The sequence below is a fragment of the Corylus avellana genome, chromosome 1 (genome assembly GCF_965113065.1).
Source record: "Corylus avellana chromosome 1, dhCorAvel1.hap1.2, whole genome shotgun sequence".
Lineage (NCBI taxonomy): Eukaryota > Viridiplantae > Streptophyta > Magnoliopsida > Fagales > Betulaceae > Corylus > Corylus avellana.
In genome coordinates, this window is record NC_142490.1 from 47,115,828 (window position 1) to 47,179,758 (window position 63,931).

The 63,931-nt window shown below is 36.1% G+C and overlaps 10 protein-coding genes and 1 pseudogene across 12 annotated transcripts; 6 read left to right on the top strand and 5 right to left on the bottom strand.

The window, feature by feature from the left end:
- Positions 1 to 2,101: 2,101 nt before the first annotated feature.
- LOC132168506 (umecyanin) lies at positions 2,102 to 3,192 on the top strand. The gene is made up of 2 exons (XM_059579495.2): positions 2,102 to 2,458; positions 2,629 to 3,192. Exons 1-2 carry the CDS (start codon positions 2,275 to 2,277, stop codon positions 2,979 to 2,981), a joined length of 537 nt encoding a protein of 178 aa, XP_059435478.2. The 5' UTR covers positions 2,102 to 2,274; the 3' UTR covers positions 2,982 to 3,192.
- Positions 3,193 to 3,758: 566 nt separating this feature from the next.
- On the bottom strand, positions 3,759 to 11,067 carry LOC132172806 (transcription initiation factor IIF subunit alpha). Its single transcript, XM_059584377.2, has 9 exons — positions 10,740 to 11,067; positions 9,994 to 10,152; positions 8,968 to 9,113; positions 8,361 to 8,731; positions 6,789 to 6,904; positions 5,682 to 5,816; positions 5,223 to 5,441; positions 4,864 to 5,085; positions 3,759 to 4,026 (listed from the first exon to the last, which is right to left on the bottom strand). The coding sequence occupies exons 1-9, from the start codon at positions 10,908 to 10,910 to the stop codon at positions 3,937 to 3,939; spliced, it is 1,629 nt and encodes a 542-aa protein (XP_059440360.1). The 5' UTR covers positions 10,911 to 11,067; the 3' UTR covers positions 3,759 to 3,936.
- Positions 11,068 to 18,860: 7,793 nt separating this feature from the next.
- On the top strand, positions 18,861 to 23,704 carry LOC132170441 (fumarylacetoacetase). The gene is made up of 14 exons (XM_059581432.2): positions 18,861 to 19,178; positions 19,906 to 19,984; positions 20,201 to 20,259; positions 20,352 to 20,476; positions 20,552 to 20,626; positions 21,245 to 21,317; positions 21,554 to 21,653; positions 21,738 to 21,797; positions 21,975 to 22,045; positions 22,175 to 22,237; positions 22,464 to 22,528; positions 22,741 to 22,837; positions 22,998 to 23,123; positions 23,366 to 23,704. The coding sequence occupies exons 1-14, from the start codon at positions 18,975 to 18,977 to the stop codon at positions 23,426 to 23,428; spliced, it is 1,260 nt and encodes a 419-aa protein (XP_059437415.2). The 5' UTR covers positions 18,861 to 18,974; the 3' UTR covers positions 23,429 to 23,704.
- Positions 23,705 to 24,882: 1,178 nt separating this feature from the next.
- BAG5 (BCL-2-associated athanogene 5) lies at positions 24,883 to 25,989 on the top strand. Its single transcript, XM_059583210.2, has one exon. The coding sequence runs from the start codon at positions 25,132 to 25,134 to the stop codon at positions 25,810 to 25,812; it is 681 nt and encodes a 226-aa protein (XP_059439193.2). The 5' UTR covers positions 24,883 to 25,131; the 3' UTR covers positions 25,813 to 25,989.
- A 223-nt stretch (positions 25,990 to 26,212) lies between these two features.
- Positions 26,213 to 26,887, bottom strand: LOC132170163 (uncharacterized). Its single transcript, XM_059581056.2, has one exon. The coding sequence runs from the start codon at positions 26,687 to 26,689 to the stop codon at positions 26,363 to 26,365; it is 327 nt and encodes a 108-aa protein (XP_059437039.2). The 5' UTR covers positions 26,690 to 26,887; the 3' UTR covers positions 26,213 to 26,362.
- A 6,349-nt stretch (positions 26,888 to 33,236) lies between these two features.
- Positions 33,237 to 34,503, bottom strand: LOC132172059 (acyl-CoA--sterol O-acyltransferase 1-like). The gene has a single exon (XM_059583492.2). It carries the CDS (start codon positions 34,462 to 34,464, stop codon positions 33,373 to 33,375), a length of 1,092 nt encoding a protein of 363 aa, XP_059439475.2. The 5' UTR covers positions 34,465 to 34,503; the 3' UTR covers positions 33,237 to 33,372.
- Positions 34,504 to 35,323: 820 nt separating this feature from the next.
- On the bottom strand, positions 35,324 to 40,017 carry LOC132172797 (uncharacterized). 2 transcript variants are annotated; one of them, XM_059584368.2, is made up of 10 exons: positions 39,893 to 40,017; positions 39,382 to 39,799; positions 38,852 to 39,096; positions 38,383 to 38,467; positions 38,091 to 38,276; positions 37,844 to 38,008; positions 37,528 to 37,746; positions 36,152 to 36,323; positions 35,867 to 36,038; positions 35,324 to 35,778 (listed from the first exon to the last, which is right to left on the bottom strand). In XM_059584368.2, exons 2-10 carry the CDS (start codon positions 39,733 to 39,735, stop codon positions 35,685 to 35,687), a joined length of 1,692 nt encoding a protein of 563 aa, XP_059440351.2. In that variant the 5' UTR covers positions 39,736 to 39,799; positions 39,893 to 40,017; the 3' UTR covers positions 35,324 to 35,684. The 2 variants fall into 2 exon arrangements, with proteins under 2 accessions (XP_059440351.2, XP_088367452.1); XM_088511326.1 differs by lacking the exon at positions 39,893 to 40,017 and having other exon boundaries at positions 38,852 to 38,971; positions 39,382 to 39,683.
- A 2,262-nt stretch (positions 40,018 to 42,279) lies between these two features.
- LOC132172170 (Immunoglobulin E-set superfamily protein) lies at positions 42,280 to 44,105 on the bottom strand. 2 transcript variants are annotated; one of them, XM_059583619.2, is made up of 5 exons: positions 43,827 to 44,105; positions 43,634 to 43,700; positions 43,101 to 43,319; positions 42,883 to 43,007; positions 42,280 to 42,500 (listed from the first exon to the last, which is right to left on the bottom strand). In XM_059583619.2, exons 1-5 carry the CDS (start codon positions 44,103 to 44,105, stop codon positions 42,423 to 42,425), a joined length of 768 nt encoding a protein of 255 aa, XP_059439602.2. In that variant the 3' UTR covers positions 42,280 to 42,422. The 2 variants fall into 2 exon arrangements, with proteins under 2 accessions (XP_059439602.2, XP_059439603.1); XM_059583620.2 differs by having other exon boundaries at positions 42,418 to 42,500; positions 42,888 to 43,007.
- Positions 44,106 to 49,074: 4,969 nt separating this feature from the next.
- Positions 49,075 to 50,418, top strand: LOC132170168 (F-box protein SKIP23-like; annotated as a pseudogene).
- A 2,508-nt stretch (positions 50,419 to 52,926) lies between these two features.
- LOC132170171 (F-box protein At2g26160-like) lies at positions 52,927 to 54,192 on the top strand. The gene has a single exon (XM_059581064.2). It carries the CDS (start codon positions 52,927 to 52,929, stop codon positions 54,190 to 54,192), a length of 1,266 nt encoding a protein of 421 aa, XP_059437047.2.
- Positions 54,193 to 60,009: 5,817 nt separating this feature from the next.
- On the top strand, positions 60,010 to 61,255 carry LOC132170170 (F-box protein SKIP23-like). The gene has a single exon (XM_059581063.2). It carries the CDS (start codon positions 60,050 to 60,052, stop codon positions 61,253 to 61,255), a length of 1,206 nt encoding a protein of 401 aa, XP_059437046.1. The 5' UTR covers positions 60,010 to 60,049.
- Positions 61,256 to 63,931: the final 2,676 nt, after the last annotated feature.

The following is a 63,931-nucleotide window of genomic DNA, read 5'->3' on the forward strand; positions in this document are numbered from 1 at the left end:
AATTAGCTTGTATGATGAATATTGTGGATAGATATTGATATATCGATCATCTCCCTGATCAATATAGGTTCAAAATACAAGCATGAGTTTGCAGTAAGGGTGGGCAGATTAACCGCTTACCGATTACCGAATTTAACCAAAGCGATAGTAACTGTAACCAATAGTTATCGGTTAAAAATTTTGTACCGATAAGCTTATCGGTTGGTTAATAATTTGTTATCGAAAAACCAATATGATCAATATAACCAATAAGTTTTTTTAATTTTTAATTTTTTTTAATTTTATATTTATTATTGAAACCAAAACGACGTCGTTTTGGTTTTTATTTTATATTGTAGTAGATCAATATTAAAAATTAAAAAAATAAAAATAAAAATAAAAAAAATAAAAATAAAAAATAAATAAATAAAAAAACTTCAATAAGCTATTTTAGCCAAAAATATACCCCAAAATAACTAATTTTTAATAAGCTATTTTAGGCTTTAGCCCAACAAAACGTATTTAGGCCTAAAAAACAATTAATTTTTGGCTCAATTAGCAACCAGTTACAAGCTCAATAAAAAACCCACAAAAAACCGATTTAATCGACCGGTTAACCGATTACTAATATGACCAATAATTTTCAGTAACATTTCTTATCGGTCGGTAATCGGTTAGAATTTGGTTAACCGATAGCTTATCGGTTACCGACCGATAAGCCCATTAACCGAACTGACATGACCGATACCCAACCCTAGTTTGCAGAGAATAGCTCATCATTGCTTCTTCTACTTGTTCTATTATTCTCAACAAAAACTAAACAATATTGTCCTTATAGCCTATATGAGTGAATTTAAGGCGGAACCACCTCTTGGCTTGGGGGCCAGCCCCCCAAGCCATAGAGTGGTCCCCAATTTTTCTTTTTTTAAATATACTTTTAAAAATTAATTTTTGTCCTCCCAATAATTTAAAAAAAAAAAATTTTGTCCCTCCAAACATACGTTCTAGTTCAGCCCCTGCTCCTCCTGATGATAGTCGCAATCAGATAACATGCAAGAAATTCGACGCCACAATTGGCCAAGATCGTATACCTTCGGCGGGTGACACCGGCCAAGAGCACACCTCACTAGGAGACGGGAGACCCGAATTTGACGCCACATATGCCCAGAACCATGATCTATTATAAGAACGACATTTAGCCAAGACCGTACATCGTTCGCAAGCTCTTCACATAAAAAGGAAGCATATATATATATATACAACCTGTTCAGATACATAACATAGAGACACCCATACTATTATTCCCATTACACTTCTCCTAGCTCTCATTCATAGAAATTGATCAATCGTTTCTTAACTTAAAAGAAGAAAAAAAAAAAATCAAATACAAGCACACCCAAACTAGATAAACAACTTGCGACTCACTGCACCAAAAGAAAGTCTAAGTAGGTGGAAATCAGTGAGAATGCATCCAAAAAAAGATGCTACCCAATATATATATAATGGATACAATTAAGTTTACAACCACCGTCGGGAGTTAAGAGTTAAGCATTGAAGTTATCCCTGTTGAGATTTCCAACAAGCTTTCAATCTTATTCATTCTTTATTCAATGCTTGAGAGTTAGGTTGATTATGCATGCAATTAATTGTATCCTTTTTTTTTCTTTCTTTTTTTAATACATATATACAGCGCAGTCTGGCTGGTATGCAAAAAGATATCACTATCATATTGAATAAACAAAATAAAAAAGATCAAGCCACACAATGGAGCCAACTGCTCTTGTTCTCGATCGGCCAAACAATAGCTAGTGTACAAAAAAGTATGGCGGTGCACAACTACCATCCGTCAGTAGGGTCAAGAGCCAAGAGGGTGTCTCTCATTATGTGGTTGTTGACTGGTTGGGTTCTCTTTGCATTCTCATCGCATTTTAGTCCGTACCATACTCATGACTCATGACTCATGAGGGCATGCCAGTAATTGTCATGTTTCTATGAAATTATCAAAATATTATTTAAAGTAATAGATTTACTTTTACCGAATACCTGGAGCCGTACGATCATAAAGCCAGGAATGCAAAAAGAGTGAGTAGTAATATAGTATGTGTGGGCTCACACTCACCACCCATTTCACTTCATATAGGGGTTAGAAAAGGAAGCTGCCTGGAAAGCGTTCCCTTGCTGTGCCAAAAGAGGTTGCCCTTACGCTTCGCCTATACTTAACCCCCGCTCTTTTTTCTCTCTCGATCGAGCATTTTCAAATCTCGAGTGAGCGAGACCCGTTATTGAATTGCAGTCATGATGGCGGGATTGAAGATGGCCATCGTTGCTCTGGTTATCATCTCGGTGAGCCTCGGAGGTAAATGGGTTGGAGTTGGAGCCCAAGTGCACCATGTGGTTGGAGGCGACCGTGGCTGGGACCGTTCTTCCGACGTCTCTTCCTGGCCCTCCGACAGAACCTTCCGGATCGGAGACAAAATCTGTAAGCCCCTTCTCTCTCTCTAAGCTTTCGAACTACAAATATGGTTCCGGTAGGTTCTGTGAGGCGGTTTTCTTTTCAATTTATTTTATTGTATTTCCTTTCTTTTTGCTTTGGGCCTTTGGAGTTTGGTCCCTATTCTACTTTTATTTATTTATTATGTCGATTGGCAGGGTTCACGTACTCTGCAGCGCAGGAAAGCATCGCTGAGCTGAAAAACAAGGAGGAATACGAGTCGTGCGATGTAAGCAACCCTATCAAAATGTACACGGACGGCTTGGATAGCATTTCGCTGGACGAGGAAGGGATCCGGTACTTCGCTAGCAGCAACCTTGAAAGCTGCAAGAACGGCCTGAAGTTACACGTGGAGGTGCAGCCGGAGGGTGCACCTGAAATCCCAAAAGTTTCCAGGTCAGGGAGCACCGTTTCGGCCGTGGCCGCTGGGCCCACTTCTGGTTCGGCCCATCTCATTGGGAGCTTTATCTTGTTAGCCATTGGATTCCTTTGCTATATTGTAGGTGTCTAGATGCAGTCTCTGTTTGCCTTTTGTGTTACGTGTTTGATCGGTAATAGTAAATGACGAAGGGAAAATGACAAGAAGACTCGGGAGTTATGTGGATTCCTCATGTAGTAATTTCAAATTAGCAGTAATTTGAAAAGTTACTACTTTTTTATCAGTTTGGGTGGGATTTGCTTATTATCGATTACAAATGATGAAAATATTAGCCTTTGTAGCATGGATTTGTTTTCAATTTATGAATGATAAGGTGTATTAATTCTGCAAAACGTTAATAAGCCATAATTTCTAGTCGGGAGAGTTTTTGTACGTGTCACGCTTGACAAGATATTAAAATTAAGTTAAAATTGACTTTTAAAACTGCGCACTCCCTTGTTTTTACAGTTTGAAAACATAAAACTTTTTATGTGTCTTTTTTTTTTTTTTTTTCAAATACATTAACAAGATATTTTTTGCAATTTTATTTAAAAGCAAATGCTGGACCAAACACGCTCTTACTACCTTTCACTTGAATCACTTGACAGCCTTCAAGTCGTTTGGCTTTAGTAATTTCAAGGTTTGCAATTTGAAAAAATAACAAGTTAAAAATACGCAACTTTTAAAAATGTAATTAAATGTTTTGCAAAATTATAGTTTAACATTTAAAATTATACATTTTTTTAAAGGCGCACTCCCTTACCTGCAATTTGTAAGTGTAATTTTTTCACATTTTTTAAACGCACTTTTCACATCCTTTTATATATCATTTATAAGCTGCAAACAATAAAATGGTTGAGAGAATTCATGAACCAGTACAAAGTAACCCATCTTAATCATCCAGTGTCTGAGTCGAAAATATAGATGTTATACAAAACAAACTCTATAAGTCTATTTTTTTTTTGTACATTTTTTTTTTTTTTTTTGAATAAAAAATTTACGAGGTTGGACACCAGCTGCAATGAAAAGCAGATGTACTGGGATCCAATCATCTGTCCCTCAAAACAACATAGTTTGACCCATTCGTCCTCTGTATCTTAGAAATTTTCCTAAGGATGTCTGCAAAGGCTTTCTTGTCCTGCACAATACATAAATATTTTTATAAGTGAATTTCACTAGAACACAAAAAAAGTTACCTAAGTTTACAAGAAGTATACAAGAAAAACATTTTCTTGTTCTGCATAATACGCATAAGCAAGTAGACATTTGATCAAAAAATGGGAATACATTTCAATAAGAACGTTGACACACACATATTGATGTCTGGTCACATCAACAAGGAATCAAAAAGACGTAAAAGATAAAAGAGAAATGTTTTAAAAAACTGTACCATTTAGAGACCGGAAAAAGCGAGAGGTCAATGGGTTGTCGATCATGATCAAAGAGTAATGTCACGAATACCTTAATTATTAATTTGAAAACTAAACAAGATAACATAAATAGATGTGATGATATAAAAATAGATTGCAAAATAATTATATTAATAAATAGGCATGCCAAAATGTATATTTATGTCAAAATGTAGTGAACTCCATATATATTCCACCAACACCAAGTGTGTTGAATTCAGGACAAAAGAGGTAAAACACAGTAAACATAGCAAAAACAATACTTTCAGTAAAAAAAAAATGGCATAAAAAGTGCAGTGGCTTCGACTTCGACTACCTGAAACTTGTACCACTTCTTTTTATTTTTATTTTTCAAATAAAGATGTAACTAAGTTGGACTGGGGCACTGGGTTATTATAAAAAACATGTCCATGGACTCGTAAGTCAGTGATCGACATGGCCCAAGACAGGCTCTACGAGTTATGGTCTACGGGTGTTCCCCAGACCAGAAAAAGCGGAAGTTACCACTTTGATCAGTTCAACCACCCCATTTGGTACAAGTTTTAAGACACTGTGAAAGAGCATACCTCTGGGGATCTTAGTCTAGCCTTAAAATTAGCAACAAGATCCTGCGTCGTCACTGGTGTCTTTTGCATTAAAACAGCCCTGATTTCTTCTTCAGTGACAGGCCCAGCAGATGATGTTGATACAGTTTTTGCTGATGATGATGATGATGGTGGTATGCCTTTTGAAGGCACACTACTCTTAGAAGCAGGCACAGTTTCTTCTTTCAAAGAAGGTTTTAATTCCTGATTCCAAAAAACACATTAAAATTACAATGAAAGACAATTCCACTAAAATAGAGGAGCCCTAGAATACCATAGGGGATTAATGATTTGAATAAAAACTTGATGCAAAATAAAGCACGTTCATAAAAGAGTCTTACATTTTCTGTCTTCACCTTCTTTGAAGGTGCACCATTAGATGCTTTTGCATCTTCGCCATTTAATTTTCTCTTTGCCTTTGCAGACTTAGAGGTTGATGGGGTTCCCCGAGCGGATCCAGAAGGCACCGTTTTGACAGGACTGATTTCAGCAGGTTCCTCTTTGGGTGCATCCTTCTGCTTTGGAGCTAGCACAGGAGAAAGGCCAATCTCATCTTCCATCTGGATAAAGCAATACAAAAAGCTCCATTAGTGGAGAGGAAAACTCAAGTCTTATGAATGTCCAAGTACAAAACCACTTCACACTTGACTAAAAAGGAAAGAAAATGCCTCATCATTGTTCAAAAATGCACTAAATGGTTCATTGCTACAGTCCCACAACATCTATCACCAAATCGTTAATAATGTAGTTGAGTTGTTAACATAGAAAGGTACTGCAATTAAGCATCAAACTAAACTTACATCGTCGTCGTCGTCATCATCCTCAACATCTGAATCATTAAGGCCACCGGCTCGCCCAAGCAGCTTCTTCAACTCTTTTCCAGATTTGCTCAGTCCGCCCTCCTCTTCATTATCTTCATCCTCGTCATCTTCATCCTGCAAGAACATGTAAAAACATTGTTGTTCTGGAAATTTGTTTGTTGTCCAAAATGAAGAAGCCACAACTTTAGTAATCAACACGCACAGGGCAAAGAATGAGATTCAAGTACTACCTCTAGCACCAGAAACACAACATTGAAGCAGTGAAATGGCATTTATAAAGACCAAATATAAATTAGCCAAACCTGAACAAATGAATCATGGCTGAGAATGTATAGCAGTACTAGAGGCACAAATTACACGAGGAAAGCCATGCTAGACCCAAGACCATATTGACTATGCAGCATAATGATAGGCTGCTTAACATCAAATTACTAATTGGGTTGCTGTATGTAAATTTCACAAATCAATTTTCAAAAATACCACCAACCAATTTATTAGCTGATAGTTAGCAATAATCCTATAATTTTTTGAAGAAAATTCCGATGGGAGTTAGTTTCTACTTATTCTACAAATTGTAACTGGATATTATAGCAATAAAAAAATATATCAGAAAAGAAGTGTACATGTTGGTGGAAGAGTACATGTATTGCTTTCAGTGAAGAAGCCCAACATACCAGAAAAGATAAGTAAACCTTCAAAGATTATACCTTGCTTACTACACCCACAAATAAATAGGCAGCACTAAAATCAGAAAATATTTTAGAATGAGATCCATCCTTGGTTAAAAATCTAGGCTTAGTTTAGTTCAGTTGTAAATCCATCCTTAGTTGATAGCTTGTTTACTAGTCTCCATGCTACATGCCTTCTGGAAACTCTATCTATCAAGAAAATATGTTCTTCCCTTCCTATTATTATAAGAGTAAATGGCAACCAACATGCATATAGCTAAGGTCAGAAATTGAGAATATTAGGTATATCAGCTTCAGGCCCAGTAAATGTTTAGCAAAGCACATATTCAATATTATAATAATTTTCCAGCAGGGTTGTTCCAAATTGGCCTGTAAATAAAAAGACACACAAATAAACCTGCTTAATTTCTGGAGGAGCAGGAACTTCTGGGGCCAATTCTTCCCTTTCCTCAGGATTATTACCAACGGCTTCATCATCATCAGTGAAAATTTCTTCATGCTCCCAATCATCACCTGGTAATTGATGGGGAAAGATGTACCATAAACACAGATATGATTAATAATGGAAGTCATCAGGTTTCTTCAATTATTACTAGAACAGAAGCTCTCTCAACACAATAAAAATTATGTAATAGAATTTGTAACCTATATTCCTCACAAATTAAGACCCACATTTTCACGCTTTTACACCATTCCACATAAAGCTGAATATACAAGGGCTAGAAATAGGATAAAATTGGTGCAGAACAAAAAGCAACCAACTGATGACATGCACTATCTTCAAGGATAATCACACTATGGTATAGATAATATACAGTATAGGTGTGAAATAAATTCAACATATAATTTACTCCCAACTAGAAAGATAAGCCACAATAACTCTGTTTTTGTATTCTCTCTATCAGAGGCCTTCACAAATAGTTCAAATTACATTAAAAAGAAAATGACAATAGGCTTCAATAAAATTCGCTGCTCAACTCTCTATCTCAGGCATGTGTACACTACATCCATTTCTTTTTATAAGTAATCCAATATCATAAAGAAACACAAAGGTGCACAATCCATGTACATGGGATGTATACAAGAGAAACACCCAACAAAGAAAAAGAAGAACACTTCAAGAAATTCAAAAAAAGTAGAGATGCGAGAATAGCTGTAGGCATTCATCCAAAAAAGAATCACAAAAAAAAAAAATTGACCAAAGCAAACCTCAGGAAGATAGATTTAAGAGAGTTTCCATCAAGTTCTACGGCATTAGACATACAATTATTCCTCTTCTGCTAAATCATTTACATAAAACAAACAGGAACCGCCTTCCAAGTTACACCATTCTTGTGATGACCAAAATACCCTTTCCAACATGAAGACACCCACCTCAGTCCTTGGCATCACCCACTAAATCCCAAATAAAAATTACACGACCCCAACTCCTTCACAACTATACAATGGAGAAGGAGATGGCTTACTGTTTCACCAACATTCTTGCACATGCACTGGTAATTATCTTACTTCTCTTCCAAAGGTTGTAAACCGTCAAAATTTTCCTCAAAGCAGCTGTGCATTAAAAAAATGCTACTTATTCATGGTACCTTGACACCCTAAATCCTATCTAGGGTTTTGTCTTGAAATCATAGACACCAACAAATACCAAAAAAACAAGTAACTTTCTGAAAAGTATGGATAATAGATATACTATTCAAAAAAAGTTACGCATAGAAACGACTTCAGCACCTTTTTAATTCAGTTACTTTTTTATTTAAGGGAAAAAAATACCCTAACATCTCTACTCTTATATGTTATATTTTCCAGGAGAGTAGGACCAAACTAATCTGAGCAATATATTTGGTTTTTTTGACATGTAATACATCACTTAGGTGTCATGACACAAAATGGACAAGAAATGAACAAAATAATCCATGGTGACATCTTCTTTAGATGAAAACAAGGTACAGTAAAGAAAAGTGCTTACCCTTCTCAATATCATCATCATCCAAATCATGATCACCACCCCTCGGACCTTCCTCATCATCGTCACCACTTCTCTTGTTAAGTCCCAATCTATTCTTCCTAGCTGCCTCTTCTTCTTCAACCTCCTCCCCTCTATCTGAAACATTACCTTCCTCATCATCACCAGTTGTTTTTCTACGCCCTCTCCCACCACCCACAACATTATCCTTGTCATCAATCCTCTCCACTTCACCAAATGCAGCAGCTCCATTACTTGCAGCTTTCATCATCCACCTTTCATATCCATCTGCAGTCTTTTTCCTGTTCTTCATCTTTTCTTCTGCTTCCTCCAGCGTAAGTTGTTTATATTGTGCAACCTTGTTAAAGTTGTACCTAAAGATTGAGCAGGTCAAACAACCATCACAAGAAATAAGCAAGAGTTCACATTAAAATTGACATTCAAATACCAACTTTCCCATAGATATGGAACTAGTTACTCTATAATAAACAATTTAAATATAGATTCTCAACTTATGTTTCAAAAAAGCGGGGAACAAAGAAGATCTTTCAGCTAAAAAAAAATATATCCATATAAATAAGACTTATTGCAAATGTTAGGTTGTGCATACCAAGAACCAGCAGGAATAGCAACAAACTCCTTCCCTTGCATCATTAGTAGGTAGTATGTAGCAGATTGGGCACCTTCAAGATGACCTTGGTACTGAGATTGCCCTGTTTCATCCTCCAATAGCCATGGTTTATTCTTGTACTTCTCCTATGTAGAGCAATAATAAATTAATGAGACTAATTGACTGAGAAGCCAATGAGATGGGCAGAGTAGCATTTTGATCTGAATTCTAAAAAGGAGCAAATAAACTTTATATTGTATCTGTTTTGCCATCTAGGTAAAGTTCTTTTAATCCACAGGTGTTGCTCCATCTTAGATTTTACCATAAGCATGTGCCAGCATGGGAGAAATTGCATTTTATGAATAGCACTTTTTTCCTTTAACTCTTACATAATGCTAAGTTCTCAGACGTTTTAAAAGTAAACTAGCATTTCTCTTAGTGAAACAATATGCTATGTTTTACCTATTTCAGATATTGCTGTCCCCCCACCAAGGAGCTTTAGCTCAAACGGTACTTCCTCTATTTATAGCAAGGTGGAGGTTGAGGTTGTAAGTTCATGTCCCACCAGGTGCATGTGTAACTTACCGATAAAAAAAATGTTGTGTCCCCAGACTTTTCAGATGTAAATTTAGCTGTTTTCATACCTTCTGTTACATATTTTGCTCTCGTAACAATTTTTAATCCTATCTTAAACCTGTAAAACAATCTCCTGGTTACAGTATATTCCCATTTTAAACAGAGATATCTCCCAAGGGTGAAAAGATAAAAAAGGGTACATATGGTTCATCCCAAATCAGTTAAAACAAAATAATAAACCAAAACTAGCTTCATAACGGAGCCAGAAATTTATGTATATGTTTTCAACTTCTACACCACGAAAAGCTAAACTAGACCAGGCACTACTAGAATATCACCACTAGATTACTATACAATCATTATAATTGTGAGAAGTCCAATTCCCAATACTACAAATGAAAGAGTAGAAACAAGCAAACAATACACAATAAGTAAGGATGAACTTCATACCCGCAAGGCATCAGTAAGTTGGCGTCCTTGTAGCCCTTCTTTATGGAGAGACCATTTATTCTCAGCAGTCTTCTTCTTAGAAAAATTTGGCAACCCAGTCACAAATCTACCAATAAAGTAATTCTTGTCGCTGCCAGAACTTGCACGAACATTGTATTCCTATTATGAAAACACATAAAAGAGCATACAAACCTTCAGCTTACAACTAAAGCAGACTCTAATCTGTAAAGTACTTTAAATCAATAACAGAACAAATTAGAGACAATGCAGATACGCTTGTCTAAATATAGTCAGATTAACAGTAAAACCTACTCACGTTCACATATAATATGAATCTCTTCACCTACTGACCAGTCCTTATACCAAAGGAAAAAACCCTAACATATCCTCACTCTTTCTTTTTTTCTTTCTTTTCTTCTTAATAAACTTAGAGCAACAGCTTGGATAAACTCCCCCCGAGTAAAAGTTAATTACTTATAAACTCGAAACACTCCCATAGAAAAAGTTCCTCGCTAGCATCAGAATTCTGTTTCAGAGAACAAAACCTGATTACAATTGGATCAAGCAAATTATCAATGTACTTTTTGCCAATACCAACAAATTAAATTAAGCTTCGAAATGTGTTCATAATCAATAAGATAACCATACATGTACAGATACATACAAATACAGAGAAATACATATACACACACCTACATATAAATATAACTATATGAGAGCGAACAAGCGAGAGAGAGAAACTGAACTCGAATCAAGCGATTGACAGTGGCGCCACAGTCGTAGCACTTGCCACGGTTCTCGGCCATGGTTTTTCCACAGGTCAAGCACAGAGTCATGTGCTTGCAATTGCTTCCGTACAAGTCCGAGGTCGATCCACATCCACTACACGACGACTTCAACATCAGATCGAACGACATCTTCAGCTTGATTGAGAAGAGAAATCAACGAGGGTTGTAATTATGGATTTTGCAAGTTTTAATTGGTTTCGATTAGTGAGAGTCGTTTCAGGTATATGCTTCGATTCGGTTAAAGAGAGGTTCTGGTTTCGCTGGATTGAGAAGAAAACTTGCGGGAAAGAAGAGAAGAAGTAGCTAATAAATTACTGCACGGGTTTGAAGTTTTATTGATTATTTTTATTTTTATTTTTTATATTTTTTTAAGGGAAATTAATAACGAGCATAAAGCTCAAATAACATAGAGCAAAAGCTCTGAAGCAACCATAACAGAAACTACGAGATTACAAGCATTAAAGATGATGTATTACATTTCAGACTCAAACAAATTCCGCTAACCTATGGTTAATTTTTAAAGTAAACAGTAGATCTGCGTCAAACAGACTTAAATTAATGCATAAGTACCTCTTATTCCTCGATACTGAGGGCAAAGAACCCTAAGTCAATGCTCATCCTCCTCAACCCAAAAGCTAGAATAACGTTTACATCCACAATCCAACGGTCTGGACCAAAGCAACAAACCCAAAGAGCATCAGGTGGGCAAATCGAGAGAGAGAACCAAGCATTATTACAAGTAAAAACAAAAACGATTATAGGGAAACAAAACAAGACAAAAAGAACAAAAAAATGAAAGACAGACAAAATTACAAGGAAATAAACAACATAAAAAGCACATCAAGAGAATGACAGCAGTCAGAAAGAAGATCTGATCGCTCGCTCACTGAAAATCAAAAACGGAAGGGGCATTGGAAGCCGATCGTAGTGGGGGCGCGAGAAAAGGCCCAGCAGAGGACAGCGGGCGGTGGAGCACGCGGAGGAGATCAGCGGCGCACTCAAATGGAGGGGGAAGTTTGAGTGAAACCTCAAGAGCATCACCCACAAAGTGTACCTAAACAAGCAGAAAAAACAACAAAAGCAAATACTAAAAAAAAAAAAACAACTTGGGACCAAAGGAGGGGGGAAGAGACGGAGAGGAAAAGAAAGGAAAAAAATCGCTCAAAGAGCTAGGAGTATCAGGCAAATAGGCTAGTTTGCTAAGCAAAAGAGGCTGATGGGAGGGGAGCGAGGAGGCAGAAGAGGGAGAGGGGAGGAGGACCGGAGGGGGTTCTCCCCCTCTGACGGCTGTTAGAGATGAAACCCTAACAGAGAAGGGAGGGGGCTAGACTTTTCTTTTATTCAATGTGTATATTTTTTGATGTTTTGTTCCTTCCTAGTATGTTGGGTTGTAGTTTTTCTGATGGGTAATATAGTTTTCAAGTTTTTTTTTTTTTTTTTTTTTTTTTTTGGACGGAAACTTCAGTTTGCCCTCCTGAACTTCTAGTCAATTTGACAAAAGATCTCTAAACTTTCAAATCTCTCACTTTAGACCATTGAACTTTGATTTGCTCACTTTTGACCATTTTGTTAGTTTTCAACATTAAACTCAAACGGCTTGACTTTTTATACTCATTATACCCTCAATCAGCCAGTTGAAATTATGAAATTGTCTACAACTACAGCACCTACCTCCAGCCCAAAACGACGCCGTTTTGGACTAGACAAAATTATATATATATAAAAAAAGAAAGGGTGGCCCCAGGCCAGTATGGGGGTGGACGAACCACCCCCATGGCTAAGGGGGTGGTCCAGCCATCTTCAAAAGGCCAAAAACATAAAGAAAGGGGGGATTGAGTGTTTTGGGGGTGGTCGGACTACCCCCAAAGGGTTGGGGGAGGTTTTGGCCACCCCATACGGCCGATATGGAGGTGGGTGAACCACCCCTAGACCCTTGGAGGTGGTTCGGCCACCCCCAAAACACCCAATCTCTTTTTTTTTTTTTTGGCCTTTTGGAGGTGGCCGAACCACCCCTAGGCCCTTAGGGTGGTCCGGTCACCCCAAAAAAACCCGATCCCTTTTTTTTTTGGCCTTTTGAGGGTGGGAAGACCACCCCAAGGGCCTGAGGGTGGTTCGACCACCCCGAGACCGGCTATGGGGGTGGTTGGAGCCATCGTGATTTTTTTTTTTTTTTTAATATTTAGCTTTTTTAAAAATAATAATAATAATTTTAATGCCTAAATTGACGTCGTTTTGGGCTGAGTTCGTATTGTAATTTTGTGGCATAAAACGGTGTAGTTTAGGGGTGAGGGTATAATGGGTATAAAAAGTCAAACTGTTCGACTTTAACGTTGAAAACTAATAGAGGGGTCCAAAGTGAGAGATTTGAAAGTTGATGAGGGTTTTGTCAAATTAGCTGGAAGTTCAGGGGGCAAACTGAAGTTTTTTTTTTTTTTTAGGTGGGGGATAAATGCAAAATTAGTCTTGTAATTGACATAAATTACAAATCATTTTTTGTGATATAACAAATAATTTATAGGTCTATGTGGTTGGCATAAATTATAAATCACTCTATGTGGTATAAAAAATAGGTTAATTGTACAATAAATCCCTGAGTCAACTCTCCAAATTTTAAAAAAATCCTTCAGTTTTTTTTTTTTTCCAAAAATTTACTCATTGGGTCAATCGAAATGACAATAAAATCTCAACCATAAAATTTTTTTAATAGCCATTAGCCTCAACTAAAACGCATGGTTTCACCTCATAAAATATTAATTTAATTTAAAAATCAAATCAAAAATAAAATAAAAGAAAGGAAGAAAGAGGAGGAAAGCTCTTCCGATGAGTGGAGAAGATAGAGAGAGAGAGAGGAGAAGATAAATGAAAGTAGATCTTTTTCTATTTCTGATAATCCAACTTTAAACCTCTCAAGAAACAAGCTTTCCGGCCAAATTCTTGCCATGGTTGCGTCTTTACCTAACCTCCTTTATTTGGACTCATCGGAAAACCAACTCTCCGGTAAAATCCCATCGGAAATTGGCAATTTGAGGCTTACTTCACTCAACTTGTCCTCCAATCAACTATCTGGGAAAATCCCATATCAGTTTGCGTCTTTAGAAAATAAGGGTTCTCTACTTTTGCATTTCCTTCTATTTCCATTTTTCTTTTGTTTTGAAAGTCTGAGTTTTCAATGTTTTTGAGATTTTTACTTTGGAGGCCTTGCAAATTGGGATTTGTTTCATGAAGTGGGTCGTCTAATATTTTGTTTATTGGTATTTTTGGTCATTTTTAGGGACTCTGTACTAGCTTTTTGTTTATAGTAGGATTTCAGTATTGTTGGGAGGTTCACTTTGAAAGCTTTGGGAATGGGGTCTATTTCATGGACTAGGGGTTCGTTTGGCAAAAGCCATGGCCCAAACATTGTTCAGTGTCTAGGCCATTGACCGATTTTAGACTCAACATTTGGCCAATTTTTTCCAATTTTGCCCCTCCCCAACCCCCTCAACACGCGTCCGAAAGCCTCTCAAAACCCAGATTTTCTCCCCCCACCCCCTGCGCTAGCAGAATTTCTCTCCCCCTCCCCCCCCCCCCCCCCTCAGCCCCACGTATCAGCCCTCTCCCCAACCCCCCTACCACCACATATCAGCCCTCGCCATGTAAAGCGGGAAAACTGTCGAGGCGGGGGACGCGGAATTGGAGCCAGCGGCGGAGGCAGTGGCATCTCTCTCCAGTCTCTGCAATTCGGCGCAGTCGGTGGGGATCTATAGCTCCTTGAGGACGATATCGGCTTCGGTCTCGCCCAGCACCTTGATAGATAAGAGGAAGCCCTTGAGGCCGAGGGCGCAGAAGTGGCGGGAGTCAAAGGGGTCGCGGCGGAAGCAGGAGAGGAACTCGGGCGCGGCGTCATATTGGAAGACGCAGCGGGCGGAGGAGGCGCTGTAGAGGGAGAGAGTGGAGGGACTATTGATGGCTACGAGGAGACAGGAGTCGGGCCGGGCCTGGACCCAACAGAGGTCCTGGATGCCGGGTTTCGATGCAGAGTTGGTCTCAAACCAGAGAAGCGGGGATCAGGCGCAGAAATCGAGGATGCAGATGCGTCCCTGGCAGTCGGCAGCGGCGAGGAGGAGATGGGACGATGAGGGCTCCATGGAGAGGAGGTCACGGCGGAGGGGGAGAGGAGTCCAGCGAACAGAGGTGACGAATGGCGAGAGGGAATTGGAGTTGGAGGGGCTGGGAGAGGGGAGGGGGATAGTGGAAATGAGCTGGAGAGAGCGGGAGTCAACGACGGATATGGAGCTGCCGGCGGCGAAGGCCAGGAGGCTCGAGGGGCTCAGGTCCGCCGATCCAAAGTTGTTGCGGCTCGGCGGCCCCGGGAGCGTGCAGTCCCACGAGTCTAGGCCTACTGCTCCGGCTGCTACCAGTGCTCCTCTTAGGCTCGACATTGCTGCTTTTTCTGTCACTGTCGCAATTCCGACTGTACAGAGATCTCTCTGACGGTTGGGAGAGGTTTTTATTTTATTTTATTTGGTCTGACTTTTCCCTCCGGGGGAACTTCCGGTATGATCGCTGGGTTGTGTGTTCAATGGTTGGTTTTTTACTTTGGAAAATGCACTCGCTCAGACACAAGAGCGCTCGCTTTTACGAGTCATGCGTTGAGATTTTTTCGAAGGAACAATTGAAGGGTAATACGATAAATGCACGTCAGGGAAAGGAGCCACAATTTTGACTGAATAGTGTCTAGGCTGCGTGGGGCTTTTGCCAAACACCACCTAGGTTGCCTGAAGTTCACTGAAAACATGAATCTTTTAGGCTTTTGGATATATTGTTGATGTGGGTCTTTGGTTATTTTGTGGGGATTGTGTTTGGATTCTTCGAAAATGAATTTAGTTTTGTGACTTGGGTCCCCAAAATTTTGGTGAAAATGGGATGGACGAACTCCAAAATTAGACGACCCATGAATTTGTTACAGGTAATTTTGTTGCATTTTCTTCTATTTCACCATCTGGGTCTTGTCCCTTTCCTCTGAACCAAGCATGTTCGCCTAGTGGATTTCTCGCTTCGTGCAGAAGCCATTTGCCCATTTGCATTTTGGGACTTGGGAAAGGTTGCTTTGTTTTCCTCTGTTCAAGACAACTCCTATGAACATTTTTTTGTGGATGATGGAATTACATTGAAAAAATCATAGCATTTGGGAAACCAACCTTGAAGAATATCAACAGGAATAGCTCAACTGCCTTGAGTAGAATACCTAGATAATTACTAATATTTAATTTGCGAGAGGGAGAGAGAGCGTGGTGGCAAAATAAACCACAAAGCAGGTGAAAAAAGAAAAAGAAAAAGAACAGATGAATGAACAATAGACCAAAGATCTTCCAGAGAAAAAGATCTACTTTCATTGACTTCTCCTCTCTCTCTATCTTCTCCAATCATCGGAAGAGCTTTCCTCCTCTTTCCTTCCTTTTTTTTTTTTTTTTTTTTTTTTTTAAAAAAAAAAAATTAAATTAATAAAAAATTAATATTTTAATGAGGTTGAAATGATACGTTTTGGCTGGGACTCACGGTTGATTTTATTGTCATTTTGATTGACCAAAAGAGTAATTTTTTTATTTTTATTTTTATTTTTTTAAAAAAAAAACTTAAGAATTTTTAAATTTTGGAGGGTTGACTTAGGGACTTATTATACAATTACCCTAAAAAATAATTTATAGGTACTCAGGGTATGTCAAAATAACAATTTATTTCTTAAAATCAATTTTTCGTTAAGTAAATTAACAGTATCATTTATTTTGACATAATATGTTCTATCCTCAAAATTTTACTATGTGTGTAACCCTTCATCATCTTCATCTTTCTCGCCACAATTTGGAAGCATTTTGCGAGAATTTGACGGTCGCATTTTGTGAAGTAGTTGATGAATATGAAGATGGGGAGGGTTACGCAAGAGGTAAAATTTTGGAAATATAAAAGATCAGGTTAATTTAATGTATCCGTATGATGTCGAGTGAGAGCTGATGTGTAGTCTTACCTAGCGTTGTAAAATGATGTGAAAAATTATAATTGTCATTTTTGAAAGTCAGAAATTAATAATAACACATGTCGCATTTTTATTGAATATGATGTGGTAAAGTGATAGATTTTGTTAAGTTACTAAGCGGAAATTGATTTTAGTAAGTAAACTGATATTTTGGCATACTTTGAGATCCTATAAATTATTTTTTATACCACATGGAGTTATTTATAATTTAGGTCAACTACAATGACCAATTTTGTATTTATTTATTTTATTATTATTATTATTATTATTATTATTATTATTTACCTCGGTTTTAATTCATTTCACAAGTAGTACTTCAGTTATGGGTAAATACTAATTTAGTATTTCCATCATCATTTTGTCAGTCAAACTAACGGATTGCCATGCAATGGGAGTGGTTTTCGGCCACTTTGAGGCCTGCTTGGGGGTGGTTGAACCACTCCTAAGGCCCTTAGAGGTGGCCGAGCCACTCAACCACCCCCTAGAGGCCACGTTAACCACCCAGACCGGCCGCAAGGGTGGCTGAAACCACCACCATTACAATTTGTTAGTTTGGTTGACGAAATAGTGACGGAGGTACTAAATTAGTATTTATCCAAAAATTTGTACCGTATGTGATATAAATTAAAACCTAAGGGAAACAATAAAAACATGAAAACCTAGAAAAAAAAAAATTATAATTTAAAGTGCCACGCTAAACATTAAATTCTTTATATTTTTTTATTCTTTTTAATTCTTTATTTATTCTTGATAGGCGAAAGAGGAGGAAAAACGAACATATAAGTTCAAAAGAATATATAGCTTTCACTTTTTGGCTTTTGATATTTGTAGAGTTTGTTAAATTTGAAATGAAGTAGAAGTTCAATGTCTCTTTTTGTGAGTTTTTTCAAATTTTTAGAAAAAAATGGAAGTTTGAAGAACTCACTAAAAATGCTAGATGCATTTTTTGGCCTGGTATAGGCCATGGACCTCCCCCCAATTTATAAGAAAAAAAAAATTATAAGGTAATTTTTTTTTTTTTTTACCAACGGGCTCATCCCACCTAAATTTTTTGGCCTTGACCTTGCCCATATTAATTTTTGCCTCCATCCCTGTCCACAAGGTTGATTTAGCTATCTCCAAAAGCTTCATCTCAAGTCATTTTTCAAGTGGTCTGTCATTTTTAAGCCATCTTTGCCTCGGAGATAGTCGTACTAACTTCCCAATGGCCATCACATTGATAACAACCCAGTTACGTGTATAAATCACGCTCACCGCGGGAATCAGCAGAGCATTATCCGCTTGAATGCTCGGTGGCCCGTGGCCATCTACCTTATAAACGTGATCAGGGGCCGTTACTTCCAACTACCACACCAAATTCTAAACCCCATTTAAAATATTTACTCGGGAAAAAAAATACTATGAATTATAATTTTATCTTATAATTATCTCAATATAACTAAAATGATTATTTTTAACATAAACTAATTCAGAAGATTAGTGAAAACTGTGGCAACCCGATTAGAGCATTCACAATGGAGGAGCCAAATTTTTATGCAAAATAGCTCATCAAAATTTACTTTTATCTAGTTTAGCTAATTAATTTTTAAATGCATCTACATCCAATTAGCTATATTTATATCTATTTAATTAAAATAATATTTTATTTTTAATTTTTTATTAATTTTAATTCAAAAACCATTTCCATGAAGAAAAAAAACACAAAAAACAACCAATCACCCCTTGAAAAGTGGAAAAAATTTGGAAAAGATAAGAAACAGATAAGATAAATAGTAAAAATTAAAATGACTCTCTTGAAAAGTGTTGTTATATTTAGCTTTTTTTTTTTTTTTCTCTTCAAATCAAATATCTATTTTGTATTTTTTTTTTTTGGCTACTCCAATATAAAGGGTATTTTACAAATTTAAAAAGTCATTTTAAATAAAATCAACGTTTGGCTCTTTATTTCGAATGGTCTAATAACTTTTGCAGTCATTTAAAAAAAAAAAAAAAAAAAAATCCATATTAAAAAATTTACGAAACAAAAAGATAATGACCCTCTGAAACGGTACAAATATAACCCCCCAGCTTCTTGGCCAAATTCCACGCTCTAGCTTTTGTTCCTTCTTCACTCTGTTACTCTCCTAGTCGGAGCTTCAACTTCGCGCTACGACGCCTTTTGGAACCAACCAACCAACCAAATGGCTCTGAAATCGTTCATCGAGGTCCACCCGGACTCTCACTTCCCCATCCAGAACCTCCCGTACGGTGTGTTCAGGCCCGTACCGGGTTCGGCTGCTCGACCGGGCGTGGCGATCGGGGACTACGTGCTGGACCTCTCGGAAATCGCCTCAGCGGGGCTCTTCGACGGTCCGATCCTGAAGAACTCCGATTGCTTCTCTCAGGTTCGTGTTGATTCTTATTTAACCGTGTATTAGTGCCTGATTCATGCAGGTAGCTCTTGCTAAACGCTGTCGTTTCTGCTGTTATTTGATTGTAATTTTGAGAATCATCTGAATTTCCGTGCAACTTATGGTACGTGAAAGTCGGTCCTACTCTGTTTTTCAAGAAAACCGGAGCGATAGAAAAGAAAGGCGATAGTAATAGAAATGAACATCGAATACTTTTTTGCGTAGAATTTGAATAAATTGATCAAATCAACTGGTCCAAATGCTTTGGAACTATTTAATTCAGGTTGTGTTCCTCATTCAGGTTCCACTCTGTTTAGTTGTTGAGAAACTGGATGAAAAGAAGAGAAGTATTGATCAAAATAAGCATCTAATACTTTTTGTGGTACCAAATTCGAATAAAATGAACAAATCAACTGGTCTAAGTGCATTAGAACGGTTTACTTTACGTTGAGTTTCGATATTGGCCAGGAATCATAAGAACTTCATTACATTTTGTTTCTTGAAAGCAACCAAAGAGCATTATGATTTAATTATTATGCGGATCTTCTTCTATTACTGCCGTGATTGCGATAGCTTGCTGATGAATACGCGTGTCTTCACAATTCGATTTGGCGGAGAATATATGCTTATTATCTCATGCTCTGTTGATAATTTAACTTGGGAGTTTGGGCAGAGAATTGTTAGCTAATTGTTTGAAAATTTTCGATGGTTTTATTGCCAGCTTAATTTAAACAAGTTCGTGGCTATGGGACGATCTGCTTGGAAAGAAGCTCGTGCTACGCTTCAAAGACTATTGTCATGTATGCTAACTATCAGTTTAATTGGTGTTTTAATTCAGTTTCCATTTCTGCCTAGCAATGCCGAGGAAAAAAGAAATGCTGAATTTACTTAAAGAATTGCAATTATTTGGTCCTTCAAAAAGACTGAGTAATTAATTCATTTTGTGTTATGGCAAAAAGCTCATGCTGAGTTATGTTCAAAGAAAATAATGAAAACTTGATTCTCTTCTGGTGCAGCTACTGAACCAGCTTTGCGTGATAATGCAGCTTTAAGGCAGAAATCACTCGTGCCTATGGTAATACACATGTATAGTCCCAGCTGATGATCTGTAATCTGCCTAAAGGTGTTTGCCTTTCTAATGTTGATTATTTTTGTCTAAATTGTTAGAACAAGGTAGAAATGCTTGTTCCTGTTGCAGTAGGGGATTACACAGACTTCTTTTCGTCCATGCACCACGCAAAGAATTGTGGGACCATATTTCGTGGACCAGAGAACCCAATTCCAGCAAACTGGTATTCTGGCTTTGGTATTTATGACTGACGCCCCCCTTCCTTTTCTAAGCTGAGAAAGTGTGATTTGATTTTCAGGTTCCACATTCCCATCGCTTACCATGGACGAGCATCATCTATTGTTATTTCTGGAACAGACATCATTCGACCAAGGTTTGAGAATATTAATCAAAATTAATTTTAGTCTTTGCTTTTGCTAGCCGGAAACATAGATTGAGCAACAAATGTCACTAATCATAATTATAAAGAAAGGAACAAACACGCAGAATGACAAAAATGGCTGGTTATGGAATATATTACAACATGGACATTGCACTTATACAACCATTTTATAGATTCCTATGAAGTAATATATTGATGTATATGTGTGTGCGCAGGGCTATGAGTCTGTGAGACACAGAGTATGTATGCATGTGATAGGTGGATTTATTCTGTTTGGTTTTATATGCAGTATCTGTTGCATGCATAACATCTCATGCTTATTGAGGCGAAGTAATATTTCCACTTTGGTGTGAGGTGGAACTTGAGCCTCAAGTGCACCTTATTAATTTATTTGTAATTCAATGGGTCTTGGATTAACTTATCCTTCCTTGAATTTATGCACTAATGACCAAGACTGGGATGGAACTATATCCATTTCTAATTCAAATGATGAATCTGGTTCCTTAATATACTGATTTAAGTTGGGCAAATTTTAGAGGGACAGTGTTCCCACACTCCATAAGTGTGTGAACTTTTATCTCATGCAGTTTTAAATTTTGATTCTTCCAGAGGTCAAGGTCACCCGACTGGCAAGACTCCATATTTTGGACCTTCAGTGAAGCTAGACTTTGAGCTCGAAATGGTTAGTCTTTTATAGATACTCACCTGATCATATTGTTTTCTTATAATCAAATGGACATTGAACTACAATTTTGGAATATAGAACTCAGTTAGTTCCCATTTTCATTAAATTCTAGCTAATCTTCTTTCTTTTCAGTTGTGGTTATGCTAGTTTTTCTTTAGCTAACTGTTTCCTTGTAGCTCAGCATTATGACTCTTTCCACTTGTTATCCTATATGTGTCTTGTGTTTCTTGCAGGCTGCTATTGTTGGTCCTGGCAACGAATTAGGAAAACCTGTGGATGTTAATGAGGCAGCAGATCATATATTTGGACTTGTGTTGATGAACGACTGGAGTGGTACTAATACTCTTTCGTGCATCACTTAGTGATTTTGTTTGTATAATATTTGATGCTGTATTGATAAGAAGTTGGTTTTGACAGCTAGAGATATTCAGGCGTGGGAATATGTGCCTCTCGGTCCTTTTCTTGGGAAGAGTTTTGGTGAGAAAATTTAATTTTTACTTCTCCTTTCAAATTCCATTTGGCAAAGTTGAAGTTCAGGATACAAGCACTATGTCTACTCATTGTCTCACTAATTATTGCACATGTACTTCGATTACAAGCGATTCTTTAGCCCAGAGAAAACTGAAGTTACTTTGTCTTATGTAATCTTTTTAGGTACTACTGTATCCCCTTGGATTGTAACACTAGATGCTCTTGAACCTTTTGCTTGTGATGCGCCCAAACAGGTAGCTTATCATCACAACCATTTACAACACGAATGTTTTTGAGTTCGTTATATTACTCCCTAATTTCTTGCACTGAATTTCTTCTGGCATGGCAAACATGCTTTATATGATGCTTGCTTTAAATTGCAGGAACCTCCTCCATTGCCATATCTGGCCGAAAAGATATCCAAGAACTATGACATTGCATTGGAGGTAGTATTTAGCTGCTTTTTGTATGTATATCATCTGATGGTTTTTCGATCTCTTGTAGATTATCTTCGCTTTTTATATTGTGGTATAGTGTTCCCTTACTTCCAGTGATCAATTTGCTGTAGTCTTTTTTGTATGTCTTATAGCAATGCGTTTTGCTTTAGAGTTAATATGGTCCAATTTTATTGTAATCTTAAGAGAATGATGAAACTGTCACTCTTGCTGCAAGGTTCAAATTAAACCTGCTGGACAAGACGAATCGCTTGTGGTCACAAGAAGTAACTTCAATCATTTGTAAGGAGTTCATTTAATTCGCTCCTTTTACTTAACAGAATGTTAACAACTTCCTAGAAACTAAACTTAACATACGTGTATATATCTTATTCGATATTTTTTTCATAAAATATAGTCATATGAATCGAAGGAAATAAGATTTCTGTTATCTTATTGTGCATTTGTGTATATTATGAGTTGGTGCGTATGTTCTCAAATTTCTTTTATTGCAGATATTGGACTTTGACCCAACAGCTTGCACACCACACCATTAACGGTTGCAACTTGAGGCCTGGTGATCTCCTTGGAACTGGGACCATCAGTGGACCAGTACGGTTTCATCTTTTTTTAATTTTAATTTTATTCTCATTTTGCTATTTCATAAGGTCATACTGCTGGAATTCTGCTGATTTTGTTATCAAATTATTGTTTTAGCTTAAGTTAGAAGTCTATGATTCCTGTATTCATCCACCACTTGTGTTTCCCACAGGAGCCAGAATCTTTTGGATGCTTGCTAGAGCTAACGTGGAATGGGCAAAAACCGCTATCCTTAAATAGGACAAGTCGAAAATTCCTAGAAGATGGAGATGAAGTGACTTTTACCGGTTGTTGCAAGGTTCTTAATCATACAAGTTCTATCATCTCTCAATTCCCCTAAGCATATTGTTGTCATTTTTTCACTATCATTCCCTTGTGAATTCATGCATGTATCTTCTTGACATCATTTTTCAAGAGATTTTCTCAATTTAACCATACATCATGTGAAATGAACTTAGATGTCAGACTTCAGCATCGTGCTTGATGTTTTAAACTATAAAACATGTAGAGCTAACTGCTTGGAACTGAACATCCTTGCAGGGAAACGGTTACAATGTTGGGTTCGGGACATGCTCCGGAAAGATTATTCCATCATACCCTTGAGGACAAATGTTGTTTTTCTGTGATGAAAGCAAAGCCTAGTAAGATCTCATCACCTCAACTCGAATTGGATTTGCTGGAACTGGACTAGAATTGATGCATTTCTTTTTTGTCTATGCTCCTGTAATGATGTACTTTGTGTGTGCTTAATGGAGAGTTAAACTGTTTGATGAACATGTCTAACGGCTCTCTCTCTCTCTTTTGATGCGGCATTATAAGCAAATGATAATTTCCTGTTCTAGTTTGGTATTGAAGTAGATCATTGGATTTTTTGAGTTCTCCTCCCAGTATAGTTCCGCCGCTGAGGAATTTTTTAATGTGATTTGGTGCAAGTCGGTAAGTCTCTGAGTCCATCTAATTTCCAGGAACAATTTGATGATGTTTTAGAGATTAGAACTAAGAAGTGCCCGTTTTGCTTCTTTTTTAGCTTTCCCTAGTTCTGCGTTGTGAGTGTATATTTCTTGATTCGGTGGGTATGGTAAAATGCAATACATGACCGTGATCACACTTTTTTCTCCATTTGATGATGGGGCAGTCTTTGAAATATTTTTTTTAAAACAAGAGTTGCTTGGCCACACAGTGAAATAAAAACTGGTCAGGGGTAATTGTTAGGATGGCCACACACTCAATAGGTGGTTCAATCACTTTCAAACTGATCAGTCGATCTATCCTGAACCAAAACTAGTCATAACCAAAGACTGAAAGACAATTCGGCCTCCTTCAAATTGCCTTTTGAGGTGGCCCAACCCATCTGTCGCCCGAGATTTTTCTCTTTTACTCAGCATTGATGCCACGAGAAAAAAAAAGTGTATTGCACTCACCGGATCGGATCAAGATCCCTAGCAATAGCTGGGGAATTGCTTATTAGGTTTTTTGTCAATTTGGACCGTCTAATTTTATCCAACAATTTAAAATTCGCCACATGTCCTACTCAAAATAAAATAATAAAATATTATTTAAATTTTAAAAAATAAATGTAAACTAAAAAAATAAAAAAATAATTTAAAACCATCCCATTTTTCCCATAGGGAGGTGGCCAGCCACTCCAGCTCAGCTAGTTGGGGGTGGCTCAACGACCTCCTGGGAACCATGAGGGTCTTTGGGGGTGGCTTCGGCCCCAGGGGATGGTTCAGGTTCGGCCACCTCCTAGGGTCAAACTCAAAAAAATTTGATTTGGGTTGCCCAACTGGCCCTTTGGGCTACCCCATGGTTGAGTTGGGTGGCCAGCTATCCTACATTTGTAAATTATTTTTTATTTTTAAATTATTTTAATGACGAGTTGTAGACAGTTATATAAAATTAGACGACAAAAAATCTGATGAACAATTTTTTTTTTTTTTTTATTCAAATGCGAAAAAATGTTACAAGCAATTTTCCGATTATTGCTGAGAATCAGATCCCACCGGATCCGAATACCACAAAATCCATTGAACACATGGAAGTACGTGCACAACCCATTTCAGATTTCAAATGGCATCATGTTCAAACACGAAGGAAGCCCACTCATAAAAAAAAAAAAGCAGAGCCGTGGGTCCCGTGTCAAAACGGCTCGTATTAGGCGCCAAGACCATTCAAGAAGCGTCCTACAGACTACAGTAGTAGGAGGAAACCATTTGAATATTTAGGTATTGAATTAGAATTGTCGGCCACACCCTTCACTCACTCACTCACTCACTCGCTGTCCCTTTCTGGCAAATCACTCGGCCATGAAAAACTCTCGCAAAGCCAGCTTTTTCTCTTCCTCTTCCACCACTGTCACATACACTTTCCATAATGACCACTCTACCCCTCCAACCCATCCCAATTCCACCGGAATTCCCATCCAGACCTCCTCGGAAACAGCCCAAATCCCCATCACCGTCCATCTCCCCCAACAAACCGATCCCAACGCCGCCACCAAAATCCAATCCGCCTACCGGGCGCACATGGTCCGCACCCTGTACAAAAAAATCTCAGCCGTCAACTCCGAGGCCGACCAACTACAACGCCTAATCCAACGGCAGGAAACGGTGGATGCCGTTCGAAGCAACGACCGCGAGAAGCTGAGGATGAACGAGGCCCTGATGGGTTTGCTGCTGAGGCTGGACTCGGTGCCCGGGGTCGATCCAACGGTTAGGGAGGCGAGGAGGAAGGTCAGCCGCCGGATCGTGGCGTTGCAGGAGATACTGGACGGGATTTCGGATGCCAAGTTGGGTGATGATTATTGTTATCCTTATCATACACCGTGGGGTTATGGATATTATGATGGGTTTATGAGGAATTGGGACGACGTCGTTGCGGAGATGGAGGAGGGGGTCTGTAGGGAACGAGGGGGTGACGAGTTGGAGAGGTTTTGTGCTCAGCATTTGGGGTTTCGGTGCTTGCAGAGGTTTCTGCGTGAGCCCTGATCTTGTGCGGTATGGGTACAGCTTACCTTATGTATGTGTCCAATTTGTCTTCTCGCTTCTGGATGATCTTGGATGACCCAAATTATCAAATACTATAAACCGTTGTTAAAAGAACCTTAAAAGCCGTACAATCTAAGACTATCCTTCGACATAATAATAAGAATAATGTAAATTAATTTTAATTTCTGAATATTTTAATATCATCTGATAATTTATATTAATAATCGATTATGTTTTTCACCCATCCCATTAATGAAAATGGGTGGTAATTATAATTACACATCTTACAAATAAAAATATTTGATTCAATATAAAGTATTTTGAATTTGTTTGTTTTGTGCTTTGCGTTTTTGTTTTGAAATGAAAAAAATGTTATCAAACAAACCAATTCTCTCTCTAAAAGGGCCATTAAAACTAAATAATAGTACGAAAAGGAAATTGGAAACATCACAGAAAACTTTCTACAGAATGCATGGTATCATATATATATATATATATAGGATGCTTATTTATATGTCTAAAGCCAGAGAGTTGTGGGAAACTCATCTAATTAAGCCGGCGCCGCACAGCTGCATTTGCACCGCGACAGGCATTTCTTGCAATCGGAGAGCTTTGGGCTTCCGCCGTAACAATCACACCTCTTCACACACACAGACCTTGGGCGACCGCCCCACAAGCATCCCGCCATGCAGCGTATTGCCGGCACGCATGACGGACAACCGAACTTCAACTGATCAACGATGCAGACTCTGCACTCGCCGCCGTTTGCTTGGCAAGCCTGCGCCGGCGAAATCGCCGGCCATATCATCAGCAGCATCATTGACACCAGAGCCAACTTCGCCTGCTGCTGCTGCTGCTGCTGCTTCCACCCCATCATCTCTTCTCTTCAAACGAAATATTTTCTTTTGCGGTGCTTTTCATAGCTTCTTATAATTTATAGAGCTGATCATAATCTGATCAACTGGGAATTCTTGCAACCATAGATGATGATCCAACGGTCATTGAATGGGAGAGATGGGTTGCTTGCTCTAGGCCTTCGTGAATCGTGACCATTGAATTACCAATTACCTCAATAACTGCCATTAAATGGTCTGCCATTCATGTCTTGGTTTGCTCAACAGCTTATCTCATCGTTAACCTCTCCCTCTAGAGTCTACAACATGATCGACTTCCTCAGCCACCACCGCCTTGCCTATTATTCCGAAATAGTTTTCCTTTAAATTAAGGTATGGACTTTCAGGGACGGACGAGGTTTCAATTTGGGGAGGGATTAAGGGCCAAAATATTTTTGGGGAGAGACCAATTGACAAAAAAAAAACACTAATTTTTTTTTTTTTTACCTTAATTTTTTTTTTCTTGTCATTTGGGGGGAATTGGGCCACTCCTGATCCCCTTGGGTCCGTCATTGGGGACTTTCTTCATTATTTGTAGCATGTGAAAATTCAACGCCTTTAAAATAACACTAACAAATTTGAAGAAAAATAGTACGTAAGAATTTGGTAACCTTTGGAGATTGTTGCTTAAGTACTTGAATTGAGTAATCCAAAATTCAAACTTTAGCGTTTTGTTGAATTTGCAATCTTAGAATCAATCTTAGAACCCTCACAATATATTGGAGAGTGCCTGCTTCTCATGTTCATATTGTGATTGGTGGAGAATCACATGCTTATTTATTGATAGAGTAAGACACTTATCCAATTTATTTAACATTGCTTCATTCCATCGAATGAGACAACATTTGGTGAAATGAAATAACATTTCACCTTTAGTAGTTAACTGTATATTAATTACCCAAAAGTTTTATTTAATAAAAATTCTCTTAATATAATATAATATATAATATATGTGACATGTAAGCCACCTTAAATCTCCTTGTAGGAGATGAGTTCTAACTTCTAACATAGTAAGGTTAGAAACAATGTTGATATGATATTTTCAATCAAGCATTTGATCAATCCTTACTAAAAAAAATAAAAAAAAAATCAAGGGTTAGTTAGGACCACTACTTTAATATTGTGGGATAATTGTAAGATAAAAATATAGCATATAGAATTATTTTAGAGAAAATTTTATTAAAAAACATGCACTTTTCATATATTATTAAAATAATAATGTGATTCTCACATGTTAAGAGATATATGACATTTTTTCTCACGACAATGACTAATACATGAACAAGTGTACACTATAGGCTATGTTTGCCAAGAGGCTGGCCAGACCAAGACCTCAATCCCAAAAAAAAAAAAAAAAAAAAAAAAAAAAAAAAAAATTCTCATACATTCACCTCAAAATTAACCCCAACATTCATACTTTTTATATCATATCAATAATTTTTTTATTATTATTTAAATAAAAAAATCACTACAAAACAAATTTTTTTGCATTTTTTCATATAGAATATATTTTCTTTTTCACTTTTTCCAACAAAACATTTTCACTAAAACAAAAAAAAAACACATATTCCTAGTCAAAAAAAAAAAAAAAAAAAGCACTACAGTGCAGGCCCGGTCCAGCCTCTTGGCAAACATAGCCTAGGGTCTGCTTGCCAATAGACCGGGCTTGTACTGTAGCAGGAACTACAGTGCCAGTCAAAAATGGGGTCCACTGCCTGCCTGAAACACAAGCCTGCAACACTCTTCTCCAAATATTATTAGCACGGTCCTTCCCTTTAACCCAACCACCACATAACTCCACTCATTTTCAACGACAAAAAAAATAAAAAAAACTAAAACTTCTTCTTCCTCTCGCATAGCTGAAACTTCTCACAGATTTTTGAAACCACTCCCACGCATTTTCATTCTCTCAAACTCCTTCTTCTTCTATACGCAGACCCAAACCGGAATAACCATCTTTCCTTTCCCAAAATCCTTCATCTTCCTTTGTACGCAGACCCAGACCCAAGATCATTTAACAAACACACCCTATACAAACTTCGGACAATTTAATAACAAATAGAATCCAAATCCTTAATACCTAACCCATTTATTGAACCGTCATTGTTCATCTTAGAAGTCAACTACCATTGAAAAGCGTATCAACTACCATGGCAGAACATGATTCTCACTCATTTAATTCTTTTTTTTTTTTTTTTTTTTTCTAAGCTCACTCATCTAATTCAAGTTCGATGTGGAGTATACTATGGACAAAAAACTTCAGAAGAATCATGTTTATGTTATATTTATATATACAGAATCAATCAGGATAACAAGCTCATAGTCAACTAATCAACTCGCACGAACATAAAACCAACACGAGTTAAAAACTGTGAAAACTTATTCCTCTTGTTTCTCTTCTTTCGAGTCCGATTAATTACACACTTCACATCATTTAAAAATTTTAAATATATTATTTACGTTGTAATGCTATTTAATTTTTTTAAGGGTTAAATACTAAATTAGTCCCTAGGGTTTCACAACTTTATTTTTTCTCTCCTGGGGTTTCATTTTTATCACAGGAGGTCCCTGTGGTTTTGATAAGTGACCAAATTAGTCCATCCGTTAGTTGACCGTTAGTTGACCGTTAAACTGACATGTGGACCAATCAGACGTCGACACGTGGCACATATATTAATTTTTTTTAATTTTTTTTTAATTAAAAAAAATGTTTTTTTTTTAAAAAAAAAAATTAAAAAAAAAAAAAAAAATCGGAAAAAACTGGGGGTGGCCGAGCCACCCCCAGTTTCTTCCGATTTTTCTTTTTTTTTTTTTTAGTATATTTTTTTAATTTTTTTTTAAAAAAAAAACATTTTTTTTAATTAAAAAAACATTTTTTTTAATTAAAAAAAAATTAATATATGTGCCACGTGTCGACGTCTGATTGGTCCACGTGTCAGTCCGTACAGTCAACTAACGGTCAACTAACGGATGGATTAATTTGGTCACTTATCAAAACCACAGGGACCTCCTGTGATAAAAATGAAACCCCAGGGGGGAAAAAATAAAGTTATGAAACCCTAGGGACTAATTTAGTATTTAACCCTTTTTTTAAAATAATATAATATTATATAAATAGTTAAATGCTGTAAAATTTAATTTAAACTATAATAATAAAATAGAGAGAATTTTGTTCCGTCTATCATCTGCTACTTCGTCATTTAGCTGAGTTAGTTGTTAACTTAAATAAATAATTAAATCACTAATGCCAACCTCCGATGTGACGAATATTTGATAAGAACATGTACCACGAGGCAACATTATATATATAAAGAAAATAATATTTATTTCCACACCAACCAAGTGTCACTGCTCCCTAGCTACTATCCAAAACTTGCACCTAACATTTGTGGTGGCCAATGTTGCCAAACAACCTATTAAAGATGAGAAAGATGAAGAAATTCCCCTTCCTAAATATTTGACTGCAAGCAATTTCATTGAGGATTAATTTCCAAAATCATGATGGACATGGCTTATTGGAACCGTAATTTCTCACCATTTGCTAAACTTAACGTACGAAAAGGTCATTTTCTTCAAACAAATAATACATTTAAAATGAATTTGGGGTTTTAAATCCCTCGAAGAGTTCATTTTTCTGTGCTGGTATTTCTGACAGAATTAGGCATACTTTGTTGGATGATTTGGGAATGACTAAAGGTAATTTCCGTGTGAGATATCTTGGGGTTCCTCTCATTTCTTCTAGGCTTTCTGCAGTAGATTGTGGGGCCTTGCTCAATAGAATCACTGGTCGGATTGATTCCTAGTTGTCAAAGAATCTTTCTTATGCAGGCAGACTTCAATTGATTTCTTCTATGCTTTACAAGTTACAAGTGTACTGGACTAGTATTTTTATTCTTCCTAAGAAGGTTCTAAAATCTATTGAGCAAAAGTTTAATAGATTTCTTTGGAATGGAAAACATGAGGGGATTGCCAAGGCCAAAGTTTCCTGGGTTGAGGTTTGTTTCCCTAAGAAGGAGGGTGGTTTGAGGTTGAAGAGGCTTGATGTTTGGAATTAGACATCCATGCTTAGGCATGTTTTGTAGTCTTTTTGCTACATCTGGTTCCATTTGGGTGGCTTGGGTGAAGGAGAATTTGTTGAAAAGAAAGAGTTTTTGGAGTGTTAGAATTCCTCAAAATTGTTCTTGGAATTGGAAAAAGATTATGAAATTGAGGAATATTACCAAAAGATTCTCGAGGTTTGAGGTGGGAAATGGGGAACACATTCATCTTTGGTTGGATTGGTGGCATCCTGTTGGAATTTTGCTTGAGCAATTTGGTTATAAGGCTGTTTATGATGCCCAAAGCAGTTTGGAAGCTAAACTTGCATCTGTTATTCAAAATTGTAATTGGGCTTGGAGACCAGCTAGATCAGAAGCATTAGTTGAGATTCAAGCTAGATCATTTGAAGTTGGTTTGGGATCTTGTGATAAGCCGATTTTGGATGCTTCAAGGAAAAAAGTTTATGTTTGCTCAGAAACTTAGGAGGTTCTTAGGGAAAAGAAGCAGGATGTTCTATGGAGTAAATTGGTTTGATTTCCTTTTGCTATTCCTAAACATGCTTTTATTCTTTGGCTTGCTATGAAGGATAGGCTCATTACTGGGGAAAGAATGCTGAAATGGGCTTATCAAGGAAATGTTCAGTGCTGGTTCTGTCATCATAAATTGGAAACTCGATCTCATTTATTTTTTGAGTGTAGTTTCAGTTACAAAATTTGGATATTTTGTATGATGAGGTGTAGAGTGGGAAGTCTTTATGTGGATTGGGATGATATTGTTCAGCAAGGTTGCAGTACTTGGATTCATAAAACTCTTAAAGTGTTTGCTCTGCCGTTTGGTTTTGGGATCAATTATCTACAATCTTTGGCGTACTAGGAATGAGCTCATTCATGTTGGCCAGCCACGTACTAAGGAGCAGCTTTTGAAGAAGATTGTTTGGGAAGTGAGAAATTGTATTGCTGGAAAAGGAAAATTTCTTAGAACTCGTGAGAATATTATTCTTTGTTTTATGTGGAACTTACCTACAGAACTCGTTAATTAGTTGCTGGGATGTAGTTTGGTTTTGTTTTCTAGTTTTGTTCTGTTTTGGTCTTCTGTTAAGACTTGTTTTAGGGTTTTGTTGTTTCCTGCAGTAAGCTGGGTTGCAGGTTTCTTGCTGTTTTCTAGTTGTGGCCTTTTATAAAAGGCTTCTAATGGGGTTTTGAGTTGTTGTTTGATTAGTTTTAAGCTTAAAGAAATTTCTTATTCATTAAAAAAAATAATAATAAATAAAATTTGGGGGTTTTACTTAAGTTTAATTTAAAATTGAATATATATTTTTTAAAAATAGAATTGAATTTATTAAAATTGAGGCATATGACAAGACATAAATGACACACATCTCAATCATTGGAATTGGACCTAAGAATTTGAGCTTATGCCTAACTTTGTCGGATCCGGCTTCTATGCGGTAGTGAAAACTACCGCATAGATGCTGTAGGCCAAAACGATATCGTTTAGCTTTAGTAAAATAAGTGCTAGCACCTGAATTTTACGCCGTTTCAAAACTGCCGTCACAGTAAAGTTGCAGGCAAAGAAAAAGAAACTAACAGTGGGTCTAGCAATCTCAAGGATCTGGTCACCGCGGACGTGCTTCAGTCAAGGGACAAGAAGGTGACTGCCCCCAAGGAGACCAAGGCCAGGTTCGAGGACAGGTTCAAGGCTGAGAAGAACAGGTGGTCCTTAAGAGTCAATTGCAAATTAGATGTAATCTCTCTCCTCTCTCGAACACAGAGTGGGCTATGGGTGAGGTTTGTTGATTTTTGAGAAGGTTTGGAGACTGTAAGTGGGGTTTTCAATCTTGCTCTTTCTATGGAATTATGTAGTTGTTGATGTCAAAAAAAAATGTAGTTCTTGGAATAAGCGAAATGGGCAAGTACCCAAATTATTTTTTCTTCTTTGTTGATATTTCATTGTGCCTACAGATATTTGTTGATTTGCTAGAGATTATGTCCTTTTCCTTTTTGCATCACCATTTCATTATCGAATGATTCAGATTCGTCCTGTTTTGGTAAGATCTGAGAGGTATTGAAAGTGAAAACAGAGTGTACTCGATGCCATTTTTTTGTTTCTGTTCACTTTGAATATGCAGATTCAAAAAAGAAAAACACAAGACCTGGGAGCAATCTAGGAGACTTTGGACAAGATGTAGCATGTGTCGTTTCAAATTCAACATGTTGGTTTCTTTTTCTTTGCCTGCAACTTTACTGTGACGGCGGTTTTGAAACGGCGTAAAATTCACGTGCTGCCTTATTTTACTAAACCTAAACGATAGCGTTTTGGCCTACAGCATCTATGCGGTAGTTTTCACTACCGCATAGAAGCCAGATCCAACTTTGTCTACTTTTCTCATTTCTCATTAAAATAATAATAAAAAAAATTAATTAAAGCATTTATGTCATATCATAAAACCTTTTCAAATAAAAATAAAAAATAAATAAAAACACCTAAGAAAAACAAAGGTCCCTTTCTTAATGGGAAGAATTCCTCAATCAAAACCGTTGGAACTAGATACTGCTGCATTGATTTTAAGCCGTCTGATGAACTGACCTACAGCATGTACGCAAAATGAGAGGTCAAAGAAAGGGCATGATTACAAGGTTCTCGATGCGTTGAAACGCTGCAATTGAAGACCACGAAAAGCGTTCTTCAAAAACGAGCCGAGAGCCGCGTACTCCTCAAGCCCCCGGACATCAGCCTTACACCGGAGGAACTGGGGAAAGAATAGCCAAAAGCCGGTAACCATCACGAATCCAACGGTCAGGATTCTAGATATCAGCCTCGGCAACCGGAAATTATCGGGAAGGGTCTTCTTCAGAGCGATCTCGACCATCAAACAGACACCATGGAGGAGAAAGAACCACGTGATCTCCCAGGTGGGCCGCACGCGGCCCAGGTAGTAAAACATGAGCTCGTGCATTAGAGCGGAGGCCAGAAAAGTCCCCAGCACCGCTGGAAAAGCGGCCAACCTACGACCTACAACACGGTTACACGTGTTGAGGGCAGGTTCGTAGACGGTCGGTCGTAGTATGCCGGTGACCATGAGGTTCCATCTTCTGCCCCAGAAGTCTTGCAACGAGGTGGAGAGGTACGGATCATCGAACTGCGGCTCGAGTTCCAGGCCCAGGAGGGCTCGAGTCAGGGCTGCAACCATGGCTAGGATGATTTCAAGGCCGAAATATATGTGGAAACAGTATAGAACGAGTATGGCCGTTGGATGAATGTGGTCGCGGTAGTCATAGACTCGGACAAACAATGCTAATAGCAGACCCTTTACTGCAAAATTGAGAGGCGATTTCTGGCCAATTTTGGGCTTTTTGGGAGCAATTGAATGCGATTTTCCAGGTGGGGTTTCTTTGATTTGTTGGATTTTAATGGGAAAACAAGCCAGGGCAAAGAAGCGGCCAAGAGAGAGTGATGGGTGTGAGGAAAGAGGCCCTTTGCCAAAAGCAAAGAGCAAGAGTTTGAAATTGGCGAGCCAAGCAATGAAGAAAGCAGTGGTGCCTCCGAGATGCACGGAGGAGAGGTTGAGAGGAAGGAGAAGGAAGAGGCAGACAATTGGGATTACAGCAAGAAGCCTTGGAATGCCTCTGCGGACAAACTTTCCTAAGCCATAACAGTAGCTTAGAGATATGAAGACTGAAAGCCATACCTTGGCGAAGTTCTTCATCTCAGTACCCTCCATTTTCTGTGTCTGATACTGGATCTTTGCACGTGATCAAATATGAAGAAAAATGTTCAGAAACGTTAAAGCCACTAGGCACTAACCCACTAGGATATTTTTATCACCAAAAATTTTTGATAAGACAAAAATATTATATATATAATTAACTAGGTATTCTCGAATTCATTTGAATGGGAAGAAATCCCGTTCTGTTTTGTTTAGGCCTAATAATTGATTCAAAAGTCATAGAAATTAATCTTTTAACTCAGATTTATTCTCCTGTACTTCAAAAAAAAAAAAAAAAAACTCTTTTAACTTTATTTATTTATTAATATTTAATTTCTTAACACTATTCTCCTTCATGCCTATAAATTGTCTCTTCTGTAGTTCAAACCCGTGAAAGGATGCTATAAAGAGCCCATTTTCTTCAAATTTTAAAGGACCGACATCTTACATTCGCCCTTCATCTGATTTTTTCCCATCCTTAATTTTAGATGATATGCTACATTGATCCTTCATATATACAAAGGATTAGCATTCATCTGATATCCCCTATTGAATTCATTTCTCTCCCCTTTCACAGCTTAATAAGAGAACTAAACTTCTCCCCATTTCTCCATAATTTCCAATTATGCAGAACCCATTCTCCAAAATAGATAAAGAATAGAAAAATATTGTCGTTCTACAAAATAAAGAATGAGGTGTATGTTTTAGAAAAGTGGTTTTTCAAAATAGAAAAAAGTGAGGTTATTCTTCAAAATTTGAAGAAGATTTTAAAGGATATATTGTTAATGCTCTTAAGGGCCTAATCATTAATCAAAAAGTCTTAAGACGGTTGGATTCTGATTAATTAAGAGTATATAGTCTTAGGATCGTAACATATTTTCAAATTCTTTTCTCAGATTAATCAAGAGTATAGTCATTGCAAACAAATAGTAAACACTAACACAGAAGTGTCAACAATTCTAACACTACAATATTTAGCCTATTAGAATTCTTCTAAAACAATGTATGGGTGGTTTTACAGTCAAAACTTTGGGAGACCAAAAGATGATAGCCCTTACTTTTCCTTCAGTCAGGCAGCTTCCTCCATATTGACAAATCAACCACTTCAAAAGATCAATAATTTCAACCCTCACTCTTATCATGTTTCACCACCTGTGTGTTGAAAAATAAATTACGGTTATCTCAACTCGAAACACAGCCGTTACACATTCAACAATGGGGCTTGAAGTCCAATATTACTGCTGCTGCTCATAAATCTGCATGTAGGCCTCAGAGAGTGCAACCATTTGAGGAAGTGTTTCTGAAACATGCAGATCCTGCATCTCATACCTAAAAATATTGAATGTCATAAGCGTCGGTTGCAATACTTCTTACATTTTCATTCAAGGTTATGCAAATCGATGAAATATGGAGTTACCATAATTCTTCTGACTTCCGTTGTACAAATACCCGGTAGAACCCTTCGTTAGGTTTACCATCATGAACAATATTAGCAATCAAATCATACTTTGACCGCAATTTCTCATTCTCCTTGGCCGTCGGCAAGGGTATGTAATCCTTCAACTCCAGGTTCTTCACAGGAAAGTTGACTGAGACAAAGACAACATCAGTTAGAACAAGGCACATGAACTGGCCAAGTTCCACATTATATGATAGAAATAGATTCATTATACAACTTACAGATATGGTAATGAAATCTTACCTAATGTAGGGTTCTTCTCCACAAAAAAGTTGTTCTTTGTAAATCGACGCATGTGAAGAATAAGATACTGTGGCAATCTGGTAACGCGATATCTCATCCTTGCTATACGAGGACGGACAACTTCAGTGACAGTTTCACCATCAAACTTCTTCAGGATGTTGAAGAGTGGAACCTATAACAAAATCATAGGCATGATTTTGGTCCATGAGAAACACTATCAAAAAAATGCATATAAACCCACATTTTCTCTAGAACAAATATCTATCGATGACTTCCAGTAGTGCATTTTTCCAAAAATAAACTGAAAAAAGGCCACTTTGGTTCAGATAATTGTATTCTTTAAACTAATGATGAGATGATTGCTGTTGCAGTTAATACTTTTTTTTTTTTGTTGGCGCGGTAAGTTACACACACGCACCTAGTTGGTCTTGAGCCAATGATTTGACCATCCACCCTATTCTTAGAAGGGGAGGAAGTGCCATTTGTGCCAGAGCTCATTGCAATTAATACTGGTATTATGCAAATAAAATATAGATGTAGAATCGATAGCAGCCCAAATTCTAGAACAAGAGGCCACTTCCAATATATCACCCAAAGCCCAAAGGTCCTTTTTTTTTTTTTTTTTTTTTTTTAAAAAAAAAGAACCTCCAATTCTCAGAATTAAAGACATGAAAATGGAAAATTCTTCAAATTTTTGTGATCACTCTTGAAAATTAAAGGGCCATAAAAGAACTGGCCAATTTCAAGCAGCTCTTGTATGGAACCAAAGTGGTGTAGAATGCTGCACCTTTCTCTAACTGAGCTTTCCTTCTCATGTTACTTTCTGAGAACCAAACCAGGTCTTAAAAGAACTCTCCAACCATTGGCTCTCTCTAACTTTTACACTCTAATAAAGTGGCTCCGACTGCTGCCTATGTAATTCAAGAGATAGAACAACTATATTTAACCCTTATCTCTCCCTCCTTCCCCTGTCATCTTACTTTTTTGAGAAGTAAAGAGTGCATTGAAAGAATTTGCCAATTCCAACTTATTTTAAGATACCCTTATCTCTCCCTCCTTCCCCTGTCATCTTACTTTTTGAGAAGCAAAGAGGGCATTGAAAGAATTTGCCAATTCCAACTTATTTTAAAATACTCTCTCTCTCTCTCTCTATTTGCTAATTCCAACTTATTTTAAAATTCTCTCTCTCTCACTCTCTCATATCAATTAGCCAATTCCGTCTTATTTTAAAATACTCTCTGTCATATCTATCAATAATAAAAAATAAAATAAAGCCTTAGTTGATTAGAACCCTTTAAACAAAATCTACTAAAGACAACAGAAAATACATATCCCATTTACATTGCAACCAAACTAACAAAGAAGTCAAAGTATACCTGGGGTATTATATTTTTCTCCATCACGTCTTTGAAAAGAGGAGGTGGGGGCAAATCCAGTCCAAGCATTAGGAACGGCATTCTGGAAGTTTCTGCCACATCCGCATCATGTTTAATTCCACCATCTGTGAGTTTTGAAACAGCAATCTGGTCATCACTGCTTTCTTTCTTCTCAGTAAAAGCTTTGTTATGGATCTCTTTCACAACCTCCAATTCGCCCTATCAAGCGTGTAGTAGATTCTATATAAGCACAAGTGAATAATATCCAACTACTAACAACAGAGTGGACAGCAAAGAAGAAGGATGATATATACACCTGAAAGCAATCATAGATAATGCTTTTATTTTTCTTTGCTTTAAGATCAGCATGCAGTGTGTTAAGAAGCCATGACATGAATTCAACTGGGTCAGACTGCATGCCTATCCGAAACCGTTTTTTACTGGCTTTCATAACTGCCTGCAGAAACTCATGCGGGCTCACCTGTAAAGAAAGAAAAAATTGATAAATATGACTTTCATGTTCAAGAACTATTAATTCAATGTGACACTCACTGGGATTAAACCTGTCCTTTAAAGTTCCGTGCATGCCAAATCTTCCGTGTGAGTTCTCCAAATCGATGAACAAGTGAAGATTTGCTGTGTTTATAATTTTCACGGATAAGAAAAAAATTTCTTAAAGGAGTAACTCTCATTAAAGATTGTATTGTGACATTCACAAAATCTGTCTCCTTGATGTTGTTAAGGCCCACCTGAAATTTGCCAAAATCATGATTAACACTTCAAAATGGTCCAAATAACATCTCTAACAATAAAACAGAAATGCAATTTTGTACAAGAAAGGCCAAAGATAGGTACCATTCCTGGGAGGTAATCAGAACCATCAAGTGCCCTAGACCATTGCTTGTTCTTGTCAAGTTGTTCAACTTGTTCTTTAGTAAACCTGCAAATAGGTTAGCCGGACAAAAACAAAATAAAAATTAAGAGCTTATGATTACCTAATTCTATAAACTCAAATCTTAAATAAAACATGGACAATAGCATGTGAGTCAAAACATAGCATATCACTATCACAAATATCACTGAGAAAATGAAGCTGACCAATGTAATTTTTGTTTTCCAAAAGAAATTGTTATCCACATGGATCAAAGCACACATCCAATGAGAGTCAGAACATCAGCATGACCACATGCTAACACATATGTATCAAAGCACACATATCCAGTGGGAGTCACAGCATGAGCACAGACGCACAGAGAAAGATCGGGGACAACATGGAATAGAGATGAAATAAAATAAAAGCACTTAAACCAAAACATAAGCACACCTTTGATTCAGAACATGCCGAATGTCATCTAATGAAGGGTCGTCAATTTCATAACCATCGGGAAGGCAATAAACCTGTTCAGTCCGAAGATTGATGTAAACATGATGCCCTGCTTCGAGGCTGTGAGTATATGCATGAGACTTTTTCCCTCTTCCTTGGTAGTACTTCCCACAGACCAAACAGGCATACACATTCAAATTCGAGAGAGACACAGAGCAGAACTTCTCAAAATCAAAATCCAAAACCTGCAAAACATAGAAGAGCAATGGAACACACACAATGAAAATGCATTTATACAGATATATATGCCCTAGTTAATATGGAGATACGTACAACTTTGATAGAGAAAGAAAAAGAAACTGCTCAAATTCAAAACTTAAAACCTCTAAAGCATAAACACGTAAGTCAAAATAAGACACTTCTATGCATCGAGTAAAGCAATTACACTGACGCATATGCAGAACTTACACATAGATATACACCAATAATGTTGTTAAATTATCTTTAGTATCCAAAGACGAGTTTTATACCTGTCGATTAACGGTATCAAGATAAGGACAGTCCCTCCGGCGCTCCACCTCACGGCTTCGCTTTCCTTGACTGTATGCTTGCTCATGTTGATCGTCATCGTCGTTGTCGTCATTGTCATCATCATCTTGTTGACCACCTTCCTTTCTATCGCTATTTTGCTCAGCACGCCTATGCCTCTCATCTTCTTCCTCCTCCTCATCGTCATCATAATTCGCTAGTCCGGCAAGAGGATTCGCTATGGGAAGAGGAGGCGGCGAGGGAGATGACTCCTCCTCCACCACTTTCCGCCTCTTCGATTCCGAAGCAAACCCTTCCTCCTCCACCAAGTCATCATTCTCTCTCTTGGATTTCATTTCTGTTACATTTTCACTTTGCTTATACAAACAAAATTTCACCAATCTGCCTATATCTCTCTCCCTAAAATCTCCAGGGTTTTGCGCTTAACAGAGCAAAGGGAGCAACCAAATAAAAAATATATTCGGAGAAATTGACGATAATTTATTGACGAACCTGAGAGTGATACTGAGAAGCTGAATGTGAAGTTTCGGTCACCGGTAACTCGGAAGAAGTGGCGAGTCGCGTATCGGATATATTCGAGGGGAGCTCGAGAATGCTCTTCTCAACTGTGTGAGACGAAGCCTATAGACAGCGCTGAGTTACCCAATGAGAAATGGCCAGCTCGAAAAGAGATCCACACCCGGTAAAGTTTGGATCTGGGCCTGCACTCGGGCGGTTATTTTCATGGGCTTGGAGAGAAAGACGAGCATGGCCCGTTAGTTTGCAGAGGGGGTTTGGTGGTTGTCCACTTGTCCGTCTCCATAGTAACACGTCACCCCAAACCTGCAACAAGTAAGATGGGCCGTTTTTTTTTTTTTATAATTCTAAACTACTAGCTTTTTTTTTTAAACGGAATCTATATCAGTCTCATTCATAGAAATCATGAGCATAAAGCTCTTACAAGCAACTATAGCCAAAGTTACGAGATTACAAGCGTCACAGATGACGTATTACATTCTAGACCCAAAACCAATCTACTAACCCATGACTAATCTACATATTAAAAAACATATATGTGTTAAACAGATTCAAACTAATGTATAGGTAGTACTTATTTATCAAAACTGAGGATAGACAAACTCCCAACCGAAACTCTTCCTCCTCGACCCAAAAGCCAAGATAACGTTCACATCCACAATCCAAAGATCTACTAACTATTTATGTGCGTGTTAAAGACAGTTTTCAATAAAAGTATATATGTTTTTATTGTAAGTTTCCAAAGGTAAGTACACATTTTCTAATTTCCAGGAAAAATAATTTTTACATTAACAAAAGAGTGAATTTTTAAAGAGGACTTTAAGCACTTGTATTTACTTACTGAATAGTGAACTTACAATTTCATTTTCACTTAAAAAATTGTTAAATTTTACGGCTATATATGAGAGGGACTCTGTGGTGCTTGGAAACTACTTGGACTTTTATCCATAAGTTTGAGGCAGACTTGTATTTTGATGACCCAAACAAAGCTTTAATTAAGGACTAATCAAGTTTGAGTTTAGTTAGCGATAGCATCTTTTGATTGTATAGAAGGGTGAAACAATTAAAATGTAATAGTAGATTGTACATATGGAACAGAGTTGTGGGAAGTATATGAATAAATGTAGTTATGATTTCAATTAGAGCTTTGGTATCATCAATACAGTTTATAGTCCACTATTTTTCGCTGCAAATTTAATGTCAAATCATAGAGTGACTAATGGTGTTCATGGTATTATTAACAAAAAAAAAAAGAAGTCATGACATTACATTTAGGCACCAACTAGGTAACACCAATTGGGTTAGATCCATGTAGCTTTTGGAAGCATAATTTGCTTCCTTGCAGAAGAACATGATAAGCTGCCAGAGTCACCAGCAATGGTGTAGAAAGGATGGTGGGGAGGAACATTTTGAATAGGAAAGGCCATTGAGGAACATTTACGATAGTCACGAATTCTTTATCGTAGAAGCTCAAACTCTAGATTTTGAAGCATAGTAAACAATTGGGATAGTATAACCTTTATTATAATCTCTTTACAAATTCTTTCAACAATTTACATTTTATGAAAACGAATGTTACCTGATAGTTTACATTTTAGTGGTTGACGTAATAAACGCAACTTGAACTGTTACATCAGTTTGTAATGCTATGTAGACAGTCAAGTTATTTTGCAAGAGACTTGTGATAAAAATTGTAGTACCTCTCGCAATGCTCTCTTTCCGTTATATATAATTATCAATTGTTTGTGCCCTCTATTATGCTCATTAACAAGTACTTTTGCACTCAAAAAGTAAGTCCATTACATTAGTGCTCTTTTGTATCATAAAACACTCTTTTTTTCCATTACATTAGTGCCGGTTTTGTCCTTTGTTATTGTCTTCTTCGAGCTAAAAGTTTGGCCAGTTTAACACCTCAGATCCACACAAGTCTTAAAAAACGATTAAGTTGAATGTAAGATGAAGAAGGAAGAAAGGAAGAAAAAGATAGAGAGAAAGAAACATGCACAGAACAGAACAGGGGGGGCTCACTCAAAATGAAAAGAACAGAACATAATACAGAAGAAAGTAAAAGGAACATGCTTTGGCGAGCTTTAGCAGTTGGAATTCATAGAGAATAAAGGACAAAAGACAACTATGAAACATGCCCTTTACTACAGGAATGGTAACAAGCCCAAAGTACAGAAATAAAGCTTAAACATAACAGAAATTAACGAGTCCCCTGTTACATGGATATGCTGACATTCACAACAATTAGAGAGAGAGAGAGGTGATAATGCCATTAAAAGCTCAACTTTATTAACAAGAACCTACTGAATGAATATAATTTTCTTTTTCATTTTTTTTTCCCACAAAAATTCCCTCTTCATTGTTTAGGTGCTAATCTAGGACAGGATTGAAAATAGATACGATACTGGAAATGAGACATGTCAACACTGAAGTAGATTAATGCTTAGAAAACCAATTAACAGGTAGTGAAAACAGAAACACTGAAAGGAGACTTCCCAGTCTAAACCAACTGCCAATCCTTACGGATATCAAATGTGTAATTGATCTCCAAGTAGCACTTGTTGTCGTCATCAACAAACTGAAAACACAGAAAAAGAAAAGGAAAAGAATGTGAAGGAGATCAATGAAACAAATCCAAACTGATGTGAACAATGTAAACAAATGCATAGTAATAGCTGTTAAAGTGTTTTGGAGGGTGTTTTTTTCTTAATATATATATTTGGGTTTGAACTAGTGTGCTTACGTGACATAAATGCAAAAACAGTTTTTATGTTTTGAGGAGTATTTTGTGTTTTGAGTTGTTTGATAATTTATTGGTCTTGAGAACATAAAACAAACAAACAAACATGGTCCTAAAGTTTTATGTCCTTTGTATAATGATACAGAAATTCTCTCAAATTATTTTGATTAATTAAGGTAAACCAAGGGCTAAGGCAACATAGAACATTGGCTGAACCAACCTTACTTCTAGCTGAGTACGATCCTCTGGCAAATATGCCAGACGGTGTAGTCTCTTCAGGCATCTCATGTGTGTAAGGCTCTGCCTGGGGACTGAAGGTTCCAAGCATCTCTTTTGAGCTGTCCACTGGTGCAAGGATTCACAAGACAGATTCTTTAGCATAAAGTCCATGTGTTTGTGTGCATGAGAGAAAGATAGAGAGAGAGAGAGAGAGCTTACCCTTGATGTTAGTTTTCCACACAGTGTTAGTGTACTTGAGACCTGAAACAATGTTGTTGCTGACCTGAAAAGTGAAGTCCAGGTTGTAACGGCTTCCTTCTTTCAGAGTAAACCACAAGCCCTTGGGGTTTCCATTCTCGGGAATGGGAAGAAAGATATCAGCTCTTCCAGGGGACTTGATTGCGAGGCTCAGGATCTTAACTTCTGGCTCTAGAGTTTCTACATTAGACAGAGAAAATGAACAAAAGAAAAAAAACTTGGACTAGATGATGGATCCCTCAGTTCTAATCTAAGTATTGGATATTGAAGAAGAGAGGATGCAATTAAAGCAGAAGGTTAGCAAAATTTGGAAGCGAAATCTCTTTAAAAGTCAGTACCTTTTGTTAATTCTATAGGCATCCAATTAGTATTGGAAAAATAGAACCTTCCAAAATGAAAGATTCCAAATTTGAATCCCCACCCCGCCCCCCCATTTTCTCAGCAATCAAACAAAGTTTAAAGATAAACAATAAGGAAAAAAATAAAATGGTTACCTACAACAGAATTGAAGTCTACACTCCCAAGAAGCTGTTCCTTCCATCTCCTCAAGCTCTCATCATCCTACATCCTCAAATATAATCATGAAACAGGAAAGATTACAGAAACAATTGTCATAATCGAAAGGCCCAAAAACAGAGTATTTGATTATTTAATTAATGATAAAAACAAACGCATGCAGAAGCAAACCTTATCCTTCTCGAATTGTTCCTTCAGCGTGTACTGGGGACCCAACTCTATCTTCCTTCCTTCGTCATCTTCTTCCTCCTGATCAGTTGCATAGATAGAACTCTCACTCATTCGCCGTACCAGCCCTCCTGGGGCACCTGCGGCTGCATTTTCTTCACCTGTAGCTGTTTTTGCTGTTGTCTGTGTTTTAGAAGCTTCACTGTGTTCCTCGCCCTCATTGGTTTTTTCATCGTAACCCATGCTTTTGGAACTTGAAACCACTCCAACGGCCAAAGACATCAACAACCCGAACAGAGACGAAATGAACCAAATGGTACAGAGAACAGACTACCAAATATAAAAAGAAACGTAAGAAAACAAAACAAAAATGCTTACAAAGCTATAGAACACAAAGTGAAGCAAAAATCCCACTAGGAAGAATCTCTCAACAAAACTGATGAACCTTCACTTTTACTAAAAGTTTAATTGTTAAATTTAATCATTTAATCATTAGTTTAACAATCCTCCGTATGTGGGCTAAAACAGTAAAACTCTATTTTAAATGGGGTGAATTAGAGTCAAAGTTCGATCATAAGACTTTTGGCTCTAATACCATGTTAAACTACCACTTGTCCTAAAAATTTAAGCTAATGAAAAGAGGTAAATTTAATCATTAGTTTAACAAAAATAACAAAAAAGTGAAGAGTCGAATAGAAAAATGGATAAAAATAATAAGAATAATAACAACAATGAGAATAAAGCTCGGAAAGGGTTGGTTGGGTCAAAGAATCCCAGAAAGGTAGATGGCAAATTAACAAAATCAAGAAAACCCACAAAGGATAGCAAGAAAAGACGCCAAGAAAAAGAAGGGAAAGGGAGAGAAGATGGATTGTTTAGGAAAGTTCAAACAGAGAAGGAAATGGTCATGTGGTGATCCGAAATTCTGAACGTTCCAGTGAAAAAATATGAGAGAGGTGGCGAGACAGTGAGGGTCACTCCTGCACAAGCTTCCACGAAGACCAAGATTCGAGGAGAGCTTTTCAATTAGTTAAGCTCAACTTACATAGACATACATAAGATGAGACAACCTAGCCTAGCTAGGATTGTGGATTGGGTGGATTAAAAGATGCCCTTTGACCCCTTCTTATGCCTTCATTGGGACTGCCTAGACATTGACCAAGGCCCTGCAATACCTTACATTCTAAACCCTTCATTTGTAACCAAATCAATGGTTAGGCTAATGCCATGTCATTCAAACTTTTTTTTTTTTTTTTTTTTTTAAAAAAAAGAGTGATAACCCTTGCACCTCATCAACCCTTTTGTGAATTGTTTGAGGGTAGTGGTAGTTGGCCACTCCAAATACGTTTGAGATGCTCCAGCCACCCTTCTTAACTATGGTGAGAGTGATCGAATATCCCATTAACTATTTGGAGAGTGTCTTATGCCTATTGCAGCCGATTAAAGTAGTTGACATGCCTATTGCAACCAATAGGGGAGATCGGCCACACACCCATAAGTTGTTTTCGAGGTGGCCAACTATTCTATCAATTGTTTTAGAGGTAGTTGAGTACCCCCATCAACTTTTTTGGAGAGTAATAAATGATTAAAAAAAAAATTATTTTAAGTTTGAAATCTTCTAATGAGTTTAAACATAATACAAAATAATTATGAAGACTATATATATATATATATATATATATATATATATATCAAATTTCAGAGTTTTTCGAGTTTTTTTTTCTTAAAAAAAAAAAAAAAAATCATTTAAGGGTATTTGGTCTTTGAACAATAGGTAATTTATTAGGTTGAAATTTAATTTTATTGTCAATTGCAACCTTGCGAGTATACTTGACAATATATGGAACACAATTTATATAATAAAAAAGTATGATTACAAGCATAGGTTAGACGAAAAATATCATTTCAATTTCAAGTGAAATGGAGATGAGTAATTTCATAATTAAAATTAAAATTAATAGATCTAATAATTGTTACATCAATCAATCATTATAATTTATATCTAAATAGCAAAGTCGTGAATATAAAAAACACAAAAGGAGATAAATCTCATAAAAAAACCGCACCTTTTAACATCCCAATTCATGCATGAAAATGACAGATATAAACTAGGAAAAATTACAGTTTACCCCTGCAAAGTTGACAGCGTTTTTCAATTCGAATACCAAAGTTTCAATTTTTGCAATCCTCCCCTCAAAGTTTCAAATTTTTACAATTTGACTAATTGTATCCAAAACTTCCCATATTGCCTCTAATTTTTTATTTTTTTATATAAAAAATTTTTTAAAAAAATTCGGTTTGGCCATCTGGCCATTTTTGTACCCCAATTTTTTTTTTTAAAAAAATAAAAATTAGGGGCAATATGAAAATTTTGGGATAATAATGGTCGAATTGAAAAAATTAGAACTTTGTGGAGGGTGGATTGCAAAAATTAAAACTTTGGTGTTCGAATTGAAAAACACTGTCGATTTTTTTTGGGGGGGGGGGGGGTAAACTGTAATTTTTCCCATAAACTAATACACAGCTTCAATGGTGCTCCATGATTACAGCTGGTAGCTAGTTCAGGATATCATGTTCTAGTGCCTTTTTTTCTTCCTTCCCAATGATGAGGGGATCAAGCCATGATAGCAATTAAGAGCATAATCTTATGGATAAGGATTAAGATCTAACGACATATATTAATTTAATAGACTGAGTTGAAAGAAAACTAAGTTCAATGTGCTTTCTAAAAGATATGAAATGATTCGATGGAGGCGCCTTCCGTGGTCTTAAAAAGAGTAAGTTTGATTACATCAAGATTTCAACAAAGAATTCAAATCATATTACAGAGAGGAATAAAGCAGTTATTAATGTATAAGGGAACCTCGATCAAATTCCTAACCAGTTAATGTACAAGGCAAGACCAGAACATACATTACAAAGAAAGTCCAGAAGAGTTTGATTTTTCAGACTTGTTGGCTTAAAAGAGTAAATGACCAGTTGGTTTACAAAGCCGAATTTGTTTCTATTTTTCAAAACCACACCTCAAAAAAAAAAAAAAAAAAAAAAACCATTGGCATGTGAAGTCATTACCATTGCCAATTTAAACCTCGAAGAGCTGGATCATGGTGCAAAATGGTGGGGTGGCCAAAACCATTGGGCCTCAGTCCATAGAGCCCGAATCACTCCTATTTTTCAAGTGGAAAATATTTTATGTTGTTTTTTAAAAGTATTTTGAGCTTTGAAATTGAATTTTGTTTGTTAAATATTTTAAGAAAAGTGTTTTTTTTTTTTAATAAAAAAAATAAAATAAAAGAAAAGACTTTTTGAAATGGTTAGAAACATAGTTGATTTTTTTTTTTTTTTTTGAAACTAGAGTCAAAAAATCTAGTGTTTAAGTTATATGGAGGTCTACTAAGCCAAAAGCAAATTACGGAGTAAGAGACGTTGGAATTGGACTATTGCTACGTACTAATAATAATAAAAAAAAAGAACCTGCTTGGTTATTCAAATGGATGATTTATTAGAGTGGATAAGAATCTCGCCATTTCCCTAACAAATCCATATTCATCTTTCTCTAACCTTAAAGGACCAGATTAATTATATATAATCATGGAATTATTTGCCTCCCACCGATTTCACGTATTCTCTCATGTTGTATTGTTAATTAAGGTTATTTTGTCTAATGATTACACTGTCATGATTATCTATAACTTTCCTGGTGAATTGGCTTTCATTGTCAAGTGATAAAGCCTTGTTCTTCGATTGTCATCCGATCACTATTCTAGTTATTTTTGTTTTTATCTTCAAGTCGCAGAGTTGGTGTTTCTTTAGTTATCTTTATTTATTTAGTTTAATCAAAGCGAGAGAGAGGGGGAAAAGGGTATCTTTATTTTAGTATGAGTTATCTTCGAGTAGTTTATTTATATTAAAAGAGTACTTTATCTTCGAGTAGACCTAAGAATTCATCTCATGTCTTTGTAATTATCTTATTTATAAGTGTGATTGATTAATAAAAAGTAAGCAAAATTTAATTTTGATTTCCTTTATCGAATTTAAAGGCTTTATATTCTCTAAAAGCTTAACAATTCCAGCACAGACATTACAAAGAAAAATAAGAAGAAAAAAAAAAAATCTTAATTTAGTGTATTCATATGCATGTGACATCCAAGTCGTGGGTTTCATGTTTTTTTGTTAGAATTTTTAATTATTTACAAATACAGAGATATAAGGGACATTTCACCTATACTCCATTTGATTTAATCCCAAACTTTAATAATTTGAGTAACATTACAAAATTTTTAAAATTGGATATATTAAATTGAAAGTTTTTAAAGTTTAGGAGATTAATTATTGGAAAATCAATGAAAATTTAGGAGGGTTAAGTGAAGTTTTTCCTAACGTTTTTTTTCCTTTTTAGAGTCTTTAAATATTAAAATACATTTAATCATTTTTTTTTTTAAAAAAAATGATAATGAATAATTTATCATTTTAATTTAGAATTTATTACATATAAAATTAAAGATTTTTTTTTTTTTTTTTTTTTTTTTTGTTGAGAAATTAAAGATTATTTTAGAAATGATTAATGATTCATAGATCTTAAAGAAAGTAAAAAATCCTTATATTAAGTCCGCAGCTAACTCTCGAGTTTCATGCCTTCTTTGCTTCAATAACTGTTTTATTTATGCAACCCTTCAGATAGGATCGTCCCGGTTCTCCTAATTGTTTTGTAGTTCTATACTATTATTTTTATTTTGGTTGAAAAGCCTCCCACTTTTTCAGTGTTTTGATCCAATGTAACCATCTTCCCAATTTGAATTAAATAAATAAATTACAAGAAGTCCCACGTTAACTGCTACAAGAGTCAAGTTCACATAAAACACTAGACAACTTCTAATAACTAGAGGTACTATATATTCAAGCAACTACTATACACGACTTGTAGTTTATCTTGATCTTCTTTCCAATACAAAAAACTGAAGGAGCATGCCAAATAGGAAAAGATAACCCATTTATCTATCTCAACTGACCTTGATTTATCCATCCAAATTAAATTAAACCAGTCCTCAATCGGCTCAACCACTCCAGGTTTCTCTCTCTCTGTCTCTCGTCTTTTTCTCTTCAAAAAGCACATGACTTGTTTCAGAGTGAGTTGTTTCTTTTTGTGTTTTAATCCTTTTTAATTTCATAACATGTCTCTCTTTTCTGCCTCACGATTTGGGTTTGTGGGTGTTTCTTGAAAAATCCATTTTCTTTTGATCTTTCGGTGCATATGTTTGGTAAGATTACTTTGTTCTCATTGCATGTGCATGAGATTTGATCTCTCCTTTCACCATCTCGTATTTAGGGCATAATCTCTTATTGGTCAACACAAACAAGAGAAGAAACACTAGCTACAATTTCAATGGATCAATCAGATTGGGCATGTCTACCAGAAGACCTTCTTGATTTGATTTTGAGCAGGTTGGTAACACTTTCAGACTATGTTCGATTTAGCACTGTTTGCAAGCCATGGCACACCTTTGCCCTAGAAAAGTACGATGGGGAAAGGCATCTCAAACTTTCAACCCATCAACCTCCACTACTATTTTTACCTCACACTCGCGGGTCTAAAGAAGAAGAAACTACATTTATAATTAGTATACATAATTTCAGCAAGACATATGAGTTAGAATCATTCACACCCATTTGTAGCCAGAGATGGAGTGGTTCTTCACATGGATGGTTGATTAGCGTGGATGAGAATTTTGCCATTACCCTATCAAATCCATTTTGCTCCAAACTCAAAGGAGGTGATGTTGGAATTATTCGCCTCCCACCGGTTCCATATAGAAATTGCTATTGTATTGAAAAGGTTATATTGTCAGCTAACCCTACAATGACTCCCGATGATTACACGGTCATGATCATCTTTAACATGTATGGTAAATTGGCTTTCATTAGGGCAGGTGATAAAGAATGGACTTGCATAAAAAAATGCCATAATGTTGACGATGTTATTTATTCCAAAGGCCTATTTTATGCCCTTGATGGTACTTGTTCAGTAATCACTTGTGATATTAGTGAACATAATCCCATGTTGAACAAGGTTTCACCTAGGCTTTCACCTAACCTTTCACCTGATGAAGAAGTACAAGAGATTAAGAATTATATAGTGGAATCGGCTGGTGGCGATCTACTACAGCTTCTAAGGTTTATGGACTGGACTACTGTTGTTCATGGTGATAATAAGAGGCGAATAATGCATGTGGAGACAAAAGGGTTCAAGGCTTTCAAGCTATTATTTTTGAATGGGGAGTCAAAGTGGGTTGAAACAAAGAACTTGGGTGATGGATCCTTGTTCTTGGGTGAAAATAATTCAACCTATATGTCGGCTTCTGATTGCCTCGGATGCCATCCGAATTCTATATACTTCACGGAATACTGTCCACCTCATCCTTATTTTGCTCATAGTTATGACATGGGAATCTTTAACTTGGGAGATGGAAGCTTTCTTCAGCGAGATTGTGTATCAAAGTTCTTGTCTTCTCCGGTATCGATGTTGCCACCAATTTGGATCGAGCCAACTTTTCAAGGGAAAAAAATAGGTGGGTTTGTTAAAAACCCTAAGCTTTAAAAGCTAACTTTATTTGTGAACATGCAGGCAATTTCTTTTATTTTTTATTTTCAGGAGCGGCTACATGTAAATTATTATGATATTTATATACTAGCTTGTTACTGTTATCCTGCATGTTAATCTATTCTTGATAACGTTTTCTCTTTTAAATTTTAAAAGTCATCTTAGGTTCGCACATTTATCGAATAAATTCATCCGTACGTTTCTATTCCATTACGGCATTAAGTTTATATTAATGGTGATGCCATGTCATGTCTAATAAAAAAAAGCACACAAGATCATGATCAAATCATCAAGTCAGTGGAAACAAATTTGCTCAGAAAAAAAGTATTTCATATTAACTTTTATGTTATTAGTTGTATTAAAAAATTAGTATTTTGTCATAATAATATATAATTTCTAGTAATATAAAATTAAACAATATTTTAGAAATCATAAAAAAAAAAAAGAAGTTAATTTATCCAAATTAAATGGGACATCTTCTCTTCTTCACTTGTGCTGGTCGTAAAGAGGTTGAATCAAATCAAATCCGAGGGAAATATCTTATCATCATGCATGCAGTTCGGATTCTAGGCTTAATTAAATGAAGGGCCAGGAACAAGAATAAGGTCAATAATCTTTTTCGTTGAAGGTCCTTAATTTTCTAGGGACGACCCTCTTTTTATTTTATTGAACTCTATTATAAAGTCATCTTTTTTTCTTTCTTTTTTTCAACATTTTTTATAAAGTCATCTTAAAAAGGACTAATAATAGTAGGTATCTGATTAATGCTATTTAGTATACTCTTGTAACCGCCATATATACAACAACCTTTGGATTAGCACTTCTAAAAAATGAAAAACAAGTGTTCCTCTAATATGCGAGAGATTTTCACCGTCATATAATACCACTTGCGTGTATGAGAATTAATGTGCCTATAGTACCAAAAAAAAGAAGAAGGAGAAACTTCACTTACTCCCACAAACTTTCGCACTTTTTGCATACCACCCCTCATTGTTCAAAAACTCTCACTTTGATGTATCTAACTTTCGTTTCCTTCCACTTTGCCCATTTCGTTAGGATTTTCTGTGAAATCCTAACGGAGGGGTGTGAAATTCCAATCTTGCCCTTATTTATTTTTTAATATAATAATTATAATGTTTGGAGAAACTTCACTTACCCCTCCTGAACTTACGCACATTTTGCAAATACCCCTCAATTTTCAAAGTCTATCTTAACGAAGGGGTGTGAAATTCTTAAAATGTCCTTATTTTTATTAAAAAAAACTCTTGACCCGTGGGTTCATCGGTGTTCTATCCACTTCTTACACTTTCACGAATTAGAGCAGCACTGTATTCTAACAGTTTGAACAACTTATGACCCTTCGATGGGTCACCCGCCGTGAGTCACCAAGTGACCCATCGGAGGGTCACAAGTGTGGGTCACCTCCTTTTTTTTTTTTTTTAATATAATAATTATAATAATAATTTTTTATTTATAAATAAGGGTAAATTTAAAATTTTTTAAAAATGTTAGGGGTATAAAGGTCTTTTACTCATTCTACCGTTTGATTTAATTCCAATATCTAATGGTAGGGGGTATTTGGAACGAAACGAAAGTTCGATACACAAAAGTGAGAGACTTTGAAGATTAAGGGAGTGTTTGCAAAATACGCGTAAGTTCAAGGAGATAAGTGAAGTTTTCCCTAATTTTTTATTTATAAATAAGGGTAAATTTGGAATTTTAAAAAAATTTAGGGGTATAAAGGTCTTTTACTCATTTGACTGTTTGATTTAACTGCAAAATCCTAATGAAAGGAGGAAAGTGAAACAAAATCGAAATTAGATACATCAAAGTGAAAGTTTTTGAACAATGGGAGGGTGTATGCAAAAAGCTTGAAAGTTTGGGAGTGGTAAGTAAAGTTTCAAAAAAAAAAAGCTAAGAATGATACAAAGTCTTGAAAAAGAGGAAATAGAAGATTAGATAATTATGAGCTTAAATGTAGCCAAGTAACGAAACAAGATGAAATGAACCCTAAACCCTAAAAAAAAAAAAAAAAAATCAATAAATATTACTTTACGGTGAACATAGCGCCTCCAATCCATCAAACTTCTCCCAAAACCCTCCCCTCAGAAAAGCCCTCAACACAGAATGATTGGGAAACGACGGAGCAAGCCGAAGAAAAAACCAGTCCTGGACTCAACCATTCCAGGTCTCTCTCTCTCTCTCTCTCTCTCTCTCTCTCTCTCTCTCTCTTGTTTAGACCGACAGAAAGAGGGAGAAGAATAGAGTTTTGTTTGGTTGTTTCGTTTTGTGTTTTAATCTTTTTAATTTCATAACATGTCTCTCTTTTCTGCCTCACGATTCTGGATTTTAGATATTACTTGAAAATTCCAATTTTTTTTTTAATCTTTCGGTGCATATAATATGTTTGGTAAGATTATTTTGTTCATCAGTGCATAAGCTCGATCACGAGATTTGATCTCTCTTTTTACAATCTCGTATATATCTACAGGTCCAATATTGGAAATGGAATCAGATTGGGCATGCCTTCCAGAAGACCTTCTTATTTTGATTTTGGACAAGTTAGTATCACTTTCAGACTATGTTCGATTTACTGCTGTTTGCATGCCATGGCACTCCGTTGCCTTAGACAAGTACCGAGGGGAGAGGCCACTCAAACTTTCCATGCATCAACCTCCACTGCTATTTTTAACTCACAGTGCTCAACCGTCTAGTGAAGGAGAAACTACATTTAGCATATACAATGTCAGCGAAAACAAGGCATGTAAGTTAAAAACATTCATACCATGTGATACACAGAGCACATATCATTATGGTGATTCTTATCATGGATGGATGATTAGTGCGGATGAGGAGTATGTCATTTCCCTATCAAATCCATTTTGCTCCAAGGTTAAAGGAGCCGATGATTATGGGATTATTCGGCTCTCACCGTTTTCACAATATTGCTATACTTACAACAAGGTTATATTGTCAGCTAACCCAATAATGGCTCCTGATGATTATTCGGTCATGGTCATCTATAACGATGGTCAATTGGCTTTCATTAGGCCGGGTGATGATAAAGGATGGACATGTATAGAGAAAAGTTGTGATTTTGTTGATGTTATTTATTCCAAAGCAGGTCTGTTTTATGCCCTTGATGAATTTGGTTCAGTCAAAATTTGTCATATTAGTGAACATTCTCCCGAGTTGAACGAGGTTGCACCAAGGCTTTCACCTGATCTCCTGCTTTGTCCCAACTTGACCCCGGTTTTACCTAACTACACCTTGTATAATGCCTATACTTTGAAGAATCAATATATTGTGGAATCACCGGGTGGAGATCTACTACAAATTTTAAGGCTTGTTGTTACTGGTCTTTTTTATAATTATGATGACAAGCGGAAGCAGCGAATAACAACAAGTACGACGTTGACAGAAGGGTTCGAGGTATTTGTTCTGGATGGGAAGCCGAAGTGGGTTGAAACAAAGAGTCTAGGTGATGGAGCCTTGTTCTTGGGTGAAAAGACTTCAACCTATGTGTCGGCTTCTGACTTCCCTGGATGCCAGCCGAATTCTATATACTTCACAGATCGTCAAAATGACACTTGTTTTGCTTCTAATTATGACATGAGCATCTTTAACTTGGGAGATGGAAGCTTTCAGCGAAATTGTGTATTAAAGTTCCTGTCTACTAGAAAAAATATAAAAAAGTTCATGCCTCATCCGGTATCGTGGTGGTCGCCACCATGTTGGATCCAGCCAACGTTTCAACTAGAGTCAGCATAGTGAGATCGATGAGATGGTTGTGGAATGAAAATACGTTGGTTGGTGGGGGTACTTGTTAAAAACGCTAAGATTTAAAAGCCATCTTTTTCCTCTCTATGTATGTTCTGTTGGTGCAAAGTGAACTATATTTAAATTTAGATATATGATTCGTGAATAAAGCTAAGTGTTATTAAGACAATTTCATGTTTCGCAGATTATAAATTCCATTATACAAGAATCTGTGCTACTTACAGCAAGTAAATAATAGAAAAAAATAAATTATTAAAAGGATGAAATACAGAAATGATCTCACAGAATCTCATTTTCCCCTTGCACTTGGGTTTCTTGATGTGTTAGTGTTTCCAGTACTATAGTGTACATAACATAATATGATTCCAAGAGTTTATTTTTTTTGTAGTGTGTTTTAGCTATCTTTAGGGTTCTATTTTCATCTTTAAGGATGAACTCAAAAATATGAAATGGGCTTTTAAGTGATCACTATAATTAATTTAAAAGAAAAACAGTATAATAATTAGCTATGCCAATTCTTCAATTTTTCCTGGGCTCCTATAGCTATTTCCTTATAGCGTACAATTGTTATCAACAATATATATATATATATATATATATATATATATGTGTGTGTGTGTGTGTGTACGTTTGTGCAAACGAATCCTTGTTATAATGTTTGGTGAGCAGAAGCTGTTCACAAGTAAAGAATTGGAACACAAAGAGAAGCAAAAATCCCACTAGGAAGAATCTCTCTGACGAAAACTGATAAACCTTCACTTGTACTAAAAGTTTAATAGGTAAATTTAATCATTTAATCATTAGTTTAATACTTCTTCTTACGTGTACTTCTTCTTACGTGTGAGCTAAAACTCCATTTTAAATGGGGTGAATTGCAGTCAAAGTTCGATCATAAGACTTTTGGCTCTAATACCATGTTAAACCACCACTTGTCTTAAAAGTTTAAGCTAATAAAAAGAGGTAAATTTAATCATTTAATCATAGTTTAACAAAAATAACAAAAAATTGAGGAGCGGAATAGAAAAATGGATAAAAATAATAAGAATAATAACAACAATGAGAATAAAGCTCGGAAAGGGTCGTTGGTTGGGTCAGAGAATCCCAGAAAGGTAGATAGCAAATTAACAAAATCAAGAAAACCCACAAAGGATAGCAAGAAAAGACGCCAAGAAAAGGAAGGGAAATGGAGAGAAGATGGATTGTTTAGGAAAGTTCAAACAGAGAAGGAAATGGTCATGTGGTGATCCGAAATTCTGAACGTTCCAGTGAAAAAATATGAGAGAGAGAGAGGTGGCGAGACAGTGAGGGTCACTCCTGCACAAGCTTCCACGAAGACCAAGATTCGAGGAGAGCTTTTCAATTAGTTAAGCTCAACTTACATAGATATACATAAGATGAAACAACCTAGCCTAGGATTGTGGATTGGGTGGATTAAAAGATGCCCTTTGACCCCTTCTTATGCCTTCATTGGGAATGCCTATACATTGACCAAGGCCCTGCAATACCTTACATTCTAAACCCTTCATTTGTAACCAAATCAATGGTTGGGATAATGCCATGTCATTCAAACTTTTTTTTAAAAAAAAACGGAGTGATAAGCCACCTCATCAACCCTTTTGAGCGGCTGGCCACTTCATGAATTGTTTGAGAGTAGTTGTAGTTGGTCACTTCAAATACGTTTGAGATGGTCCAACCACCCTTCTTAACTATTGTGAGAGTGATCGAATATCCCATTAATTATTTTGAGAGTGCCTCATGCCTACTGCAGCCGATTAAAGTAGTTGACATGCCTATTGGAATCAATAGGGGAGATTGGCCACACCCTTAAGTTGTTTTCGAGGTGGCTAATTAATTACTTTGTCAATTGTTTTAGAGGTAGTTGAGTGCTCCCATCAATTGTTTTGGAGAGTAATGAATGATTAAAAAAAATTATTTTTAGTTTGAAATCCTCTAATGAGTTTAAACATAATACAAAATAATTATGAAAACTAAAAAAGAAAAAAAAAATAATTATATCAAGTTTCAGACTTTTTCGAGTTTCTTAAAAAAAAAAAAAAAATCATTTAAGGGTATTTGGCCTTTGAACAATAGGAAAATTATTAGGCTGAAATCTAATTTTATTGTCAATTGCAACCTTGCTAGTATACTTGACAATATATTGAACAAAATTTATATATTTTGATAAATGGAATGACAATTTAAAAAAGTATGATTACAAGCATAGGTTAGACGAAAAATAATCATTTCAATTTCAAGTGAAATGGAGATGAGTAATTTCATAATTAAAATTAAATTTAACAGATCTAATAATTGTTACATCAATCAATCATTATAATTTATATCTAATTAATAGCAAAATCGTGAATATAAAAAACACAAAAGGAGATAAATCTATTAAAAAAATCACCTTTTAACATCCCAATTCATGCATGAAAAGGACAGATATAAACTAATACACAGCTTCAATGGTGCTCCATGATTACAGCTGGTAGCTAGTTCAGGATATCATGTTCTAGTGCTTTTTTCTTCCTTCCCAATGATGAGGGGATCAAGCCATGATAGCAATTAAGAGCATAATCTTATGGATAAGGATTAAGGAGTATGTGAGAATTACAAGCTCTAACGACAAATATTAATTTAATAGATTGAGTTGAAAGAAAACTGAGTTCATTGTGCTTTCTAAAAGATATGAAATGATTCGATGGAGCCTTCTGTGGTCTTAAAAAGAGTAAATTTGATTACATCAAGATTTCAACAAAGAATTCAAATCATATTACAGAGAGGAATAAAGCAGTTAATGTATAAGGGAACCTCGATCAAATTCCTAACCAGTTAATGTACAAGGCAAGACCAGAACATACATTACAAAGAAAGTCCAGAAAAGTTTGATTTTTCAGACTTGTTGGCTTAAAAGAGTAAATGGCCAGATGGGTTTACAAAGCTCATGAATTTGTCTCTATTTTTCAAAACCACGCCTCAAAAAAAAAAAAAAAAAAAAAAAACATTGGCATGTGAAGTCATTGCCATTGCCAATTTAAACCTCGAAGAGCTGGATCATGGTGCAAAATGGGGTGGCCAAAACCATTGGGCCTCAGTCCATAGAGCCCGAATCACTCCCATTTTTCAAGTGGAAAATATTTTATGTTGTTTTGTAAAAGTATTTTGAGTTTTGAAAATGAATTTTGTTTGTTAAATATTTTAAGAAAGTTTTTTTTTTTTAATTTTTTTTTTTATAGAAAAATAAAACAAAAGAAAAGACTTTTTGAAACGGTTAGAAACATAGTTGATTTTTTTTTTTTTTTTTTTTTTTTTTGACACTAGAGTCAAAAAATCTAGTGTTTAAGTTATATCTTATATGGAGGTCTACTAATTAAGCCAAAAGCAAATTACGGAGTAAGAGACGTTGGAATTGGACTATTGCTACGTACTAATAAGAACCTGCTTGGTTATTCAAATGGATGATTTATTAATTAGCGTGGATAAGAATCTCTCCATGTTTCCCTAACAAAATCCATATATATTCATCTTTCTCTAACCTTAAAGGACCAGATTAATTATAATCATGGAATTATTTGCCTCCCACCGATTTCTCGTATTCTCTCATGTTGTATTGTTAATTAAGGTTATTTTGTCTAATGATTACACTGTCATGATTATCTATCACTTTCCTGGTGAATTGGCTTTCATTGTCAAGTGATAAAGCCTTGTTCTTCGATTGTTATCCGATCACTATTCTAGTTATTTTTGTTTTTATCTTCAAGTCGCAGAGTTAGTGTTTCTTTAGTTATCTTTATTTTAGTATTTTTTTTTTTTTTTTTCTAATCAAAGCGAGAGAAGGGGAAAAGGGTATCTTTATTTTAGTATGAGTTATCTCTGAGTAGTTTATTTATATTAAGAGAGTACTTTATCTTTGAGGAGACCTAAGAATTCATCTCATGTCTTTGTAATTATCTTATTTATAAGTGTGATTGGTTAATAAAAAGTAAGCAAAATTTAATTTTGATTTCCTTTATCGAATTTAAAGGCTTTAAATTCTCTAAAAGTTTAACAATTCTAATCGTAACATTTTCCCTTTCGTCCGTGTTAATGGTAGCCTTTAGAAGCTAACTTAATTGCTTGATGGATTGTTTATTCATTAAACTATGCTATAGTGCACTCAAAAAAAAATATTTTTAGCCCATAAAATAAAGTCCTAATTAAGTGGCAAGAAGTCACAAGCTCATCAGACAACTACGGATGAAGCCTATAAGCTCTTACTACCTAGGACTTTTATAGGTCAAAAATGATATTTTTATTGTACCATAACATTTCTCTTAAACAAAATGGCCTACTTTATTTGTCATTTATGGTTGCTTTTCGGCTACATCCAAGTTATTATGATATTTTAAATACTTATAATTACGAGGAATAATATCCAAGGAATAAAGCAGTTCATGTACAAAGCAGGCAATTCCAGCACAGACATTACAAAGAAAAATAAGAAGAAGAAAAAAAATTCTTAATTTAGTGTATTCATATGTGACATTTCCGTTAGGATTTTTTTGTTAAATACTAATGAGGATACCAAAATATCCATTTAAAAAAAAAAAAAAAAAAATTGTTGCCTGGTTGACCCACGGCCAAGTCGTGGGTTTCATGTTTTTTTGTTAGAATTTTTAATTATTTACAAATACAGAGATATAAGGGACATTTTACCTGTACTCCATTTGATTTAATCCCAACCCTTAATAATATGAGTAACATTACAAAATTTTTAAAATTGGATATACTAAATTGAGAGTTTTTAAAGTTTAGGAGATTATTAGAAAATCGACGAAAATTTAGGAGGGTTAAGTGAAGTTTTTCCTAACTTTTTTTCCCTTTTAGAGTCTTTAAATATTAAAATGCATTTAATCAATTTTTTAATTTGATAATGAATAATTTATCATTTTAATTTAGAATTTACTACATATAAAATTAAAGATTTTTTTTTTTTTTGAGAAATTAAAGATTATTTTAGAAATGATAAATGATTCATAGATCTTAAAGAAAGTAAAAAATCCTTATATTAAGTCCGCAGCTAACTCTCGAGTTTCATGCCTTCTTTGCTTCAATAACTGTTTTATGTAACCCTTCAGACAGGATTGCGCGTGCCGGTTCTCCTAATTGTTTTGTATTTCTATACTATTGTTTTTATTTTGGTTGAAAAGCCTACCACTTTTTCAGTGTTTTGATCCAATTTAACCATTTTCCCAATTTGAATTAAATAATAAAAAAAAATAAAAAAAAAACCTACAAGAAGTCCCACGTTAACTGCTACAAGAGTCAAGTTCACATAAAACACTAGACAACTTCTAATAACTAGAGGTACTATATATTCAAGCAACTACTATACACGACTTGTAGTTTATCTTGATCTTCTTTCCAATACAAAAAACTGAAGGAGCATGCCAAATAGGAAAAGATAACCCATTTATCTATCTCAACTGGCCTTGATTAATCCATCCAAATTAAATTAAACCAGTCCTCAATCGGCTCAACCACTCCAGGTTTCTCTCTCTGTGTCTCTCGTTTTTTTCTCTTCAAAAAACACACGACTTGTTTCAGAGTGAGTTGTTTCTTTTTGTGTTTTAATCTTTTTTAATTTCATAACATGTCTCTCTTTTCTGCCTCACGATTTGGGTTTGTGGGTGTTTCTTGAAAAATCCATTTTTCTTTTCATCTTTCGGTGCATATGTTTGGTAAGATTATTTTGTTATCATTGCATATGCATGAGATTTGATCTCTCCTTTGATCACCATCTCGTATTTAGGGCATAATCTCTTATTGATCAACACAAACAAGAGAAGAAACACTAGCTACAATTTCAATGGATCAATCAGATTGGGCATGTCTTCCAGAAGATCTTCTTGATTTGATTTTGAGCAGGTTGGTAACACTTTCAGACTATGTTCGATTTAGCACTGTTTGCATGCCATGGCACACCTTTGCCTTAGAAAAGTACGATGGGGAGAGACATCTCAAACTTTCAACCCATCAACCTCCACTACTATTTTTACCTCACACTCGCGGGTCTAAAGAAGAAGAAATTACAATTAGTATACATAATTTCAGCAAGACATATGAGTTAGAATCATTCACACCCATTGGTAGCCAGAGATGGCATGGTTCTTCACATGGATGGTTGATTAGCGTGGATGAGAATTTTGCCATTACCCTATCAAATCCATTTTGCTCCAAACTCAAAGGAGGTGATGATGGAATTATTCGCCTCCCACCGGTTCCATATAAAAATTGCTATTGTATTGAAAAGGTTATATTGTCAGCTAACCCTACAATGACTCCCGATGATTACACCGTCATGATCATCTTTAACATGTATGGTAAATTGACTTTCATTAGGGCAGGTGATAAAGAATGGACTTACATAAATAAATGCCATAATGTTGACGATGTTATTTATTCCAAAGGCCTATTTTATGCCCTTGATGGTACTTGTTCAGTAATCACTTGTGATATTAGTGAACATTATCCCATGTTGAACAAGGTTTCGCCTAGGCTTTCACCTAACCTTTCACCTGATGAAGAAGTACAAGAGATTAAGAATTATATAGTGGAATCGGCTGGTGGCGATCTACTACAGCTTCTAAGGTTTATGGACTGGACTACTGTTGTTCATGGTGATAATACGAAGCGAATAACGCATGTGGAGACAAAAGGGTTCAGGGCTTTCAAGCTATTATTTTTAAATGGGGAGTCAAAGTGGGTTGAAACAAAGAACTTGGGTAATGGATCCTTGTTCTTGGGTGAAAATAATTCAACCTATATGTCGGCTTCTGATTGCCTCGGATGCCATCCGAATTCTATATACTTCACGGAATATTGTCCACCTCATACTTATTTTGCTCATAGTTATGACATGGGAATCTTTAACTTGGGAGATGGAAGCTTTCTTCAGCGAGATTGTGTATCAAAGTTCTTGTCTTCTCCGGTATCGATTTTGCCACCAATTTGGATCGAGCCAACTTTTCAAGGAAAAAAAATAGGTGGGTTTGTTAAAAACCCTAAGCTTTAAAAGCTAACTTTATTTGTGAACATGCATGCAATTTTTTATTTTATTTTTTATTTTCAGGAGCGGCTACATGTAAATTATTACGATGTTTATATACTTGTAACTGTTATCCTGAATGTTAATCTATTTTTGATCTTTATTTCAATAGTTTCAGTACTCAGCGTTTTCTCTTTTAAATTTTAAAAGTCATCTTAGGTTCGCACATTTATTGAATAAATTCATCGATCCGTACGTTCCTATTCTATTACGGCATTAATTACAAGTTTATATTAATGGTGATGCCATGTCATGTCTAATTAAAAAAACACACAAGATCATGATCAAATCATCAAGTCAGTGGAAAAAAATTTGTTCAGAAAAAAAGTATTTCATATATATTAACTTTTATTTTATTAGTTGAAATTAAAAAATTAGTATTTTGTCATAATAATATATAATTTCTAGTAATATAAAATTAAACAATATTTTAGAAATCATAAAAAAAAAAGTTAATTTATCCAAATTAAATGAGACATCTTCTCTTATTCACTTGTGCTGGTGGTAGAGAGATTGACTCAAATCAAATCGACTATATGACGGTGAAAATCTCTCACATATTAGACCAACACTGGTTTTTTATTTTTTAGAAGTGCTAATCCAAAGGCTGTTGTATGGCGGTTACAAGAGTATATTAAATAGCATTATTCAGATACCTACTATTATTAGTCATTTTTAAGATGACTTCATAAAAAATGTTGAAAAAAAAAGAAGAAAAGAAGATGACTTTATAATAGATCGAGTTCAATAAAATAAAAAGAGGGTCGTCGCTGGAGAAGGACCTATAACGAAAAAGATTATTGACCTTATTCTTGTTCCAGACCCTCAATCAGTTAATTAAGCCGAGAATCCGAACTGCATGCATGATGATAAGATATTACCTTGGGTTATAGTACATAATACCATTTGCGTGTATGAGAATTAATGTGCTTATAGTACCCAAAAAAATAAAAGGTTAAGAATGATACAAACTCTTGGAAAAAGAGGAAATAGAAGATTAGATAATTATGAGCTTAAATGTAGCCAAGTAACGAAACAAGATGAAATGAACCCTAAACCCTTAAAAAAAAAAAAAAATCAATAAATACTACTTTACGGTGAACATAGCGCCTCCAATCCATCAAACTTCTCCCAAAACCCTCCCCTCAGAAAAGCCCTCAACACAAAATTATTGGGATATGACGGAGCAAGCCGAAGAAAAAACCAGTCTCAACCACTCCAGGTATCTCTCTCTCTCTCTCTTGTTTAGACCGAAAGAAGAGGGAGCAGAATAGAGTTTTGTTTGGTTGTATGGTGCATATAATATGTTTGGTAAGATTATTTTGTGCATCAGTCCATAAGCTCGATCACGAGATTTAATTTGATCTCTCTTTTTACCATCTCGTATATATCCACAGTTCCAATATTGGAAATAGAATCAGATTGGGCATGCCTTCCAGAAGACCTTCTTATTTTGATTTTGGACAAGTTGGTATCACTTTCAGACTATGTTCGATTTACTGCTGTTTGCATGCCATGGCACGCTGTTGCCCTAGAGAAGTACTGCCAAGGGGAGAGGCCTCTCAAACTTTCCATGCATCAACCTCCACTACTATTTTTAACTCACAGTGCTCAACCATCTAGCGAAGGAAAAACTACATTTGGCATATACAATGTCAGCCAAAACAAGACATGTAAGTTAAAAACATTCATACCATGTGATAGAAAGACATATTGTGATTCTTATCATGGATGGATGATTAGTGCGGATTTGAAGAATGTCATATCCCTATCAAATCCATTTTGCTCTAAGGTCAAAGGAGCCGATGATTATGGGATTATTCGGCTCTTACCGTTTTCACAATATTGCCATACTTTTAACAAGGTTATATTTTCAGCTGACCCAATAATGGCTCCTGATGATTTTTCGGTCATGGTCATCTATAACAATGGTCATTTGGCTTTCATTAGCCCAGGTGATCATAAAGGATGGACATATATCGAGAGAAGTTGTGATTTTGTTGATGTTATTTATTCCAAAGGTCTGTTTTATGCCCTTGATGAATTTGGTTCAGTCAAAATTTGTGATATTAGTGAGCATTCTCCCGAGTTGAACGAGGTTTTACCAAGGGTTTCACCTGATCTCTTGCTTTGTGCCAACTTGATCACAGTTTTACCTAACTACACCTTGTGTTATTCCTCTACTTGGATGAAGCAATATATTGTGGAATCACCGGGTTGAGATCTACTACAAATTTTACGGTGTATTGTTTATGCTTCTTTTTATGATGATAAGTGGCGAATAACAAGTACAAGTGAGTTGACAGAAGGGTTCAAGGTACTTGTTCTGGATGGGAAGCCGAAGTGGGTTGAAACAAAGAGTCTAGGTGACGGAGCCTTGTTCTTGGGTGAAAAGACTTCAACCTATGTGTCGGCTTCTGACTTCCCTGGATGCCAACCGAATTCTATATACTTCACGGATCGTCAAAATTACACTTGTTTTGCTTTTAATTATGACATGAGCATCTTTAACTTGGGAGATGGAAGCTTTCAGCGAAATTGTGTATTAATGTCCCTGTCTACTAGAAAAAATATAAAAAAGTCCGTGCCTTATCCGGTATCATGGTCACCACCATGTTGGATCGAGCCAAGTTTTCAACTAGA

What these genes read in the sequence shown, in the direction of transcription:
- LOC132168506 (XM_059579495.2), top strand. Translation starts at nt 2,275, where the DNA reads ATGATGGCGGGATTGAAGATGGCCATCGTTGCTCTGGTTATCATCTCG. An exon ending in CCGGATCGGAGACAAAATCT is followed by an intron (nt 2,459 to 2,628) that starts GTAAGCCCCTTC and finishes GTCGATTGGCAG; the next exon opens with GGTTCACGTACTCTGCAGCG.
- LOC132172806 (XM_059584377.2), bottom strand. Translation starts at nt 10,910, where the DNA reads ATGTCGTTCGATCTGATGTTGAAGTCGTCGTGTAGTGGATGTGGATCG. An exon ending in CTGTCAATCGCTTGATTCGA is followed by an intron (nt 10,153 to 10,739) that starts GTTCAGTTTCTC and finishes TTTTCATAATAG; the next exon opens with GAATACAATGTTCGTGCAAG. An exon ending in CTAGACTAAGATCCCCAGAG is followed by an intron (nt 4,027 to 4,863) that starts GTATGCTCTTTC and finishes TGTATTGTGCAG; the next exon opens with GACAAGAAAGCCTTTGCAGA.
- LOC132170441 (XM_059581432.2), top strand. Translation starts at nt 18,975, where the DNA reads ATGGCTCTGAAATCGTTCATCGAGGTCCACCCGGACTCTCACTTCCCC. An exon ending in ACTATGACATTGCATTGGAG is followed by an intron (nt 22,238 to 22,463) that starts GTAGTATTTAGC and finishes TCTTGCTGCAAG; the next exon opens with GTTCAAATTAAACCTGCTGG. An exon ending in CTGGGACCATCAGTGGACCA is followed by an intron (nt 22,838 to 22,997) that starts GTACGGTTTCAT and finishes TGTTTCCCACAG; the next exon opens with GAGCCAGAATCTTTTGGATG.
- BAG5 (XM_059583210.2), top strand. Translation starts at nt 25,132, where the DNA reads ATGAAAAACTCTCGCAAAGCCAGCTTTTTCTCTTCCTCTTCCACCACT.
- LOC132170163 (XM_059581056.2), bottom strand. Translation starts at nt 26,689, where the DNA reads ATGATGGGGTGGAAGCAGCAGCAGCAGCAGCAGCAGGCGAAGTTGGCT.
- LOC132172059 (XM_059583492.2), bottom strand. Translation starts at nt 34,464, where the DNA reads ATGGAGGGTACTGAGATGAAGAACTTCGCCAAGGTATGGCTTTCAGTC.
- LOC132172797 (XM_059584368.2), bottom strand. Translation starts at nt 39,735, where the DNA reads ATGAAATCCAAGAGAGAGAATGATGACTTGGTGGAGGAGGAAGGGTTT. An exon ending in CACGGAACTTTAAAGGACAG is followed by an intron (nt 38,009 to 38,090) that starts GTTTAATCCCAG and finishes CTTTCTTTACAG; the next exon opens with GTGAGCCCGCATGAGTTTCT. An exon ending in AGAAAAATATAATACCCCAG is followed by an intron (nt 36,324 to 37,527) that starts GTATACTTTGAC and finishes ATTTTGTTATAG; the next exon opens with GTTCCACTCTTCAACATCCT.
- LOC132172170 (XM_059583619.2), bottom strand. Translation starts at nt 44,105, where the DNA reads ATGTCTTTGGCCGTTGGAGTGGTTTCAAGTTCCAAAAGCATGGGTTAC. An exon ending in AGACTTCAATTCTGTTGTAG is followed by an intron (nt 43,320 to 43,633) that starts GTAACCATTTTA and finishes TGTCTAATGTAG; the next exon opens with AAACTCTAGAGCCAGAAGTT. An exon ending in CGTACTCAGCTAGAAGTAAG is followed by an intron (nt 42,501 to 42,882) that starts GTTGGTTCAGCC and finishes CTGTGTTTTCAG; the next exon opens with TTTGTTGATGACGACAACAA.
- LOC132170171 (XM_059581064.2), top strand. Translation starts at nt 52,927, where the DNA reads ATGGAATCAGATTGGGCATGCCTTCCAGAAGACCTTCTTATTTTGATT.
- LOC132170170 (XM_059581063.2), top strand. Translation starts at nt 60,050, where the DNA reads ATGGATCAATCAGATTGGGCATGTCTTCCAGAAGATCTTCTTGATTTG.